This window comes from Sander vitreus, chromosome 5 (assembly GCF_031162955.1).
Source record: "Sander vitreus isolate 19-12246 chromosome 5, sanVit1, whole genome shotgun sequence".
Lineage (NCBI taxonomy): Eukaryota > Metazoa > Chordata > Actinopteri > Perciformes > Percidae > Sander > Sander vitreus.
The window spans coordinates 3,637,041-3,699,178 of record NC_135859.1 but is presented as its reverse complement, the minus strand read 5'-3'; the positions used below and the strand labels follow the sequence as shown (position 1 = coordinate 3,699,178).

The 62,138-nt window shown below is 40.9% G+C and overlaps 2 protein-coding genes across 2 annotated transcripts; one reads left to right on the top strand and one right to left on the bottom strand.

Annotated features, from left to right (window-relative positions):
- The first annotated feature begins 2,846 nt into the window (after nucleotides 1–2,846).
- hk2 (hexokinase 2) lies at nucleotides 2,847–33,395 on the top strand. Its single transcript, XM_078250078.1, has 18 exons — nucleotides 2,847–3,159; nucleotides 8,297–8,459; nucleotides 11,508–11,656; nucleotides 12,279–12,398; nucleotides 14,057–14,152; nucleotides 15,882–15,981; nucleotides 16,116–16,299; nucleotides 18,634–18,795; nucleotides 19,090–19,323; nucleotides 19,636–19,940; nucleotides 20,058–20,206; nucleotides 21,462–21,581; nucleotides 22,683–22,778; nucleotides 23,707–23,806; nucleotides 23,992–24,175; nucleotides 27,105–27,260; nucleotides 30,264–30,500; nucleotides 32,132–33,395. Exons 1-18 carry the CDS (start codon nucleotides 3,097–3,099, stop codon nucleotides 32,274–32,276), a joined length of 2,763 nt encoding a protein of 920 aa, XP_078106204.1. The 5' UTR covers nucleotides 2,847–3,096; the 3' UTR covers nucleotides 32,277–33,395.
- Nucleotides 33,396–49,495: 16,100 nt separating this feature from the next.
- Nucleotides 49,496–55,379, bottom strand: npffr1l2 (neuropeptide FF receptor 1 like 2). The gene is made up of 3 exons (XM_078249648.1): nucleotides 55,037–55,379; nucleotides 54,137–54,236; nucleotides 49,496–50,501 (listed from the first exon to the last, which is right to left on the bottom strand). The coding sequence occupies exons 1-3, from the start codon at nucleotides 55,377–55,379 to the stop codon at nucleotides 49,496–49,498; spliced, it is 1,449 nt and encodes a 482-aa protein (XP_078105774.1).
- Between the last annotated feature and the right edge of the window lie 6,759 nt (nucleotides 55,380–62,138).

Sequence of the window (62,138 nt, the reverse complement as noted above, 5' to 3'; positions counted from 1 at the left end):
ATTCACTACGCAGGCATTAGTCTTTAGTGCATCTAAGTGGCACTACATTGGGGTGGGAAGGGGTGGGTGGGCACTGTCATGTTGCTCCTGATTTATTTTTTAATGTAGACACGGTTTGTCTTTTGGTTCAGTATTTAATAAGGAGCGGGATTTCCGTTCCACAACTGTATTACTGTTTTTCTTATGCTTCATAATACAAATATTTGAAACGAAAATTACATTTGTTTCAGGTGTATGTATCCGTTGAAAATGTTAATCAACAATTCAACATGAATGTAAAAAATGTGTTATACTAAACAAATACAACCCAGCTACTGAAGTCCTTATATTAAAATAGGTGGTTTGTCTGTGCATACCTACATGACTCTTGGGAGCTTTCTGATCAGCCAGCAATATAGGTACAGTGGTGTGAAAAAGTGTTTGCCCCCTTCCTCATTTCCTGTTCCTTTGCATGTTTGTCACACTTAAGTGTTTCGGAACATCAAACCAATTTAAACAATAGTCAAGGACAACACAAGTAAACACAAAATGCAATTTGTAAATGAAGGTGTTAATTATTAAAGGTGAAAAAAAATCCAAACCATCATGGCCCTGTGTGAAAAAGTGATTGCCCCCTAAACCTAATAACTGGTTGGGCCACCCTTAGCAGCAACAACTGCAACCAAGCGTTTGCGATAACGTGCAATGAGGCTTTTACAGCGTCCTGGAGGAATTTTGGCCCACTCATCTTTGCAGAATTGTCCTAATTCAGTTACATTAGAGGGTTTTTCGAGCATGAACGGCCTTTTTAAGGTCATACCACAACATCTCAATAGGATTCAGGTCAGGACTTTGGCTAGGCCACTCCAAAGTCTTCATTTAGTTTTTTCTTCAGCCATTCGGTGGTGGACTTGCTGGTGTGTTTAGGATCATTGTCCTGCTGCAGAACCCAAGTTCGTTTCAGCTTGAGTACACGAACAGATGGTCGGACATTCTCCTTCAGGATCTCTTGGTAGACAGCAGAATTCATAGTTCCTTTTATCACGGCAAGTCTTCCAGGTCCTGAAGCAGCAAAACAGCCCCAGACCATCACACTACCACCACCATATTTTTACAGTTGGTATAATGTTCTTTTTATGAAATGCAGTGTTCCTTCTACGCCAGATATACTTGGACACACACCTTCCAAAGAGTTCCACTTTTGTCTCATCGGTCCACAGAATGTTGTCCCAAAAGTCTTGGGGATCATCAAGATGTGTTCTGGAGAAATTGAGACAAGCTTTGATGTTCTTTTGCTCAGCAGTGGTTTTCTCCTTGGAACTCTGCCATGCAGGCCATTTTTGCCCAGTCTTTTCCTGATGGTGGAGGCATGAACGCTGACCTTAACTGAGGCAAGTGAGGCCTGCAGTTCTTTGGACGTTGTTGTGGGGTCTTTTGTGACCTCTTGGATGAGTCGTCGCTGCGCTCTTGGGGGTAATTTTGGGCGGCCGGCCACTCCTGGGAAGGCTCACCACTGTTCCATGTCTTCGCCATTTGTGGATAATGGCTCTCACTGTGGTTCGCTGGATTCCCAAAGCTTTGGAAATGGCTTTATAACCCTTTCCAGACTGATAGATCTCAATTACTTTCTTTCTCAATTGTTCCTGAATTTCTTTGGGTCTCGGCATGATGTGTAGCTTTTAAGGATCTTCTGGTGGACCTTACTGTGTCAAGCAGCTCCTATTTAAGTGATGCCTTGATTGTGAACAGGTGTGGCAATAATCAGGCCTGGGTGTGGCTAGAGAAATTGAACTCAGGTGTGGACAACCACAGTTATAGTATGTTTTAACAAGGGGGGCAATCACTTTTTCACACAGGGCCATGATGGTTTGGATTTTTTTTCTCCTTTAATAATTAACACCTTCATTTACAAATTGCATTTTGTGTTTACTTGTGTTGTCCTTGACTTTTGTTTAAATTGGTTTGATGTTCCGAAACACTTAAGTGTGACAAACATGCAAAGGAACAGGAAATGAGGAAGGGGGCAAACACTTTTTCACACCACTGTATATTATGCTGCTTATGCTTATTCTGCTTAATAATAATAATAATAATATTTTTTTATTTATGGTGTCCATTATACTCAAGGACACCATACATGAAAAAAGAAAAAAAAAAAAAAAGATGCACAACAAAGACCACACAGAATTAGAAAGCAATGCTTGACCTCTTCCTTTAGTAAGGAATGAAGTTCTCCGAAGCTTTAGTGGCAAGCCCCCCCAGGTGCCATGACCATGTTTGTGAAATATAATAACACATATCAAGGGGACTGAGACTGTACAGTAGCTCAAAGGCTTTTATGTGTAGGCTGTATATCATCCCTTCCTCCTGTCATGTCTCATTCTCTAGCATCAGGTAGCACTATGTTATTAAAACATACAGTATCTGTGTGAAATACTTTAATAGAAACACACAAAATATAATGTTGCAAAGAGTAAAACTAACACAGTATACTACGTATATCACAACTAGAAGTCCTGCATTAAAAAAAATAGTAAATACAAAAGTACACAATTTTAGTAGTATAGTATACTAAGTACAATATATATAGAAAAGTCATAATCGGCAAAGTAACTTGAAGCTGCAGCTGACTGTAGTAGAGAGTTCAAGTTAAATCAACATTGAAATGACAAATTAGCAACACAAACCGAACACTAAAGGATATACAGGGTTGGCATTTGTTGCAAAGCTATTAATGTAAGGTAGACCTTTTTTATCCACCCCCCTGTACTTCCATGGACAATATTACAGTCTAAAAATACATCTATGATTTTGGTAGGAAGATCTTGCCGCGCCTTCTCCGCAGCCAATCAGCGCCGTCGATTTGGAATGACGTCGAGGAACTACTCAAACTTCAGGAAGCTGGAAGTTTCTTATTAACGTTGTGTTGACTGCGTTTTTAACTACTACTAACTACATTATTAACTACAGTTTCCCGAGTTTTTGCGACAAGAAACCGAGCGGCTAGTGAAAATTTGTTTTTGTGTTGATTATTTAAAAAGAAAAAGCTATCTTTGTAGATCAACTGTGTGCAAGTGTAAAGCAGGAAATAAAGTCGCCACACATCACTAACTAAAGATGTTAGCCTCGAGTCTGCTGGCTAACTACTGTACCGAACTTCATGATGACCAAGCGCATAAAGTGAGTACTGGTGTAAAACACTCGACTGTGTTTGTTTTGTGGACGTTTTGGTCTATCAGGACGGGACATTTGAATGTCTTTCCCTACTGTATGAACGTGAAAACGGGTCCAGCTGGTAGCCCAACTCCTAGCATGTAACCTTATCAACGCAGTTATGTTTCCTCATAGACAGTGAAAGAAAGGGGTTGCCTTCTCGCTCAGTCTAAATATCCGCCCTAACCGACCGTAATTAACATCACCTGTGAGCTCAGACGTGATGTGCCATGCCGAAAATTACATAAGGAATGGGACAGCACTGTGTGAACTGACACAATAATGAGGCAGTACTGTACATTGCTACTTATTAGTACGTAGTGCGTATCTACTGCATTTATATTTTTCTAGCTATACATCTTTGAAAACTTTCAATCAAATTAATGAATAATAAGAGATAAGGTGTGTGTGTGTGTGTGTGTGTGTGTGTGTGTGTGTATTGGCCGCAGTGATGTATGTGTGACTAATACTTCTAAATAATATTTGTGGTACTGACCATTATGGTTATAGGATGTGCAATGCCTGATAGGGTACTAGTGCAATATATGTCTGTGTGTATGTATATATATGTGTGTGTGTGTATATGTGTATATATATATATATATATATTATATATATATATATATTAGGGCTGTCAATCGATTAAAAAATGTAATCTAATTAATTACATACTCTGATTAATTAATTGAAATTAATCGCATACATAATTAATGGTGCCTGAACCTTAATTAATAACGCGTTATTTTGACAGCCCTAATATATATATATATATATATATATATATATATATATATATATATATATATATATATGTATGTATGTATGTATATATATATATATATATATATATATATATATATGTGTATGTATATATATATGTATGTATGTATGTATGTATGTATGTATATGCTTATATTTGATATGGTATATGCAATTGGGCATTGTGCAATACAGAAGTTCCCTTTCCCGAGCCACATTAGCCAGCTCTGACTGGGGAACCCAAGGCGTTCCTAGGCCAGGGTGGAGATATAATCTCTGCACCCAGTCCTGGATCTTCGCCGAGGCCTCCTCCTAGCTGGATGTGCTTTAAACACCTCCCTAGCGAGGCGCCTAGGGGTGAATCCTTACCAGATGCCCAAACCATCGCAGCTGGCTCCTTACAACGCAAAGGAGCAGCGGCTCTACTCTGAGCTCCTCACGGATGACTGAGCTTCTCATCCTATCACTAAGGGAGACAGATTAAAAGATAGATTATAAAGACAGTCGCATTCTTGTATACAGGCGGCCGCCGTCTTGGGAGCTACTGTCTTTCTAAACTATCTTTTTAATAAACTGTCTGTACACTTACAAAGTTCTCAATGCTTTGGTTAACATTTAGGGACTCTCATTATGCTATCGTGGAAGTGTGGTAATATTTTGAGCCTTTTTAGTGGTGTAATAAGCGATTTGTTTTTACTTAACCTGTGCCCCGAATACTAGCGTTGTAAGCTAATCAGCGGTCCGCGCTAGCTTGTTTCAAGCTACAAACACATTTGATTAGCATGAAAACATGTCCCAGAGAGCGATCGAGTGGGTACACATCTGTTTTTAACCCCTAGGTTCGTTTTGCACTGGAATTGTCCTTTAACTCCTACCATTGCACTGCATATATCTTGTTATAATTCTCATTCAATTATCTATTGTTTGATTTCTTATTCAGTACAATATCCTTGTGCAATCACTGATAGAAATCATAGCATTTTAAAATAGTACAGTTACTGGACTGTTACATTTTTGAATAATGGTTTAATGGAAGGAATTTTGAAAGTCTAAAACAAGGTAGTACAGTCTAGATAGAATGCTGACCTTTAAAGCACAAAAGTAAAAGAGTGTCACCTGAAACAAAACATTGCATTTCTTTCTGTTTCTTTGGTTACTGCCAGGCCAAACTTTAGTTTTCGTTCCCCTCACTCCTTACCCCTAGCTTACTTGCTGTTTTTTTTTAACGTCTTAACATCATATGGGAAAATCTGGTTTCCATGGTCCCATCCAGAAAAGCCTTTGCACCTAATTTTGTCAAAATCTGCTATCCCCACTGTCTTTAGTTTCAGATTGTAGTATAGTACGGACAGTTTGTGCATGTGAGCCAGCACCTTCTGTTCTTTAGTATACAGGTGCTGGTCATATAATTAGAATATCATGAAAATGTTGATTTATTTCAGTAATTCCATTCAAAAAGTGAAACTTGTATGTTATATTCATTCATCACACACAGAGATATATTTCAAATGTTCATTTCTTTTAATGGTGATGATTATAACTGACAACTAATGAAAATCCCAAATTCAGTATCTCCGAAAATTAGAATATTAAGACCAATACAAAAAAGGATTTTTAGAAATGTTGGCCAACTGAAAAGTATGAACATGAAAAGTATGAGCATGTACAGCACTCAATACTTAGTTGGGGCTCCTTTTGCCTGAATTACTGCAGCAATGCGGCGTGGCATGGAGTCCATCAGTCTGTGGCCCTGCTCAGGTGTTATGAGAGCCTTCAGCTCTTCTGCATTGTTGGGTCTGGCATATCGCATCTTCCTCTTCACAATACCCCATAGATTTTTCTTGATTTGCTGGCCAATTAAGAACAGGGATACCATGGTCCTTAAACCAGGTACTGGTAGATTTGGCACTGTGTGCAGGTGCCAAGTCCTGTTGGAAAATGAAATCTGCATCTCCATAAAGTTGGTCAGCAGCAGGAAGCATGAAGTGCTTTAAAACTTCCTGGTAGACGGCTGCGTTGACCCTGGACCTCAGAAAACACAGTGGACCAACACCAGCAGATGACATGGCACCCCAAACCATCACTGACTGTGGAAACTTTACACTGGACTTCAGGCAACGTGGATTCTGTGCCTCTCCTCTCTTCCTCCAGACTCTGGGACCTTGATTTCCAAAGGAAATGCAAAATGTACTTTCATCAGAGAACATAACTTTGGACCACTCAGCAGCAGTCCAGTCATTTTTGTCTTTAGCCCAGGCGAGACGCTTCTGACACTGTGTCTTGTTCAGGAGTGGCTTGACACAAGGAATGCGACAGCTGAAACCCATGTCTTGCATACGTCTGTGCGTGGTGGTTCTTGAAGCACTGACTCCAGCTGCAGTCCACTCTTTGTGAATCTCCCCCACATTTTTGAATGGGTTTTGTTTCACAATCCTCTCCAGGGTGTGGTTATCCCTATTGCTTGTACACTTTTTTCTACCACATCTTTTCCTTCCCTTCGCCTCTCTATTAATGTGCTTGGACACAGAGCTCTGTGAACAGCCAGTGTGTAGAGATGCACCGATAGACCGGCCGGTGACTGGAATTGGCCGGTTTTCACATGCTCGGCCATGACCGGCGACCGGCAGGTCAGTCTGACATATGCCGATTTCATGCCGGTCAATGCTACAATTAACTGACAACATAAGTTATACGAGTTACAGTTCTCAAGGACGCACGCACACACGGACGCGACAGCACAGTCTCTTTTTCCTTTCTCTCAACTTTTCCGCTGTGTGTCGCACGTACCCGCTCGTGGTGTGAAGCGCTATTCTCACACATGTAGGGAACCTCGTGAATTAACCTGCAACATGTCAGCTGTTTGGACATTCTTCAGCGTGTGTGCAGAAGATAATAAGTTTGCAATATGCAACACCTGCAAGGAAAGAGTAGGGCGTGGAGGGACGACACCAAAAACCAAAATCACATTTCTTTTAGTGTGATATTGGATGTGAAAAGAAGGAAATGGTTCTAACATTGCACTTTAGATGTGTGTGAATTTTATATAGTTCTATTTCATAGTGATCCATTATCTGTTCAAAATTGTTTCTATGTTCTGTGCAAAATGTTCTATTAAAGAAAAGATAGAAAATAAATATTTGTGTGTGCTGTAAAGTGGAATGAAATCGGAATCGGCTAAAATCGGTATCAGCTGGCCTAACTCAAAGAAAATCGGAATCGGCCTAGAAAGTTGTAATCGGTGCATCTCTACTTTTGTGTCTTGTCCTAGGTGTCAATGGTCGTCTTTTGGACAGCTGTCAAGTCCGCAGTCTTCCCCATGATTGTGTAGCCTACAGAACTAGACTGAGAGACCATTTAAAGGCCTTTGCAGGTGTTTTGAGTTAATCAGCTGATTAGAGTGTGGCACCAGGTGTCTTCAATATTGAACCTTGTCACAATATTCAAATTTTCTGAGATACTGAATTTGGGGTTTTCATCAGTTGTCAGTTCTAATCATCAAAATTAAAAGAAATAAACACTTGAAATAGATCAGTCTGTGTGGAATGAATGTATACATTATACAAGTTTCACTTTTTGAATGGAATTACTGAAATAAATCAACTTTTTCATGATATTCTAATTATATGACCAGCACCTGTACAAGGTATTTGTTTAATGTTTTGCCTAGATACATGGTCAGACCATGGGGCCAAGGTGACATAGAAAGAAAACTGATACATTTAAAAAAGAAATTCTGTAACTTGTTTTAAATCCATTCTTTGGCGTACACAATTTATTTATTTAAAAAATCCTGAATTTCTGTAAATGTCCATATCTTTAAGGACACCATTTTGTAAAGCACCTTTTGTAACTTGTAGTGGTTTGCTTAAAAGTGTAAGTGCACTAACAGGAGTCCAGTTCTGATAGTACTGCAAAAAAGAGGGAATCAGAAAACTGTGCGGCTGTGATTCAGCGTTTTTAACAAATTAACTACAGAGCAGCACTAAATACAGAGGCCAGCAGTTTAAATGAACTATCCACACTTATGTTTCATCCAGCAATTCAGCCAACATAAAAGGTTGTTCTATTTTAGGTGCAGCGTGGGTTTTAACACGCTGCTTTTGCTACTGGACTGGGATTGGCTACAGACAGCAGCCTATACGAAACTTGGTTGCAAAATAAAGGAACCCTTCTAAAGAAAGCTGTGATGCAGGTTATATTTTGTCAATGCAGAGCTGTTTACTTATAATGTAGTTCATTTAATGACATTACAATCACTATATTATTTTATTTACTCACTGTTGTAATGCTTTATGACTTCTTAGCTTGCGTTATTTAACGGTTTCTCCTCTCTACAATGGCTTAGGTGGACAAATACCTGCACCATTTTCAGCTGTCAGATAAGACTTTGATGGATTTGTCAATAAAATTTCGACGAGAGATGGACAAAGGCCTGTGTAGAGACACCAACCCCACAGCTGCTGTCAAGATGTTGCCCACGTTTGTGCGCTCCACTCCTGACGGAACAGGTAATACGCCTTTTCACGTAGGAAATGCATATATAAAAGGGGTCCACTGAACACATGGTCAACCCACATTCACAGAGACTCAGGTCTTCTCCAGTAGTTCAAAACGCACCACTGCAAAACTACAACATTATATTATCAGCCAAATAAAGTTAAAGGGTCAATCTCGCAGATGTCAGTCTCAAGGAAAGCATTCTCTCCTCTCTTAGAGACAACTTTCAAACTGTAGACCGGGGAGTTTTGTAAACCAGGTTGTGAACTAGGAGTTTTCCTCGTTTATTCTGGTCCATGTTTTCATCAGACCTCAGGCCTGTGTTGGTGAGGCGCTGCAACACCTGGGTGCAGGGCTTAAAGTTCTCAGGCACCATGCCTGAATTCAGGCATAGAGAAGTTTTACAATTTTGTAATACTAAGTATTATAAAATACATTTCACACATTTCCTCCAGGGCAGCATTACAGGCTCACAAATGGTTTCTGGCTTTAACCCCGGTGGGTGACCAGATAACCTCCAGGGAGCACAGACATGCAGACTCCCTGGCCATTGTTCTAGGGGACTTTAACAGGGCAAACGTCAGCATTGAATTGCCAAAATACAGACGGCACATTAAGTGTCGCAACTGGACCACTGCTAAACCATATTGAGGTACGCCTATTGCTCCCCCCGTGCATCTTTGGGACTCTCTGATCCCTGTCTGGTTAATCTTCTCCCAGCTGACAAGCCAAAAATAAAGTCTGATAAGCATCTGGTCGAGACTGTGATGAGATGGACCAAAGATGCAAAGCTAGAATTACAGTCCTGTTTTGACTTTACTGATTGGAGTTTTTTTTGGGCTGCAGCGACACACCTTAATGAACTCACTGAAAGCTAAGTTTTTGGTCGCCGCAGTTCCGGCGCAAGGTGCACGAGCCATAAAATGTCGTTTCCAACGCAAAGTATCCACAAGTTGTCACAGCGCAGGGCCGTGCACCTCTGAATTTTTGTAACTCGGTGAGTGCTGCGCTTTCAGTCGGCTAGGAAGACTGGCCGAGCAGGTTCGCCTGTAGAAACATCTGTATGATTTTTCATGTACAGACCACAGAGAGTCAAACAGTTTTAAATATGTAGTCAGAGAGAGACACCACACTGGGAAAATAAAAAAAACATTTTGCTGGATAGTGGAAAAACATGAGAGATTGTTTTGTCAAAGCTAACAACACTGCTTCATGAAAAAAGTGTTCTTAAAGTGCTCATATTATGCTTTTTGGCTTTTTTCCTTTCCTTTATTGTGTTATATATCTTTTTTGCGCACGTTATAGGTTTAACAAGTGAAAAAGCCCAAAGTCCACCCCAAAGGGACTTACCATCTCCAACAGAAAACACTGTTCACAAACTGCTCCAAACAGCTCTGTTGTAGTCCAGCCTTTACTTCAGAGACAAACGTGGTCACTTTGGAACACACGTTATAATGCTCACCTAGCTGCTAGCATGGCACGCCCTCATACTCTGCTTCTGACTGGCTAGTAGTCCTTACCTAGCTACTGTCAGGGCACGCCCTCATACTCTGCTTCTGACTGGCTAGTAGCCCTTACCTAGGTACTGTCAGGGCACGCCCTCATACTCTGCTTCTGACTGGCTAGTAGTCCTTACCTAGGTACTGTCAGGGCACGCCCTCATACTCTGCTTCTGACTGGCTAGTAGTCCTTACCTAGCTACTGAGCATGTGCGACTCCCAACAAAGATGTTCCAGCAGTGAGAGGTCTCACTCTGTAGCTAAAACAGAGAGCTCAACACACAGGGTGAAAAGAGGAGCTGCAGCAATGTGCAGTACAACAAAAATATGGTGTTTTTTGAAAATTAAACCATGTAAGCCTATTCTGATATAACCTCTAAATACAATTATGAACCTAAAAAAGGGCATAATATGAGCACTTTACCAGTTTTAAAGGAAGACAGTAGTTTTGATTAGGAGATAAACGACAGTCACGTTAATGATTAGAGTACATAAACATAATGTTTGGCGGTACGTCAGTGTTTATCATGGATGTGTTTCTCTTCTTCTCTACGACATCTTGCTTATTCACAGATTATTTTGTCTGTACGCCCTCTGGTGTTTCGGAGAATACTGCAACGAACAATGCGTTGAGCATAAACGTCTCCGGGCATGCTCGTAGCTCGCACGCCATCTATGGAGGCCCGCGAGGGTATAACCAAAGGTTGACTCTGTGACATCTTACATCGGCTTTTGTGTGGACATGTGTGTGCAAAGTCAAACTTTCCGCACATACAACAACAACAACAACAACAACAACAAACCCCTAGTTTACAGCTTTACTCAGGCAGCTTTGTCAGGTTAAGGGTGAGAATCGCACTGACAGAGGATCAGTGTAGCAGTGATAAGCTACTCAGAAAAGCTGAAAAACTGGTAAAACAGGTTTTCGACAGACCTGCGTCAGTGTGGAGAGGCCTACAGGACATCATCAGCTTCAGGAAACCTTCCCCCCACAACTGGCTGACAAATTGAATGTGTTTTACCGTAGGTTGGTTTGATAAGCCAACATCTGCACCACTCACCTTCTCCGACTCAGACATCGCCCCTCCCCACTGGCCCCCAACTGGCCCTCAGGATCTGTCAAGAGGATGTGTCAGCGCTTAAGCTTGATTTATAGTACTCCGGTGAATCTACGCCGTAGATACACCTAAGCTTATGAACGTAAAAACAATGTGGAGGGCACCTGATCGAGCCGACTGTAGACTAAAGGAGCCGACGCACAGGACGGGCGCATGTTAGCGAGTGTGGTACCCTGTAGATTTTTTGACAACTCAAAAATGGATGAACGGTTTTTATTGTGCTCTACTATCATGCGCATAATAGTACACACTTTCTTACTCACTTATTAGAGCTGACACAATTAGCCTATTAATCGATTAGTCAATCAATAGAAAGTTAATCATTAACTATTTTGGTAATCAATTTGTTGTTTGAGTTTTCATTTTTCAAAATGTGTGTGTGTGTGTGTGTGTGTGTGTGTGCGTGCGTGCGTGCGTATGCGTTTTTTTTTTTTTTTCAAAGAACAAGGAGAATTCCTGGCACTCGATCTGGGCGGATCCAACTTCCGAGTGCTCCTGGTCAAAGTTATGGCTGATGGCAAGCAAGCGGTGGAGATGGAAGATCAGATATATGCCATTCCTGAACACCTCATGAGAGGCTGCGGATCTGAGGTAAGAAGCATTACACATTACACACAGTTGATATGTAATGTGCACAGCCTGTCACCTGTGGCGTCAGTGCTCTTGTCAGAGATTAAATTAAAGCTGCAAGCAGAAATGAACGGGCCTTTGGGCATGTCGGGGGTACTGGTGGGATGCCTGTTGATGGAGCTGTGGATTTCCTAACCATCTGACCTGCGCGCACAAGTTAGAAATGATTTCCTGGGTGAAGCGTGCAGCACAGGAAATTGCGTATTGCAAATCTTTTTACACTAGACCTCTGTCTACTTATGTGGCGCTAGAAAACACACATTGGGTATATTTCATGTTGCCTTAACACTTCCTCTGTCTGCTATGTGGCGCTAATAAACGCACACTAGTTATATTTCCACACCATGTAAATTGCATGTAAATCAGACCATCTTTGTCACATAAGGCTTCCTGTTGTCAGTAGTTAAGTGGCGCTATGAATAGGACTCAATATGGGATTGTAGATGTCTTTAGGCCTGGACTACTATCCAGCATGTAACATTTGGGACAGATTGGACTATGTCAAGTTACAACAGCTTCCTGTGTTATTGTGAAACATGCAAATGGTCTGCCTTGACATGGCAACATTTTCTTTCTCCTGTAGTTATTTGACCACATAGCTGATTGTCTGGCTAACTTCCTGGAGAAGTGGGGTATAAAGGATAAAAAGCTTCCTCTGGGTTTCACCTTCTCTTTTCCCTGTCAGCAGACCAAGTTGGATGAGGTGAGTGATTTTATCTACTTTAAGTAATATTCTAACCATAAGTAAAAACTTGGTCGTCCTTTTTTTGTAAACAAACACTGAAGGGAAGTGGAGTTGGAGTTGTCTCGTGTCGTATGATCGTTAACGAATTTCAGCAGAGGTGTTCATTTCCATACAGCTTTAGTGGCTTGACGGTTAACGGTGAAGTAGGGGATTTGATTCACATGGGTATTTTGGCGACGGTAATGTTATTAGTTAGCAGTAGACTTAATCAACCCAGGGTGAGTCTGATGAAAACTGCTGTCTCTGCCCGGTTCAGCTCTGAGATTTTCTCGCATTGCACAGCGCTGTGAAGGAATCCTCTCCGAGATTACGTTATGTTCTGCCTGTTGGCAAATGGCTTTTTGTTGAGTTTCCTCTTAGCGAAAAAAATAGACACGGAAAAGCGTAGTAGCGCCTTATTTTGCCAACGATATTCCACACGACAGTCACGATTTTCCTTTCAGCTATCCGCTTGTGCTCCAGGAAAGTGAAGAAAAGTTAGTTTGGTATATCCAGCAATCATGTAGCTTACGTTGGAAGCAGGAAAAGAGTCAAAGGCGGTAAAGGCCCCCCCTCCCCGGGCTGTTGTAAAGCGTTCTGCATGTGGCGTCTGTGTGTTGCGTGCAGGTTACCTTCCCACCAAAAACGCCTCCAAACACGGACAACGATGTGACTCAAAAACAGTGTCTGGTAGCCTGCCTATAGGTGGCATCACGCTTGTTTAGATTACACGAGTCAGAGACAATCTACGCAGCCACTACTGTAATCAAATTCTACAAATATTAAAATACTATTTATTATTATTTGTGTAACCTAATGTCAAAGTTATGAAGGAAGCTATTGGGTATAGGCCTACATAACAGTATGTCACAGTTACATTATGACTGAAGGGATGAGCTGGGAGAAAGTGTTTTTATGAAGGTAGAGTTGGAGCTTCAAAGTCATGCTTTACCATTGACGTTCGAAACAACACATTATCACAGCAAAATGCACATATGGCTCGGTCTCCTCTTGCAATGAACCTCCATACAAATCCATTGTACTGAAAAGTCTTAATAGATTTGCTTGCTGTGTCACCTGCAAATTGTTGTGGTCTTCTCTGTTCTAGATGGTTACTGGTTACCACCTCGGCGTGTGTCTTTTAGTGCAGATTCAACATATCATATGTCAACATTAATTCATCACACTGGTTTAATCTAAATGGATCGCTTACCTAATTTAGCAACTTGTAATTATGGGACCACACTAATGTTATATTTGAACAAAGTAGTTACATATGACAATATTGTAGTTTAGTATTTGCTGTGGCAAGTGCCCCTGAAAATGGCTTAGCGTGCTCTCGCTGATATCTGTGTCATAGGTTGCTTTTTATTATGTCTTTTGGATTTCCATAGCAATTAGCCATTTTGCATCAATTTGTTGTTTTAAATGTGGTGATTTCTTTTATCAGAGAAGGGTCAACTTTTAACTTTAGTCCATTAATGGCAGTTCACTCAATTAGTTTGGTACTTGGTGAGGTCTGTGTAACTACTCTGGACAGTTTATTGATTGATTATAATTATACCATATGACAAGGCTAAAATAAAATGGGCAGATAATGTTGGTTCTGCTCTGTGTCTTTATTTTCCTATTTGCAGGCTGTTTTGGTGTATTGGACCAAAGCCTTCAAGTCAAATGGAGTAGAGGGAAAGGATGTGGTCAGCCTTCTTAGAAAATCTATCAAAAAACGAGGGGTAAGTGTACAACTTCTAGTTTCATGGTATATTATGTAAACCATTTAGCCTGGGAAAACCCTGACGAACTTCTGGCAAATTTGAGATTTGCTCTGCAAGTCAGTCTGGCCAAGAGCCCATTCAAGCCCATTTTTATTTTTTCTAAATCGAGGCACCAATCACAACCGTTGAGGCGGGCTTTACACGATGACGACAGCGCAGCGACGGAAAGCAGATTTTTGTTTACAATCAATATGACAGCCACCGAAGCGCAGCAACCCGTTGATGCCGCTGTCGCTGCTACGTCACCCGGATCGTTGGTCTGATTGGTTGAAGGACTATCCAATTGCGCCCAGAGTGATTTGAGCAGCGTCCGTTGGTGACGCCCCTTTGGAAATGAGCTGTGAATGAACCTTCCCCAGACCCACTCTCAGGCCACGTTCACATGTATCAAAACAATCTTTTTTTTACCCGTCTTCCCTGGATTCTTTTCATCCAAGGATTTTTGCATCCATATGGATCCAGGTGTAAATGACTCAACGCGCTACTTCATATTCCAGGCCTATAGGCGGCGCTGTTTCTGCTACAGAAATTCACCAAAACACAGAGAAGAAGAGTTAACTTCCCATCATAACATGACTAGCTAGACTAACGTTCTCTTAATACATCCATGGACTATAATAACTTTCACCACTCCTCATTTTATAAAGGCCTCCGCAAGGAAACGTGTCTTTGTTTACATTGTATAATGTGCTGTTGGATTGCTTTGCAATTCTGTCTGCCATTGGACATGATTGCAGCGCGCTAGCTGGCAGAGCTAACGTTAGCTCTGCTAACTAGCTAACATTGGCAGTCAAACAAACATCAATGATCCAATGTATTTTTGATAATCTACACGTTTGTCTTGCAGTAGCTTTTCTACAATAAGCCGTGGTAAAAGTTACTATAATCCGTTCAAGGAGTTGATAAGCAGACGGATTAGCTAGCTAACTTCCACTTTATAAACAGCTAGCTAACCATAGCAACTAACGTTAACGTTACGTCGCTGCTGTAGCGGTCAGCTACTTTAGCGATGTTTAACGTTAGCAATATATCTTGTGTAGAATCCAGGACCAGCAGAGCAGAGGGAAGTGTCAGGGAGCAGAGACAAACTATTTAGCTAGATGACGTGAGCTGGTTTGACCATGGACATGGGATATGCTCGCTTAGCTTCACCACAGTCGTGTGTGGCCGTGCACTAGTGTGGGACTGCGGGTAAGAGGTCAAGGGGTGTGGCGATGACATCATCGATACGATAAATATCCGGTTTCACCATCCAGACGAAGCCAAAAGAGAGCTGTTTTCGAATTTTTTCACCCTGGGACCCGGTTTCAACAAAGTGCGTTTTCAGGCAGTGCGTTTACTGGATTCGTGTGGACGAGGGGCCCAAACGATGCTAAAAATGTGCGTTTGCACCAAAAAGCATCTCCGTGTGGATGGCCCCTAAGTTACAACTGAGAAGGCTCTGGCTATAAACCATTGCCATTCATTTCCAAACGTGCAAACTTACAAAGACCTAGAAATCCTTTTTTGTTAAGTCTATGAAGTAAATGCAAAGAAATGTAAAAACATAAGCTAAAAAAACTATATTCTAGCCACCTATAACTATGAACACCGCAAACTGAAATATGAAATAAGAGCAAATGGACCCCAAATTATAGTTTAATACTTTAATAACCCCAGTCCACACCTATACAACTTGTCATTGCAGGACTTTGACGTTGACATTCTGGCTGTGATCAATGACACAGTAGGAACCATGATGACCTGTGGCTACGATGATCATCACTGTGAAATTGGCCTCATTGTGGGTGAGTCCAGTCCAACTGTGAATGTATAGCAAATAACAAGGATCGGGGAATCTTAATACATACCACATAGTATGTTATTCCCCTTTTGAGATTAATATGGTGTGCATAGAAATTAACTAAATTAATCCCTCAAGGAACGGGGACCAATGCCTGCTACATGGAGCAAATGAGGAACCTTGAGCTGCTGGACGGTGACGAGGGGCGGATGTGTGTTAATACAGAGTGGGGCGCTTTTGGAGACGATGGGGCCCTGGAGGACCTGCGCACCGACATTGACCGGGAAATAGACGCAGGCTCTCTGAACCCTGGCAAGCAGCTGTGAGTGTCTTCTAGTTTATCTGACTTGATACTATGTAAATCGTCCCTTAGCAGTGGCTTACTTAACTCAACTGCAGACAGGCTTGTATTAGAGATGGCTTTATTTCTAATTTCCATTGTTCATATCATCATATTCATGATATTTTAGTAGAACCCTCCCTGCTGATTGACCTGCTCAACAGGACAACATTGTCATTGGGCTTGTGCCTTGTGTGGCCGGATCGTATATCGACGATTGTAGGGATGATCGGCGATTGATTTTTCGTACACCAATATTAAAGCGATTTAACCCCTAACCCTAACCCTAACCCTGTTTATTTAGCACGAGTGATTTTTTAATCCTTAACGTTAATTACAAACCAGTTGGCCATCTGTTTTCCATGGATCTTACACCTGATGGGCTATGCTTCTTTCGGACAGTTACCCAGCCTCCCTGGCATTCTGGCTGCTGCCATGGGATGGGAGCTACATTAGGTCAGCCCGCACCGACTACTGGGGGCTAAGTTACAGCAGTAAAAGAGTGACTCATTCACACAAGGAATCCAGTCATCCAGAAAAAACAAAGAATAAGAATGGATCTAAATGTTTTATATATATATATATATATATATATATATATATATATATATGACCTTAAATAAGTATCACTGTTGTCACCTGCTATCAAAGGCAGATAAAGTAGAACATAACTGAAAAATCAGGAATCAAGTATAAAACAACGTATCATACAATAAAAAGAATGAAACATATAACAGTAAAATCAGAAAAGGTTACAAAGAAACAGGAGAGTGAAATTGTCACACCACTATTACGTATTAAAAGCCAGTCTAAACAAATAGGTTTTGAGTTTGGACCTAAAAAGAGGTACATCCGTAATAGTGTGAATATCAGGGGGTAACGGGGTCTCGGGGCAGCAACTGCAAAAGCCTGATCACCCCACTGTTTATACCTTGACCTTGGGACTTCTAAAACCAGCTGATTTGAAGACCGCAATGACCGGTTGTGCTCACGCAAAGTTAAAATTTTGGACAAATACTCCGGTGCTAGGCCATTTAAGGCCTTGAAAACAAACAATAAGATCTTAAAATCTATTCTAAAACACACAGGGAGCCAATGTAGGGTGTAGAGAACATGAGTGATGTGTGCACGTCTAGATGTATTTGTTAAAAAGCGAGCAGCAGCATTTTGAAGAAGTTGAAGGTGTGAGATGGAAGTCTGATTCAGACCAATATAAAGAGCATTACAGTAAGCCAACCTTGATCTAATAAAGGCATGATTAGCCTTTTCTAGGTCGTGTCTGCTCAGGAAAGACTTAACTTTAGCCAGGAGACGAAGCTGGAAAAAACTCATTCTAACAACATCAGTTGATCTGTACTGATCTGCTTGTCAAATTTCATGCTGTAATCAAAAGTAACCCCCACATTTTTGACAGCTGACCTAGTGTATGATGGCAGAGCTCCCAAACTCAAAGCTGGACCATTTTGCGTGCCTGAATTACTGAAAATAATACACTCAGTTTTATCTTCGTTCAAATTAAAAAAAAATTGTGAAAGCCACAACTTAATATCATTAATATAACTAAGCAGGGAGTTTAGTGCGACACTGTAATTTGCTTTCATAGGCAAATACATTTGCAAATCAACTGCATAACAATGAAATGACTATAATAGCCCCTAAAAGCAACATATATAAAGACAACAGAAAACAGAATGGGGCCAAGAATGGAACCCTGGGGTACCCCACAAGAGAGAGGAGCAGCTGACGAGGAGAGGTCACCAATCATGACAGAAAAGCTCATGGCAACTGCAACTATGACAGAAGAGAGATGGTGCATCTTCGCCACCTTCACAGCCTTCTGGTATTCAGCTAGACTGTCCCTTAATAAACCCAGTGATACTTGTAAATTGTCCTTCTTCCACCTTCGTTCAGCTTGTCAGGGCTGACGCCGTAGATAGGCCGTTATGGACGCCACGAAAAGCAACGGCGTATTTGACTGATCAGATCAGATCGGTGATTTGATTAGATCGGCACTTTCTCCGCAGAATTACAGATACTTAACAGGGTCTGGCGGTCATAAATCGGCAGCGGTGACACACTTCGAGTGACAAGTAGTAGAAACAGGAAAGTCAACAACAATCTCAGCAGAGGTAAGCGGCGAAACACACATATCAAGTTTCACCAAAGACATATGTCAGGAGGTGTCCTTACTGAAACATCACTTATGTCAGAGTTCAGCATCTGCTAGGCTGTTAGCTGAATTTTTGTTTGAATGTGCATGTGTAGATACAGAAATATAACAATATTTTGATCCTCTTTTTTTGTTTTGGCGTGTAGGTTTGAGAAGATGATCAGTGGCCTGTACATGGGGGAACTGGTGCGTCTAATCCTGGTGAAAATGACCAAAGAGCAACTGCTGTTCCAGGGCAAGACTACAGCAGAGCTCCTCACCACAGGAAGCTTCAACACCAGCTACATCTATGCCATTGAGAATGACAAGTTAGTTTGTGTGTGTGTGTGTGTGTGTGTGTGTGAGAGAGAGTGTGTGTGTGTGAGAAAGTCAGATGCAGTGATGGTACAACCTGACATTTTATCACCTGGATGATTGAGACGACTCTACCCACAGATATATATATATATATATATATATATATATATATATATATATATATATATATAATATACACACACACATATCCATCCATGTATTTTCTTAACTGCCTACCCTGTTCAGAACCACACTGAGCAGTCAAATTCATAGTGAATGTGATTTTTATTCTGCTTTACCTGCAGAGATGAGGAAGGCCTGGCGAGTGCAGAGAAGGTGCTCCGGGGCCTGGGTCTGGACCCGTTGGTTGAGGACTGCATATCCACTCAGAGGGTGTGTCAGATAGTATCTACACGGGCCGCACACTTGTGTGCTGCCACTCTAGTGGCAGTGCTGCGGCAGATTCGGGATAACAAAGCAGCTGAGAAGCTGCGTACGACTATCGGCGTGGACGGCTCTGTTTACAAGAGTCATCCAGAGTAAGTGTTCCTGAACACCATCACGTCTGCCTTGGTGTATCTCACACAAATACACTTGAGCTACAAACAACCAAAACAGGAAAGCACACACTGTAGGTAGTTTGTTAGTTTTTTTTAAATTCCCAACTCAGTGTTCTACACTTGTAATGACCTATGTCATTGCATCTTAAGTAGTAAATCATACATAACATGGCAGAAATCAGCATTTCTATACCTTTAAACTTTAATGAGCTTGTCTGTGCAAGAGAAATTGCAGAACTGAAGTGATTACAAAACAACACAGATTTGACAAAATGTATCTCCTTTTCCTAGGTTTTCCAGGAGGCTCCACAAGATGGTAAGGCGACTTGTGCCGGACTGTGATGTGCGTTTTTTGCAGTCGCAGTGTGGCAGTGGGAAGGGTGCAGCCATGGTAACAGCAGTAGCCTACCGCCTTGCCGCTCAACATGCTGAGCGTCAGCGCATTCTCGACACCTTACGTTTAAGCCGTGAACAGCTGCTGGAAGTAAAGAGGCGAATGAGTGAGGAGATGGTGCGAGGCCTGTCGAAGCAAGCCCATGAGCAGGCAAGCGTGAAGATGCTTCCCACCTATGTTAGAGCCACACCGGATGGAACAGGTAGCTTTTAGTTGAAAAACAGAGATTCCACTTGACTTGTTATTGAGTTCAGTTGTCTCTTCTCTATAATGCTTTCATGTATGTGTTCGGGATTCTTGTCTTTATTGTCCTCATCAGAGCATGGCGACTTCTTGGCTTTGGACCTTGGGGGCTCCAGCTTTCGGGTACTGCTGGTGCGCGTGCGAAGTGGAAAGAGACACAATGTGGACATGCACCACAAGATCTACACTATTCCACAGGAGACTATGCAGGGCACAGGGGAAGAGGTAAAACATCACTGGGGTTGAAGTACTTTAGTATTTTACATAAGTGATTACAGCAACTGAAAGGATGGAATTAAGGGACCTCTGTCATGGTTGTGAAGTTAAATCCTCTCTTTCAATGTTTGAAACTGGCCCTCTGACATACATCATACATCATAAATTGTGAATTGTGAAGTGTGAATTGTGAAGTATCTGTTTAAATGCATGATTACTAGGGCTGTCCCCAATACCATTTTTTGAGCTTCAGTGCTTTTCAAAAGCAATTATTTGTAGCTTCTGTGGTAGCGGAAAACCAACATTTCCGACCGCACTTGAAGGCAGCTTTATTTCATGGAAAAAGAGAGAAAATAAAAGACGAAGTGAGAGATGAAGTGACTGCTTTGTTATTTAAAGCTTTAGTTCAGAACTTTTTTATATTAAAGGTCCCATGGCATGAAACTGTCACTTTATGAGGTTTTTTTTAACATTAATGAGTTCCCCCAGCCTGCCTATGGTCCCCCAGTGTCTAGAAATGGTGATAGGTCTAAACCGAGCCCTGGGTATCCTGCTCCTTATGACGTCATAAGGAGCAAGGTTACCCCCCCTTTCTCTGCTTTGCCCACCCAGAGAATTTGGCCCACCCATGAGAGAGAGCGATCATGGCTTTCAAACGAGCAAAATGGCAGTTGGTCAAGGCCACACCCCCACTTTCCACCTTGCCCCCCCCTCTCCTCTTCAATCGCTACAGACACAGAAATGACACATCCTAAGGAAAGCTCATTGTGGGACTGGCTCTAGTGGCTGTAATTCTGCACCAAGGCTGAATTTTGGGAAAGAGACTTCAGATACAGTATTAGGGGACCACTAAGGCCTATATAAAAGAGACTTCAAATACAGTATTAGGGGACCACTAAGGCCTATATAAAAGAGACTTCAGATACAGTATTAGGGGACCACTAAGGTCTATATAAAAGAGACTTCAGATACAGTATTAGGGGACCACTAAGGTCTATATAAAAGAGACTTCAGATACAGTATTAGGGGACCACTAAGGCCTATATAAATGCATCTAAAGAGCATCATATCATGGGACCTTTAAAAGATGGGCGCAGGTGCATTTGCAATTTAAACGACACGGGTGCTGGGCGGGAAATTGACAACTGTGTCAGTCTTAAACTAGCAAAGACGCTTGCGTCGGGCTTTGTGCTGCGCTGCGCCTGGTGCACGATAGGGCCCTAAAGCTTTAAGTATTTTACACTTCCTGTCTCTCATGTGCCAGCTTTTCAGCCACATTGTGTACTGCATCAACGACTTTCTGGAATACATGGGCATGAGTGGAGCATCCTTACCTCTGGGATTTACATTCTCCTTCCCCTGTCATCAAAGCAAACTGGATGAGGTAATGCTTGATTCATTATGCATTTTAAGTGTACAATTAGCATTAAAATTAAAACATAATGAATCTACCTGTATTTTTGCACATTTTCCTGAACTTCAGGTGTGAATACAATAAGTTGTAGGCAATTTGTTCTTGGCATTTTTTGGCGAAAATTCCATGATAATCTTTCAGCATATTGTAATTTAAGTGGGCTGTGCTACAGAGAGGCGAGAGGGAGAGCAGCAGGAAAAGGTCTCACTTTTCCGTTCCACCCACTGCAGCTTCAAGTTGGCAGAAACAATAACCGTTTGTTCCCAGGGCTTGTATGAAGTGAAGTAAGCCTGTGGTTTTCATCAGCATGAGTTTAGAAAGAAGGATATAGATATAGATCACTGAACAATGGAGAGTATAGTTTAGCCGATGAGAACAATGAGAAGCTCTACACTATGCATTTAAACTAAACCCTAAATCACTACCTTTTAGGTTTCTAATGTCTGGAATTAGAAAAGATTCAGCCATGGCTTCATATAAGAAACATGTTTTGGTGGATTATATAAGTGTGCAAGCTGCCTTGTTTTTCCAGTTTAAAAATAGTAGGCAAAGGCAGAGGACAGCCCACCAAATGGAACGTTCATCAAGTATGCTAAGATTCAGCGGACTGCAGTTATTTGTCATGTTTGGTTAAAAGCTGATTCCCTGCAAAGTAATCTTTGTCTACACAGAGTGACAAAGTCTCTAACTCAAGCAAATGCTTACTAAGCTCTGGGGAACCACAAGGCCAAACCCTGCTACCACTTTTTACCTGTGCATTTAAAATAAGTCCCATTATATTGTGTAAGGCAAAAGTATGTAGCGAAACAAAAAATCTTTTATGTTTCAAACTGGAGAAAGTACTGTAATCAACTAATCAATCCTCTTTTTGCAGGTTGATCCAAAACAAAGACATCAGAAAAGCACAGTGCATTCTTTATCACACTGTGGCAACATTTTAATGACTATTTTTCATTGCGACACACAACAACTTTTGATTTAGATTTTAAATTGTGCAATTTATCTCTATTCATATGTATAATTAATAATTAACAAAGTCACACAGACAAATCACTATTGTCATTTGTCCAGGGCATTCTTCTAAGGTGGACAAAGGGTTTCAAAGCCAGCGGCTGCGAGGGACAAGACGTGATCACGTTACTTAAAGATGCTGTCCGCCGCAGAAAGGCAAGTAAACGCATCACAAGTACATTGCCTGTGAATGTTGACACACAGAATATAATAAAAAAGTATACCCAAGTGGCTTACAAGCCACAGGGGCCTACAAACAGCTTTTTATTGCTTGTGAAGTGGAGACCAAGAACTTATCACGAAACAGCAAGTTCAAGGGTACATCACCGCACACACACACTTTGTGTTTTTTTTTTTTTTTTTACTTCAGGCCTTGACTACCACCTGAAAACGTGTCTCATTCTATGGTTTCTTGCAGTATCTTGTAACACAAAACACTACTTATGTAGCCACCTACTGGCGAGGTGAAGAAATGCATAACTTATAATAAAACTACATGTCTCAATACATTACTGAACAGAATACAGATTCAATTATGCATTATATGTAAACACACAAAAATACTTTCAAAAGGGGGTATTTCCAGGGGCTACAGTTATACGTGCAGTATATATATTTGTTCTTATTCTGAACGCTCACTCAGGGTTTCAGTTTAAGCCCAGGATCCCCTTTGAACCTCTGCATAATGCAGCATCTTGTAATATATTCCATTGTTATGGGGTCTGGCTCAGGTACTAAGGATTATCATAGTTAAAAAAACAAACAACAGAAATAGGTAATGTAAATATGCATTTTGTATACTTGCCTTAGGACAATAATGAAATCAGCTCATTCTCTAAAGCTAAAGTGACCTCAGAGTAAAATGTATGTATAAAGTCACCTCCTGTTCTCTGGTGATATGACTGCAAGAGGCTGAACTACATGAAGAATCTCAGCACATTTAATATGTAACTACTTGAAACTACAGATCTGCTATTTTTAGGACTCTGGATTTAAAGCATAGGTGGTTATTGGTGCAAACAATTAGGCTACTACTGTATGTTTCTAGTATAATAGATTCCCATCACTTTATCGCTGATTCCAGGAATTTGACTTGAGCTTTGTGGCGGTCGTTAATGACACGGTGGGAACCATGATGACCTGCAGCTATGAGGACCCCAAATGTGAAGTGGGACTCATTGTAGGTGAGTCTGTCAACCCCTCACCTTCCTCTCTGGAAGGTGGAAGTCTCATTGTGCCATTTTAAACATTATAATCAATTCAATGTGAGCAAACAAGTGATTTTTTTTTGTCTTAGTCTCTCTGGTTGTCAACTTGACATGACATGACAGTACTTCCAGTAATACCTTTCCACCGGTCTTTAACTCAGGCACGGGGACCAATGCCTGTTACATGGAGGAAATGAAGAACATTGAACTGGTAGAGGGTGATGACGGCTGTATGTGTGTCAACATGGAGTGGGGAGCATTTGGTGACAATGGCGAACTTGATGACTTTTGCACCCAGTTTGATCGCATTGTGGATGATTGCTCTAACAATCCTGGGAAACAGAGGTATTGGTTGGGTCATTTATGACATATTAAATTATGTCAGCATCACATGTAGTCAGAAATACAGTATACACTAGTGATAAGCGAGAGGGTGCCAAGGACAGACAGCCTGAGACAGCCACTAGCGACAGAGAACAGGTGGAGCCCTTCACATCATTTCTGTAAAAAAAAGAATTGTGCATCAAATTAAAAGATCTGTGTGAATTGCTCTTTATGGGAACTGTCTATTTAGCACTGTAACGTGTTATCTAAAATGTGAAAAAGGGTATGTACATTTTATTTTATGTGATTAAGGCAGTAATGGTAGTAATACAAAGTCTGTGCTGAGTGAGATCTTTATCTTCATGTAAGATATGTATCCTCATTCAGTCACTCTGAGATTCCTGGAGCTATCTGGAAGCAGCAGGGACACTGTGCAGGCTCTCTTAGAGACACAGGATGCTAATTTCAAAGCACTGCATAAGTTCTCAGGATGGGGGCACCCGGGGCAAAACAAGAAACAATATTTTAGCAAAAACATTCCTGTTAAAATGACTGAAGTATTTCAACAGGATTTTTTTGGGTAGTTCGTTTATTCCATTATGTACCCAGAGTTTGGGCAGTATTTGCATTAATGTTACAATTAATGCTAGTTGAATGCAACATGTTAGTCACTTTAGTTAAAGAAATTATTTTCAAAGAATTGAGGATAAGAAAAGAAGCACTGTAGTAGAGAGCAGCGTCTAAACCCAGAAGACACAAAGAAACTCCCCCAGCGTATGTCACCTTCCTATGTCACTATGGCAACACAGACACCACCAGGCACTACCAACATATCTCAACCTATCAACAATGCTGTCAATCCAAACACAGTTGGCTATATGATTTGATTAGTTGTTGCAGTTGAGGTTCACCCATGGTACAGATTGTTGCCTGAGCTGCATCAGTTTTATTTCAGCAGTAAATAATAAGCTGCAATTTATGTTTATAATGATTCAGTGCACAGCAGATTTGAGGTTTGTTACCCCCCTCTGATTGTCCTAATAGGTCACATTTGATTCAAACTTTGCTTTTTACTCTGCCCACCTGTGTCTCCTAACTCTGTTACACACTTGCAAGGCATTTATCTTTGGTGGCTTTAACTAGTGTGTCACTGTCGTTTGGTCGTACAATAAAGGGAGATGACATACACATTGCCAAGGCATGTGACTCTATTAGCCAGAAAATAATGGAATCAATCACATTTCTCAGGAGAAGCCAGTCCTACTGACCTGAATGACTGCGCACAGAGAGAGAGAGTGACAAATTGAAATGCTGAGGAGACCTATTGTCATTCTCTCATTAGACAAAATGTGATAATGTAATCATTTGCACCGTGATTATATTTACCATTTAGTTTACTTGCCAAAATAAAAATGCTGAAATTTATTACGATGTTTCAGCATTTGTGTTTCATGCTTTTTAGGTTGTACACTGCAGGTTATACGCTATTACAACTCAGATCAGATAGAACCAAATAGAATATTATTTAGCTCACAGAAAGTGAGTAGCTCACAGAAACCTCTTAGGTTTTGTGTTAACTGTTCACTGAACTGAACGACACACCAAGCAAATGACTGGACTATTGCTGCGTCGGGTGGCAGCGTGAAAATATTTTTTTCTAAAATAGCCCTTTTTACTGTACACTCCTAAGAGTACACCATATTTGTTCAAGCTGTTAGATAAGCTATCTGGCTGTGAATAGTGTGTGTGGGGGGGGTTGTGTGTCCTTGCTGCTATGGACATTACTCAGCACTGTAGAGGTGGAGAGGGGTGATGCTTTAATGGCCCATCAGCCAAACAAAAGGATACAGACTCTCATTGAGGATCAAAAAAACATTCCACCCTAAAAGTTGCCGGTAGCTGCCGTGTTAGTGTTTGAGCAGCACAGTGAATGACATTTTTTCTCTGTCTATAGCTAGCTGTTAACTCGTAATGATGAAAGAGCAGCAAACCACCCTCTCATTTTAAATTTATAGTTGACCACAATTCATGTAAACTTGCCACTGTAGGAACAGTGGTTACATAGCCTAACCTTCGAACCAAGCCACAATTTAACCGTGCACATGCATGCTTGGCTCACATCATACAGTAGGTTCACTCCGTTACGTAAAGAAATGGCACTACACACATGATGCAGACAGTGTGTCTTTTGTATGCTTCCTGTGCCTTGATTGATGGAATTACAGTAAAAACCACATTATTATTAGTTGGAGCAGTTGGTTTTTCCTCTTGAAAGAAGCTTGTCTGGACTGTCTGTTATGACATATCAGGGAGAACATTGATGATAGCAGCTGTTATCAATGGGCATAATTGATTGCAGCCCCTGACACAGGAGACGTGTTGACTTGGCATAGTAGAAAAAGCACAGGTGTCGTTAATAACATCAGCGATGGCTCAGTTCCATCTGTCCCAGTAAGGTATTCCAGTGAGCCAGGGCCTCACCTAAGTGGAATGCAGCCATCATTAAAGTTATTGAATACACCTGTGCTTTCCTACTATGACACTAAACCCACCTGTGTTAGAACTCGGCTATCTTTGTTTGCTGTCGGAACTTTCATTCATTAAAATAAAGTTAGAGCTATTTCGTTTGATTAAATAAATGGTATCAGAACAGCATGAAAACCAAGGCACTCTTGTTGAAGAAAATAAAATAGCATTAGCCGCACCAATCAAGGCTTTTTAAGATTTTCTTCAACAAGAGTGCCTTGGTTTTCATGCTGTTCGGATGCTTTTGTATTACCCCTGCCCCAAAGAGCCACCAAAAAGAAGCACATTTTCTCTGTCTTCCCACAATAAAATAAATGTTTATAGTATGATAGAACTAGTAAATACTATTATAAATGTGAATATTGCGAATGTAACCAATGTGTTGCTGTGGAAAGTCTTTAGTTTGTGTGTCTCTTTCTCTGAGGTATGAGAAGATGATCAGCGGCATGTACCTGGGGGAGATAGTGAGGAATGTGCTCATGGATTTTACTGCCAAGGGCTTACTGTTCCGAGGCAAACTGTCCGAGCGACTCAAGACCCGGTGCATCTTCGAGACAAAATTCCTGTCACAGATTGAAAGGTGAGTATTACAGACTAGTCTCAGTGGCTCTCTTTAGCTCATCCTTGTTTACCGTGGTAACTGTGGTCACTTAACACAGCTAAAATAAAAACCATAAGAATTTGCAGTTAAATCTCAAAGCCACAAACAAAATTGAGCATTAATGATGTGCCAACGCTATCAATGAGATCACATTAGTCAGATCTACAAAGTAATTGGTTATTACAAGTGTGGCATCCACTAGCCACAGACAGCAGGTTCAAGGGCCATGAAGGCATATACATCTAGGAAGCAGCATTATTTTAAAAATGTCAATCTTTATTCTAAAACTAGGATTTGTTGAATACAAACAGCGCCAATCACAAGGAAACAAGTTGGTTGGTGCTCAGCCAAGACAACACACCATCTGACGGCTTCCGTATTAGATTGACACCAGTGCAGTGCACATTCAAAACGTGACTGTTTGGAACAAGCCGATTGCTGGCCCCCCAAGCAATTAATATATGCATACACATACTTTAGAGAAAAAAACATTGTATTACTACATGATGTTGTCTTCTGCTTTCTGTTTAGCAGTGGTGAATCTTCTGCAACTTAATATGTTATAGTGTTTGTCAAGCTTCAGCCTTTCTTAGCGCACACACACACACACACACACACACACACACACACACACACACACACACACAAACAGATGGTCCTTGATTTATAGTTAGATAATTGCATTACAGTGATTTCGCTCAGCTTTTATCTGAAGGGACTTACTTGCATTTAACCATGTGGGTACAAAATACCAAAAATGGTTCAAATGGACACACCAACCTAGTGCAGGAGTAGACTAAATAATAAAATACACCTTTATTGATCCCCAGCGAAATAAACAAGGGAACATTGGGTTTTTGCAGCTGTACAACAGAAGCAACAGAAATAAAGTATATACAGTAACATAAATAAATAATAGGAGGTGCATAAACGGAAACAGAATGAGTAAGAAACTGTAGAGTAAAGATTTTGGAGACCACTGACATGGTAAAGATAGTGACAGTGGTGTGATTAATAGCAGCAGAGTCAACAGTGTATACCGGACTAAAGGCCTTTTTATGGTCCTTCGGAGGCTCCACGCAGAGCTTTCGCCGTAGCCTACGTAAGTGGCCTGATGTTTATACTTGTGTGCTGGTGTGTGTGTTGAGCCGGCATGTGTTTGTGTGGGGGGAGTGTGTGATAGAGCGAGGGAGAAGTGAGAGAGTGACGGCGATTAGTTTTGGAGCGAGTACTGACTCTAGAGTCATAGTGAGAGGGGTCTGCGAGTGTACGCCGTCGATTCGACGCACAACCGTAAAAAGTGATATGGTAAGGTAATGGTAATACACTGAAGTGGCCAGGTTGGGAACCCATGCATATTTTTTGTTGCATTTAGTGTTGCTTGAAATGTGACCAATGCATTTTGACTATAGCTGAAGTTTAACCTTAAAGTCTAGCCTGGCTCCGCCCTCCTACATACTTCTGCTCAATTTTCATTTCCCTTCAGTACTCCGTCTGGGTTCGCGGTGTATTCTTGGGTTTTCTCCTGCCAAATAGTTGGTGGTCCAATCAGTGAACAGAGGGAGTGGCTGAGAACGATGACGTTGAGGACGTGCGCTAGAAAGATGCGAGCGAAGCCATTCGGTCCGTTGTGGCAGCAACGCTGCAGAATATCCAGAAGTTAAAGCCCGAGCAAGAACAATCTTTGCTGAGTTTTGTTGGTGGCCATGATGTTGTGGCCCTCCTCCACACGGGGTTCAGGAAAAGTTAGATTTTCCAGCTCGCTCTGTTAGTGGTGAAGGAGTTGGCTAAGGCTAACGCTAGCGATGCTAGTGCTAAATATAAGCCGATTGTTGTCGGTCTCCCCTTTTGTTGCACATGCGCATGACATACGTCACGACGAAACATTAGCGATTGGTTATGGCAGATCCAGAGTGGCTCTGGGCAGATCCAGTAGTTTTAAACTTCAACAGAGTACCCACCTTCAAGGAAGTTAACACTTGTCAATGGAGAGAGGCCAGACTCTCTGTACAAATGAAATGTACCAGAGTCTGGTAGGACCAGGCTACTTAAAATCCACTCAAAAATAAGTTTTTCTCATGTTAATGTCCCCTTAAATGTCTGACCTTGACTATACTGACTTGTAGAGAGATGTTTTCACAGTTTCTATCCATCTTAATGCACGCTGCTCTTTTACCGGTCATTCCCAAGAGAGTTGATCAGTAGCGCATAAAGCCATGAAAGTATACAGTATCCACTGATTTACACACATCTCTTTTGCATGTAAATCTATGGAAAACATGCCTCATGGCATCACGTGACAGACACACAAGTTGTAATTCCATTGTTTGGCCACTATGTGAAATTGGCTTTAAACCCCAGCACACTTCCTGGGGGCGTGGCGGGACGAGGCCAGATCTAGAAATTCTAAATGAGGAAGAAACCGTAGATGTGCTTCCAGTTTTTGAATTGTTACCATGTTAAACACAATATTAATCATAAAAGAGTATTTTTAACATACTTTTAAATGTGTCTGAAGGTGGGATTTAAACAAGTCAATTTCTTGGGATTTCCGAGATATTGTGCTTCTGCTTTTGGGACAGACAATGTCTCATCTTAGAAATCTCATGATTGATAAATTGTGCCAAATATTACTGAAATACTGTGAGCCTGATGAAGCATGTATTATCACGCTTGCGATATATGACATAAATCTGACGCCGGTGGCCTAAATCAGTGACACATGGTCACACATCTTTAAGCAGCTTTACATTATCTACATGATAGTGCTTACTATCACATAAAACCATTTTTTTTATATGGATGAAGTGCAGTTTAACAGTGTTTTGTCTCCATAACAGCACAATGGCATTCAACCTACAGTAATATCATCCCTTTAAAGCAAGTTTAAATAAATGAAAATCAATGCAACAACGGAAGTCCTTAACATGCATAGTACGAGCTGTCTCATGTGTATAACCCTGATTCTCTCTGACCCCAAAGTGACCGCCTGGCCATGCGACAGATCCGCTCAATTCTGCAGCACCTGGGCCTCACCAGCTCCACATGTGACGACTCCGTACTGGTGAAGGAAGTGTGCAGTTTGGTGTCACGCCGTGCAGCTCAGCTCTGTGGTGCTGGTTTAGCTGCTGTGGTCGACAAGATACGACAGAACCGCAACCTGAATCAGCTTTCCATCACCGTGGGAGTGGACGGCACCCTTTATAAGACACACCCTCAGTAAGGAGCAATCATGTCCAAACACAAAGTAATAAACCAGTCTTGTTGGCTCTAGTTGACCAGAGCCTTGGGTTTTCAGGACACGGAAGTATAGATTTTAAAGTCCTAACTTAGTGTTATTAATTGTTGTGGTGCGGCTAAAATGTTTTCCTCTGCTCTGGCAGCTGGCCTTGACTCATCTCAGACTTACAGAAGGTCATCAACATAATTGATGGACCACTTGCAGGACCATAAGGAAGGTCAAATCCATATCAGGAGCGTGCTGATATTTTCACATTTCATATTTACCACAGCTACTTTATGTTTATTCATACTCTACTACTACAGGGTTTCCACCAGGTCTTAAAAAGTCTAAAATGTGCTGAGGTATTGTGTTCTACAAACAAACAGGTCTTAATTTTCCTATGTCACTGTAATGCTACCTCTAATGCTCATTGAAATGTTCCCGCGGCACTTTAGAATTATTTTTTTTTATTCTGTGGAGTTCTTTCTGTCGCTAGTCCAAATATAATTCGCTGTATTACGACTACATAGGAGACCAACATGCAACTTATATTGCAGCCAATCTAGACACCAGTCCTATAATGTAATGACAGGGTTTCCGCGGGGTCTTAAAGTCTTAAATAAGTATTGTGTTCTAGGTCTTAAATAATTTAAAATGGGTCCATTTTAATTCTGTGGTGTTGTAGTTCTTTCTGTCGCTACTCCAAATACAGTGGCACTCATAAGTTTATGAACCCATGCTAAAGTTGACTAAAAAGAGGAATAAAAAAATCATCTTTTGGATTAATGCCTTAATAAAAAAAAAAAAACGAGGAAAAATCCAACCTTTAAGGACACCAATTTTCAGTTGGCATGGGGTACTTTCCATAAGATAATCAGACCAGCTATTAGTCTAACTGAAATAAAACCATGCTAATCTCTAGGTATGGTGAAGGGGATGTGATGATGTGGGGGGGCTATTTTAATTCCAAAGGCCAAGGGAACTTTATCAGGATCATAGTATCCTGGATCCATGAAATAACTGGCCTTTAAAAATAGAAATCTGCCTGCCTCTATGGGAATTTAACATAGGGGTGTACTGACTTATGCCCCCTGTATTTTAAGGAAAACATTTATTTATTTACGATACATTATTCATTCACAAAGAAAATTGGTGTCCTTAAAGGTTTGATTTTTCCTCATTTTTTTAATTAAGGCATTAAGATAAATTTCCAAAAGATGATTTTTTTTCATTCCTCTTTTTAGTCAACTTTAGCATGGGTTCATAAACTTATGTGTGCCACTGTATAATTAGCTGTATTACGACTACAAATGAGACCAACATGCAACTTAACATTTGCAGCCAATGTAGACATTAGTCCTATAATGCCAATGAGGAACTTGGGGAATTGTTTCAGACAATGTTTCTGGACTCTGACATCTGACTTTGCTTTTTGTTTTTTTGATGTCTTGATATAGATCTTAAATTTCATTCATAATGGTCTTAAAAAGTCTTAAATTTGACTTAGGGAAACCTGTAGAAACCCTGTACTAAGTGTGCACCATATATTAGAGGGGGAGATTTTCATGTAACTCCTGTTCAACACTAAACCTTTTTAATGTTCTCTCCTTCCTCACTCTTACTGAAGTTTCTCCAGCATCATGCAAGAGACGTTGCAGGATTTGGCGCCACAGTGCCAGGTGACTTTCCACAAGTCCGAGGATGGAAGTGGGAAAGGAGCAGCACTGATCACAGCTGTGGCCTGTAGGATCAAAAGCGACGGGCAGCACTGAATCGTCAAGACTTTGGTGGACAGGTAGAACCCAAAGCTACTATGACCGATTTTCTGTACCAGGTCACCAAAATAAAGTTGTATACACCTTGACCTGAGTTTAGACTTTTAGTACTGAAATGTTTAATCTGATTTATTTTGTGTGTGGGTTCATACACATATGTACATGTAAGTTTTTGGTTTGTGTTTGGAATATTTGTGGTGTGAGTTGACATTGCATAGGATGGAGTCAGAACTTACAGTTTAGTTAGTGTGTTAGAGAAGAGTTACATCTTCTGTGAAATATAACTGTTACGAGCTGTGGAGCTCTTTGTCTATACACTCCCTCCTTTTATTTGCACCTTCACACCTGCAGGTTTCCTACCTGCTGACAACATGTGTATCATAGCAAATCATATATCAGTTTTAGTAATAATGATAATCTTTATTTATAGAGCATTTTTTTAAATCCATGTTACAAAGTGTTTCACAAAGGCAGCAAATTCCAACAGGTCATAAAATCATCAGGTTTTAAAAGAAAACCAATTTAAAAAAAACAAAAACAATTTGGAGTATAAAAACCAATACAGTGTAGGAAAAGAAACATTGTTTGACAGTTCAAGGAAATTAAAACATACAGTATATAGTATATGAGTTTGCTCCAGGGCCTCAGGGCAATTTGATGGGTAATTTATGAAAGTAATTGTTTGTGCTTTTATTCATTTTATGGCTGCTAAAACACTTCATTTCATTTCATTTCAACTAATACGTATCATTGCGATCATCACAATCTTAGATTGCCTGTAATGTCCACCCACTACATCGGTCCATTGCTTAATACATCCTTCCTAAAGTGATCTAAAATATATAAATGCTATATCTTAGAATTATCTCTGAAATTCTTATAAACAGTGTATAAGAATAATTGTTTGGTGAATATAAAAAAAAACGTGTTATGGAACGATGTTTAAGGTAATACATGGTTTTGACATGGTTGTAGGCATAGATGAGTTAAGAGTTAAGATGAGTTGAGTTAAGGATATAGGATACTTAGGGAGACACAATTTGGAGAAAAGGGAGATTGTCAAAACACCTGATATTCCTCAAATGGTTGTACAAATAAACAAGTGTGTCCATTCAACCTACTGTCATCAGGCTGTTTTATTTCTTTGTACAAGTGCCAAATATTACAGCAGTCAAATAAATATGTAAAATCAAGAAAAAGGACTTTTGTCTGTGCAGAAAGATAGGCAGTCCATGCTGAAAAGATAAGAGAGGCTGAGTATAAACAATTAAAGAAACAGCAGGATGCCACAGAGAGACTATAAATGGCTCAGCCCTCTGACTGAGAGAGAATCAAAGGCAGGATCCCTGAGATGATCGCTACAGCTGCAGCAGATATCCGATCACAACAGGTCACGCTCTGCTTGAGTGAGCACAAACATCTCCATGTCTTTCTCATGGGCATCGATGCATGCCTTGGTGTGCCCCGACTGAGAAAAGACAATTGTGCAGTAGACATACAACAGAGAATCTGTTTAGATAGTATTTTACAATGCATGATACGGCTTTGCATGTTTTGCTGGCTGAGAGTATAGATGTTTAGAGGAAAATACAGGTCTTGGCTGAGGATTTATGATGAGGCCCAGCAGTGGCAAATGACCGAAGCACCTCAAGTGTGTTGAATCCATGTTGCAAACATACAGAACCCCATGCAATTTAATATGTAAAGTGTTACACCTACAATAAGAGGGTGGCTACACGCCAACCTGTCCCTTAAGAGTGCACTATGAGTTCCTGCATGGTTTCAGCGCGATTTCATTTTTGTCTGAAATCGTAGTCATCTCTCCTTGATCCCCTAGCTGCCTGCCTCCTGAATACACTGTGAAAAAGCCCGGTCTCGGGAGACAACACAGGGGTCGTTAACGTCAAACAAACACTAGAGACACAGGATAGGCACCAAAATACAACAAACCACTCCAGCCAATCACCGACAAGATGGTTGGGGGAGGGGGTGGGGGTTAGTGACAGTTGGTCATGACAGTTACAGAAATACGGGGGGAGGGGCGAGCTTGCTCTGTTTTGTTTGGAATTTACTTGGAACGTCAACAGAAGTGTCGTCATGCAGGAACTCATAGTGCACCTTGCATGATGAATGGCGCCAGTACCCAGAGGTCGGCGTTTCCCTGCCGGTAGTCTATATATCCACAACGTTCCACTTCCGGGATTGCTCCGGTGCCGCAGGAAATTCCGTCGGATGCATGTCTTTTCGGCCGGATATCCGTTACTTTCTGCTTTCTTTGTGTTGGAATTCTAACCTCCGGTGGATTTGTGAGGACTGTGGTTAACTGCTCCTCAGATCTCTGCAGGGTAAATCCAGACAGCTAGCTAGACTATCTGTCCAATCTGAGGTTTCTGTTGCACGACTAAAACTACTTTTACACACAAAGAATTTCTAATAAGGGAAGAAGTTCCACTCTCTGAACTGGTTGCAGTTCCACTCTGGTTCCATATAGGGGGCGCTCAATGAATTCAGTGCAGAATGAATGGTGGTCTATGGAGCTATACCCCTCAAAATCCACTTTTCTCAGGATATCATTTTTTGTCTAGTAATTTGAATGTTGCATTCGAAAGGGGAGGCTAAGAAAATACACACTGCTGGGTGTTAGATTTATTTAAAGTGGCTTTTTTGTTCTAAAAAGCCTTTTAAAATGTCAATGACGTCATACACATATACGGCCAGAGATACTGCTTTACGGCAAGCTCTGAGTCGCTTCCTTTGTTCTCTCGAAGCATCGACAACACAGCTGACAGGTTAGACTCTCCCTGTTAATACAACACAGCTGACAGGTTAGACTCTCCCTGTTAATACAACACAGCTGACAGGTTAGGCTCTCCCTGTTAATACAACACAGCTGACAGGTTAGACTCTCCCTGTTAATACAACACAGCTGACAGGTTAGACTCTCCCTGTTAATACAACACAGCTGACAGGTTAGACTCTCCCTGTTAATACAACACAGCTGACAGGTTAGACTCTCCCTGTTAATACAACACGGCTGACAGGTTAGACTCTCCCTGTTAATACAACACAGCTGACAGGTTAGACTCTCCCTGTTAATACAACACAGCTGACAGGTTAGTCTCTCCCTGTTAATACAACACAGCTGACAGGTTAGACTCTCCCTGTTAATACAACACAGCTGACAGGTTAGACTCTCCCTGTTAATACAACACAGCTGACAGGTTAGACTCTCCCTGTTAATACAACACAGCTGACAGGTTAGACTCTCCCTGTCAATACACGTGCTAGAAAGAGGTTTGCTAATGTTTTAAAGACCACGCTGAAATATTCACTCTGACATTCTGGTTTTGGTTTGGATGCCGTCAAGCAGGATCTCCGATCGTAATCAGTCCTTCACTGACCAATCAGCATTCGTTAGCAGAATGCTAGCATGTAGCAACGACTCAACCTGTAAGAAATCAAAAGGACATAAGTACTCGTTCATTCAACTTTCGACCTATAATCCATGTTGAACTTGCAAAAACTACAATCAAATCTGAGATTTCTCAACGACAATCAGGCGAAAGAGACACATTTAGCCGTCTAGCTCCATAGAGTCCCATTCATTTAGCACTGGACCACAATCACCCCCAGTGGAACTCTGGTGGAACTGCAACCAAATTCGGTACAATGGGGCTAAATAGGGAGTGAAATGGCTCTCTGTAGACTGGCTCTGGTACACATATTCCACCAAAACAAGTTCCTTCCCGAGGCTATTTTGCAGCGGCTCCGTGCGGAGCTTAGCGCCGCCCATGACGATTGTGATTGGTTTAAAGAAATGCCAATAAACCAGATCACGTTTTTCTCCCATCCCGGAATGCTGTGTGGACTAGCCAGACCCAACTCTGAGGTGCTGTGGAGGAAGGTCTGGCAAAGCGAGACTACCCTGGCGGTTAAACTTCTCCGGATGACTTCATCCGGCATCAGCTGGTTAAAAATTGGCAACTATCACTCTTTAGCAATTAGCAAGTTTTTGTAATTGGTCACATGTCCAAAGTTATCACCTTGAATAAAGGCTCTCCTTTCTGTGAGGGCTGTGTACTTTCCCCTTTGCTTTTCATTATGTACACAGACAGCTGCAGGACTTCTCAAGAGGGCAACCGAGGACAACAAAGAATCCACTTGATGCATGTAAAACCAACAGATATTTGAATTCCGTCATTCCTTCTGCCATTAGGCTCTTAAATGCTGCTTATGGCAGCAACCTGTTAGACTGGGTAAACCCAGCCCGATCTGATTTCGCCCTGCAGCTCAGGCTGGAAACCTGTACGTTTATCTATCCTGCTTCCATTACAATTTGGCGGGGACCAATGACAAACTGGCTTATCCACCTGGCGCGCTGTTGGCGGGTTTAACACGATGACGATGGAGAAGCGACCAAGCAGCTTTTTGTTTACATTCGGCCACCGAAGCGCAGCAACCCGTTGATGCCGCTGTCGCTGCTACGTCACCCAGATCGTTGGTCTGATTGGTTGAAAGACTATCCAATTGCCAATTGCGTACATATTCATTTGAACTATGCCCGTTGATCACGCCTCTTATGCAGTAGAAAATACAGAGCAGACTCCCCAGACTAATGTTCAATCTTAAAAGATTGAGCTTGTTATCCTGGGGAGGCATAATGCTTTGATTTATGTATTTCTTTTATTGGTTTTATTGTTGGATATTTATTTTTATTTATCTTCTTTTTTTTTTTTTTTGACAACGTGTGTGTGTGCTTTGCTGCTCTTGCCTGGGTTAACTCCACTGACACTTTGGTTGATTGAATGACATGACTGAAACAGTATTTACACACAAAACTGTCCATACCAAAAGTGCATATACAAACGTACAAAGTAAAATATATTGTATGTACTTTGTATGTACGTATGTGTATATATAGTGCAAACTGTTCTGTCTCTCTTGCTCGCTCATGGAATAGACTGTAGCTGTACACGTGGGAGCCGACCTACAAGCGTCAGCTGCTTCTTAGGTGTATTATAAAATAAAATCTAGACACTAGAGCAGGTTAAATTGAAATGTCAAATGAAGTTTTACTTTTGAAATAGTTAGAAATTGCATTTTAATTTGAATTGTGACCTACATACATGCTTGCATACATGGAAAATTAGGCGACATTGTTCATATTGCATTTTGATTTTCAAATTTGATTTGAACATTAAAATATTGTTTACTGGACAGCTGGACACAACTTTGAAAATTGAATCTGTAACGGCTTTTCTATTTTCATTTTAGTATGGTCACTCAACACCCATACGAGTATGTGAAAATGCAAATTGGATTATTGCATTTTTATTTTTAATCCAAAACACATACACTTCATATGTTACATTTTTACAATGTAAACACAATGATCATGCTGTTGTGCAATTACATTTTCATTTTCAGATTTACATCATTTTTTTAATTAAGTCCCCTATGGGCTTCCACACAAAAAAAACATTAAGCAATACTACTAAATATGATTTTAGTTCATTTTGGTATAATGGAAGGGTTGATATGTTATAATCCATGAGTATCTAATATTATTTCCAATATTATGTTGCGATATGTTTTCATTAAGGTTTTCACTCCTGATTTCACTCACAGGGTTTTGAAATGTGTTTCTGAGTGTTTCTTTTTGAGCATCAATATGCTCAGGATGGAATTGTGTTACAAGTATTACTGTCTGTAATGTAAAAGTACTATTGGAATACATAACTATCCTTCTATGAACTTTGTGTGCTATTGTTGGCAAGCAGAAATCATTATCTCCAAGAACGCTGCTTGTATCCAATGTTATTTAATCAAACACAGCAGCTGCAGTTTGCCTGATTAAGGAACAACAAGGTACAGTCTGCCGTTCACGGAAGCGTTTTGATGCACTGAATTCAAACTACCTGCTTCAAAACGTTCTTTGCCCTCTTGGCCTGAACCTTGAGCCAAGGTTAACTGCTCGCTTGCAAATGTGACAACAAAACAAAATAAACTCTCTTGTTTGTTGAGTCCAGCCTATTGTCCAGACTGTGACAATAACAACAAGTTGGCCTTGAACCGCTGTTGGTCTCTGTTCAGTGGAATTCACTCTTTTTTTGACTCAGAAGGAACTTAATTGCTTAAATAGATTTACTGGAACTGCTTTCAATCAAATATGTGCACCTTTTGACTTCATGGCTGTGCTTTCTCCATCCTGTGCACTCATTTGTTTCACATTTCTTCTTGCCACACCATCTCCATGTTCCACTATGTTGCTTTGCCGTGCTGCTGCCTCCAAGAGAAGAACGGAACATCTGAACAACTTCATACTAACTAGGTGTGATTACAAAAAACACGTTTTATTTGTATGACGGTGTGAATTTCATTTCATCGTCTTCAGATACCACAACAGACGGTAAAAGTTCGGTCTCGTGGGTAAAATGTGATACATTTTTAAAATATCATCATGGAGTGAGAAATGTAAATTCTGCTTCAGACATAAATGATGGACGTAAGCTAGCTTTCTTTATTTACAAAAATACGGTACATCTTAAAAGTGGCATTTCCGTCCTAATTATGCTTTTAAACTAAAGTTTGACTCGGGTACATTCACAAAAAGACTCTAGGTTGCATTTTGGCGAGAGTTACGCTTTAAGATGCTGTAGTGGGTTGGGTTTTATAGTAAGACTGGGCATATCATATGAAACTAGCAGGCAGAAGGAATCCATTGGTAACAACCTCGTTATGCCAGCTAGTTGAGAAGGGGGCTAAATAACTGAAAAAATCTGTGTTGCCCGTTCACAAACTTCATGAATATTTACCACCACCATCAACTCCAAGTATTCCTTTTGGCTTGACATTTTACATTTTGCATTCACATGAACTGGGGTAGACGCTCCATATTCATGCTCCATCTTGAAATACGTTAGCCAGTAAGGGACATACAGGACATACTGCTCCACCTTTTGCGTTTTCGCTGTCACATGATAAACTCACAGGTGCTGCTAATGCTGCTAACAGGTATCGTAGCTTCCCGGCCCCGGGGAGTTTGAAGAAGGAAACATGGAGGACCACACGTATTCAAAATCCAAATTAAGGAACAGGAGTCTTCTTCTTCGCCCAGAAAAAGAAAAAGGAGATTGAAAAGAGCAAGAGACCGGCCTTTTGAAGCATGAAGGCTCCCGTAGCTGTAATACATACTTTGAACTGTGTAGCGCGAGAGAGTTGGTTGCGATATATGATCTCAACGCTAGATGGGAGAAATTCCCACACATTGGACCTTTAAGGGGAGGTCCACTTTCCACAATCAAAAGCTGTGGGCTTACAATGTGCTTTATGTAAGGGAAGGTATATTGCTGAGAAGAGTGTACTGGGGCTGGTCAGAGCTTTGTGAAATGAATGTATGGGGAGAGGGGTGGTCCAAGGCACACGTGTGCATCGCTGTACGGAGCTGGAGAAAAAAAAAGAATGATGTGCCAGGTAGATTAAAGTGTTTCTGGATGTCTTGGAATGTTTGTAGGCCCTGAGGACCATACATGTCACCAAGAGTGTGTGCCCATATGCTGCTCCATTGAGAGAATGAAATTGGTTGTCTTACCAATACCAATACCAGTTAATCAATATTTTGTAGTGTATTTCGGCAATACGCCAAGTAGAAATGACTTCAGTCATAATTGAACCAAATGTTTCAAAAGCAAAATACGTTTATTACACATTTAACACTTTAACATTTCAGAAAACAACAATTCAAGAAACAAAACATAACATTTCAGAAATCACAACATTTCACAAAACACAACAGCAGAGCAAAAAACCAAATGACATTTGGTGAGACCCAAACCGAAAAAGGTAGATACGTATTGGACATTGATTCCTCGTTACTGATTGGATGCACTGGCTGTCAGTATGTGACCAACTGAACATTTTCTTCTTCTTTTGGATTTAAGGCAGACTTACAGACTTTGGTGTTGAGGTCAGGACTTTTGGGGTGAAAATTCAATTTGTTTGAACTTGGCAGAAAATCCGAGCTGTGTGCACTGCAGTGGTTCACACTGGCTCAGGAGAAAATAATAGCCTCGCTTCCATTTCTTTTAATGTGAAAGCAGAGTTAGGTAGAACATGTGATGGTGCAACACATCAAAGCACAACCTAGATGCATTTATTGTTTTATTTTGTAAATCTATCAGGGTCAATATTCCTTTGTTAGGATACTTTAAGTAGAGCTCCAAGTGTAAGGCTCTGGCTATGCTAGTTAGATGCAGCAGTTACATTTCACACTGCTCATTGTCTTTCATCACTAAATCTAAAGGCTACTGGTTGGTTTGAGGAAGCTGAACAGAGAAGTGTTTTATTTTCTTCAATGCATTTCTAATACGTTTTTCGACAAAAGTGGCCTAGAGGAATATTTGAACAAAAAACGGCTTCAATAAGAAAAATATCAATAATAGAAACAAAAAAAACATAGTACATACATACATAGAAACAGCACTACAGTATTACAGCTTGTTACACAGCATGAGAAAAGCATAAAGAACAACCATATACACTAAGTCAAGGTTTTGCATTGCAAGCCACAAACATACAGTAGTGTGCAACATCAGTTTTGGTGTCATCACGCATCAGACACATTTCACAAAAATATAATAATGGTGAGCACTGTTCTCATAATACATTCAAATGAATTCAACAGTAATAACAAAATCACAATCTCCTGTAACACAAATGTCCTTTATCCATGACACCTATGCTGGCATACTTCAAATTTCCAACTGTAAATACCTCATTAAAAGCACCCTCCCTCCCGGCATACATTATATGGTTAAGAGGGCATACATATAAACTAGTAATTGGTACTGAGTGCAACAGACTTTCTCAAAGCTCGGCTAAAATACAATTACAATGCTTGGCAACGCCAACGCAGGAACCCATCTGAGTTACACCACACCAGTGCCGTAAACAAAACACACCTCTAATATATACAGTAAGCAACACAATATCTGCCAACAAAAGATTTAGATAATAAAGACATTATAAGTAATTTCCTTTTGGATGACACAACCCAGTCTCACGGCAGTTCGTGAAATGGTCACGTTATTTAATCTATTGATTTGTGTACACGGACACGTTTATGTCGTTTTTTTTGTGGTGGTGAGCATGAATTTTAATCTAATGTAGTTCCATGGGAAGCATCTTTCGTGATCGCAGCACGACTACGGTAGCCTGGCACCGCCCTCCTACTTACTTCCGCTCAATTTTCATTTCCCTTCAGTACTCCGTCTGGGTTTGCGGTATATTCGCGGGTTTTCTCCAGCCAAATCTTTACCGGTCCAATCAGCGATCAGAGGGAGTGGCTGAGAACGATGACGTTGAGGCCGTGCGCTAGAGTTGCGGCGGAGAAAGATGCGAGCGAAGCCATTCGGTCCGTTGTGGCAGCAACGCTGCAGAATATCCAGAAGTTAAAGCCCGAGGAAGAACAATCTTTGCTGAGTTGTGTTGGTGGCCATGATGTTGTGGCCCTCCTCCACACGGGGTTCAGGGAAAAGTTAGATTTTACAGCTCGCTCCGTTAGTGGTGAAGGAGTTGGCTTAGGCTAATGCTCAGTCTCCCCTCTTGTTGCACATGCGCATGACATACGTCACGACCAAACATTAGCGATTGGTTATGGCAGATCCAGAGTGGCTCTGGGCAGATCCAATAGTTTTAAACTTCAACAGAGTACCCTCCTTCAAGGAAGTTAACACTTGTCAATGGAGAGAGGCCAGACTCTCTGTACAAATGAAATGTACCAGAGTCTGGTAGGACCAGGCTACGACTACGGTAGCGAGTAGTATGAAAAGCCGAAAATCCGCACAAGGAGGTTGGTCGGGGTGGTGAATGGGTCAAACAACACAGGACTTTCTTCCCAGAGACCGGGGATCGTGGCCCGCGTGTGCCGTTTTATTTCCCCGTTGTTCTGTTCCTAAACCCAACCGTCCCGTTATTGTCGCGCGTCCCCCAGAGACCGCGGATCGTGTCCCGGCGTGTGACGTGTCCTTTCCCCCATTCTTCTTTTCTTAGGTTGAAACCCAACCTTCGTATAGATGCTTCCCTTTATGTGCTGAGCACCACGAAAAAAACGAGATGAACGTGTCCGTGTACACGAATCAATAGATTAAAAATAACGTGACCATTTCACGAACTGCCGTGAGACCGTGTTGGATAACGTGATGTCTTCAGAGTTAGGAGATTAACCGGCCCATACAGAAAGCAAGAAAACATTCAGAATGTTTTGTTGTGTGAATGAAACATAATTGTTTTGTATAAGTTTGTAAAAGTGCTATAAGTAAGTGATGGCTCTTTAGAAGTTTTTACGTCTGCTGTGTGATCTATTCATTTAGATAGGACTGACACATGTTAAGCTTACCACCTGTAAGCCAACAGCAGAGATAAGAGCTGAGGCTGCACACCGTAGCTACTGGGGAATTGACATCCCAATATTTCTGGGGGAATTCTGGTCAAGAACTACTGCCTATTGATCTATTTCAGATGTTGTTTCATATGTGGTTGCCATTGTATTCACCACAGTTTGTTGTTCAATTCAAAAGGCCTTCTTGTAATGTATGCAATCAGAAACGTCAAAAAACTTACAATACACACTTCCCATAATGCACATGGAAAGCCATTAGACCTCCCCTGCCTCCTAAATGGCCTCTTCTTTCAAACCCCCATACCTCCAGTTTGTAACACAGTATTTCTGTTAGAGGTTTGCAGTCTTATGCTCGAGCCAATTTTACCCTGATGACATATGTTTTATGTCATCATGTCATTAAATGACGTTTTTGTGAAGCTCTTTGCAGAGCTACTTTTATTAATCGCGCAAGGGGAAAATTCACATTTACACTTTGTTGTTACAGTTACACACAACACACACAGGCCGAAATACACACACATGCTCAGGAGGACCTATACATGCACTATTTGGAGAGATGACAGTGAGAGTGAGGGGGCTGCCCATTAAACGTGCACCAAGGAGTTGAGGGTTCGGTGCCTGCCTGGATTGATGGATTCAATGTTCCTTTGAAAATGCAATTACCTTAATGGCAAATAAATACTTTTTCTTGAAAAAAGGTTGATGTTATTTCCCTGGAAAGTAATCATTTTAAAAATCAAAGGAAAATGCATTCACAGGCCTGCCAATGCACTTTATTCCTATATAAGACCAGGCACAAAGAGAGTACCTGTATGTTGGTAATAAAGTGACTGGCTGCAGTGCTGTAATAAGCTGCCGTTTGCTATGCTGCTGCAACAAAGATGGCTAGCATTAAAGGTGCAGTAGGTAAGACTTATAAAACTAACTTTTTTGTCATATTTGCTGAAGCTGACCCTATGTTCCAGTAGAACTACATGAAGCAGGTCATTTAAATAAAAATCCGGTTCCTCTGGCACCACCTACAGCCTGTAGGGCGATCCTGTTCAGATGCACCAATCAGGTCCAGTGTAACTGTGTGTCAATCACTGCTCATGCACATGCATTCATTGTCCCTTGTGGGGGGAGGGGCTTAGGAGACCGTTTGGGCTTTAGCAGAAAGGGGGGGGGGACTGACTGAAATGTTTTGGAGTCCTGGATCTTTGCAATCCTACCTACAGCACCTTTAACTACATTGTAGGTTGTTTACCTGACCAGCAAATATGATTCCAACTGCATGGGGGGGCCTGTATCACAAAGTGAAAATAGAGGGGTAGCCAGGTATCTCTGGCCTTAAATCTGGTAATTTGACTTAGATTTTATCAACCACTAGTGGTTTAAAGCATGTTTGTAAACCATATTTGAAGATTTACAGTAACACATTAATGTTGCAGACCTTACATTCATAATGCTGGCTCATCGAAAAGCCATACGTTTTAACACGTATAAAGTAAACAATTATCCATGTCTTTCTCAGTACATGTTGCTTGTCTTTCTTTTAGTATTTGGATTATTTGTACTGGTCTGGAGTTTGTACCTTCAGGTTGAAAGCACTTAATTGGAAGTCGCTTTGGATAAAACCGTTTGCTAAATGACATGTAATGTAATGTAATGTAATGTAATGTATATGAGATATTGCCAGAGCCAGTTAATAAGCAGCTTCAGCCATGCAGTGATTGTGGAGGCGAGAAAGTGAGCAGGGTTTGACCTTCTCTCTCTCTTTTTTCCCCATGCTAAACTAAATCTGCGGCTTTTTGTGTGTACAAGTTCAACACTATGAGTGTCATCCAGGAGATACTCCATGTGTAAAATAATATCACGTCTCTCTATGACAGCTGGCTCCTCACTCAGCTTCATGTGTGGCCATCTTCTGAACAACTACTGTATAAACACTTGCTTTTCAGCGTGGTTGAACAACGTGTAATGAGAACTAGTTCTTTTTGTTGGCATACCCCAGCCTTCAGCTCATTTTATGATACAGGCTCCATCTTGATATCTCAGCAGCTGCTGAGGTTAAGGAGAAGTTACTGGCATTGGTCAGCAACACATACAAACCCCCAGGTAACAGGAACATATTTCTGATTGCAACATTATTGTTTTTTAAATTTATTTTCATATGAGGGATCGTTAAAAGAAATTATTGCTTATTTATTTTGTCATGGTTGTACATGATTCTGATAAGCCAAACACTTATCCAGGTGGAGGTTATTTATTGTGTACACTGATGGAAACTGAAGTAGTTGACCAATAGCTGTTCATCATAATGTGTAATAACCTAGGAGAGCTTACACTGACATTTGTACAGCTGCCAAGTTGTGGAGGTAGATTTTCTTTATTATTGTTTGAAGACAGTGTTTAGTGCCCTATTTTACAAAATTCATCATATGACTGCTAAAGAGGCATTAACTAGTAGAACTGATTTTGCTTTACATAACCAACCTACATGTACAAGACTTATCTATGTTAGACATTTGTAATGCAATTGTTACCCCAAAATTCCACTTGGTGTGACTGCGCTGCGTTCCAGGGGCAACGTGCCTAGCCTCTCGACACAATGCTTGTGATTCAACCAGCCGTAACACCGCGTATCCCAGAAGCGGCTCTCCGCTCTCTGCTCTGCTAAAAAACAGGCACTAAGTCTATTTTTGACGGAGCTGTGGGGCGTTGCCTGGACAGGAAACTGGAATGGGTAGAGAATACGGTACATTTTCAAAATGAACAATATGTCCAGACTCCTGATTGTATCACATCACTACACTATTTTAATAACTAAAACACAGCCAAATCTTAGATCCGTGTCGTTCGTAACTGGACTAAATGGAAGAGCCTATTCAGCTATGTAGACTACTCACTTTTGTGGTAGAAGCATAATATCGGGAGAAATGGCCTAATCAACAAAATCTGCAAGAAAAACACTCTGCTTCTGTAATGCTCTTGGCGTGGTATGACCAAGTGGCAACCTTCAGTGCTGAAAAATGAAGCCAATGCGTAAAGTGTGATTAATGCTTCTCTGTAAAATCTACGCCGTGGCCACGTACGTACATAGGTACATAGACATACAGACCCTACGCCGTAGCCTGATGTGCACCTCTCGAAAAATGTAACTACATGTCCGGCGACGCACATCGTTCAGCCATGGCCTGGTAGCGTTGCATTTCCCCCCCGACTCATTTCTTGGTTCTCCTTCTCCATAAACAATATGAAATCAAGGAGAGGGTTAACTTTTCCTGCTAAAGATTTCCCACCGTGGTCAGAAAGAACAGGGGAGACTCTTTGCTTCTCTCACTATGACTCTAGAGTCGCTACTCACTCCAAAGCTAATCACCATCACTCTCTCACTCGCTCTACCACACACTCCCCACCAGAAATCACGGTGCCATAAACTGCAGTTCATCGAGTGGCCACTTGAGGCTGGCTCCAAAAGTCAATCCCCATAGAACCCAATGTTAAAATACCCAACTTTACAACAGAATTAAACATGTTTTCACCCTAGTACAAAAACGGTTTTGGTCTCGATAGTTAAGTTCCCCATTCATGACAACCGGAAGGGGGTGAATCTTTTTTACAACTCATCCGTTTTAATTATATTCAGGCTTAAAGCTATGCATAATTAAAGGTTTTCCGCTTTGAGTGACAAGTGGGCTGACGCCACAGGAGGCTAGCATAGACTGTAGGCTTTACTTTGAGTTTTATTTTGGCTCTTCAGAGGCATCATGGAGACTACATCCATGTTTTGTAAAGTCGATGTGTATGACCGCACGGCGGAGGACGGAATAAAACCACGGTGCAGCCTGAACGCTGCGCATCTGCGCCTGGTGGAATCCCCCGGTAAGAGTGGTAAAGGAGGCCCTGCAGTTTAAATTAGAAATTAGATGTGTGGATCTTCAATGTACAGTGCAACAATGGATTCTTTGTAATGAAGAAAAAGGCAGAATGATTTGATAAAATGGATAGGAAAACATTGTCACGGCAGTCTCTAATGCAGCAGGAGTTCAATGTACATGTCCATAGGATTTTAGAAGTAGTTTGTAGAAGAAGTTGGACAGTTTTATGTGATGAATGACAGTTATGAAAGATCATTAGGGAATGGCTCCATTGACCGTATATTTTTAAGGATATACACTTTTTTTCTTTTTAGACTTCTTAGTCACAGTTTGACAAGAATCTCAAACATCTTACTCACTTAACAATTTCTGGCAAGTAAAAAAACAAACATTTATTTTACTTTACCTGATTATATGTAAATAGATGTTGCATGATGAGTAAAATTGGGGTCCAAACACAAACTGATCTAGCCAGATGGATCAGCTTAAAAAGTGTCAACATATATTTGTTTTTTTTAACTAGATAACTGACCTACACAAACTGATCAAGTCACTGTCAAAATTGTAATCGGTTCATTTTCTGTCAGTCAATCAATAAATGTGTCGATTAATAGTTATAAATAATGAATGTAACACTGAGGTCAACTCACATAAATTACAATATGTTGTAAAAGCACATGGCAATACTGTCTGACTTGGTGGTATGTATTGTATACATGTTCGACATATTTCTTCAACTTTTGATTGTTGGGTTAATTTTGGATTTGCTTAGCTGTCCAATCACCTGTAAAATAAGAAGACGTAGTGACATCTGAGTGAAATCAAAAGTAGATTACGCCCCCTACTCCCTAGGCCCTTTACAAATTGCATCACTATCCATTTTTTTTTTTTATCTCAACCTCTTGTAATCTTTACACATTTCGATTTTAACCGATTCCCGATGCATCGTTACATCCCTAGCAGTGTTGGGGTAGTTACTTAAAAAAAGGAATGGATTACATATTACTAGTTACTTTTTTAAAGTAATGCTTTACTTTACTTAATTACTCACTGCAGAAAGGAATTAGTTACACTACTAGTTACATAACTTCAGGATTACTCCGTAACATCACCTGAGATACACCATAACTTACTTGCCAAATAACAATATAAGATTTAACCACATATGCCCAGATCAACACAAACCCTTATTATGATATGGACATCCACAAGATCGCTCTTTTATGCTCTTAAATACCACAAAGCTGACAACAAAGTTGGGAACATCAGCCCAACATTTTTTCAAAAACAAGGCTACAGTACTGGCGGCCGTCCGCTCTTCATAACCTGTATTGTGCCCAGAATGTTTCAGAAAGACAGCGATTCCACTGTCAAAACAGGCAACATTTCCTCCACTATGTATGCTGCCGTACCCCCATGTATCTCTGCTTTGTTTACCTGCTGTTGAAAATCAAGTCTTGGCTGCTTGGCTGGCGTCGGCAACATGCTCTTTTCATTAGCGTCACTCAGGGTCCGGGGGACTTTAGCAACTAGCTTAGATTGGATGTTGTGTTTGTGACCTAGGCACTATTTACACTTTACAATCAAGTTTTTGTCCTAACTAATTTGAAGTAATGGGCATACCTCCACCCCTCAAAAGACGTGTTAAGTGGTGGCTCTGCCATTTTTGTTTCATCTCCTCAGACGAGTGTTAAAGCGTAACTCTCGCCAAAATGCAACCTAGGGTCTTTTTGTAAATATACCCGAGTCAAACTTTCGTTTAAAAGCATAATTAGGACGGAAACGCCACTTTTAAGATATACCGTATTCTCGTTTTCGGTCAAATGGCCTTTTGAATGGGAGTGCTAGGGGCACTACTATGATAGCATCAAAATCACTATTTTTAAAACACTAAGAAGGCTCGACACAACATGAAACTTTGCTCGAAGTATCGCCAGGGGCTCTACACATGAACTCCAGCATTGAGAACATTGTTTATGTACACAGAGTTTACTAAAAAGAAAGGTTTTGAACAACTCACTTTAGCAGTTGTTGTTTACGTTATCCGCCATCTTGTCAGTCAAAAAGAGTCAATCTCCGAATGCAACGAAACAGGGAGGAGAGTAATGATGGAAAGCTCCTAAAGCTTAGTTCCATATAAATGCACAGATAATTTGTTGTTTTGTCGTTAGTGAAAAACAATATTGACCTTGTAGTTGAAAAAGGAGCCTCATATAGGAATGACATTTCCTCCTATGGAGTCCGTTCATTCGCATTTGGAGATCGACACTGCTTGACTGATAAGATGGCGGATAGTGTAAACAACAACGTTAAAGTGAGTTGTTCAAAACCTTTCTTTTTAGTAAACTCTGTGTACACATACAATGTTCTCAATGCTGGAGTTCATGTGTAGAGACCCTGGTGATACTTCGAGCAAAGTTTCATGTTGTTTTGAGCCTTCTTAGTGTTTTAAAAATAGTGATTTTGATGCTATCATAGTAGTGCCCCTAGCTCTCCCATTCAAAAGGCCATTTGACCGAAAACGACAATACGGTAAATCTTAAAAGTGCCGTTTCCGTCCTAATTATGCTTTTAAACAAAAGTTTGACTCGGGTACATTCACAAAAAGACTCTAGGCATTTTGGCGAGAGTCACGCTTTAAGCAAACACACACGAAAAGGGATGTTTGATTTGTTTTTCTCTCTTCCAGTTATGCAGATAGTTTTATGCAGAACCAGTAACGCAAGTCACGTGATCATTTTTTGATTGGTAACTGTAATGTGATTACTGAGTTATCAACAGTAATGCGTTACATTACTGCCTTACCCCCAACACTGATCCCTAGTAACCATAATTTAAAACAGTAACCACATTACACATACAACATCAGATAATGATAATGGTTTCTTTCTTGGGACCATAATGCAACACACTATGCCATTGTTTGGATCATTTCTGGGTAACATTGTGAACACTCAGTTATCCCACGCCTGATGCACTGAAGGTGCCAGTGAACGATCCCTCTCTGACTCCTCAACATTACTGTCTTTCTTATGTACAGCTGTCATTTCTAACGCTTGATCTGAGAGACTTCCCTCTGGGTGGACCACCACACACCCCACCTTTACACTCCTATTCACCTCTGCTGTTTCATGCAAATTGTTGTCGTTATGGACTCGATTTCTCAGCCCCAAGACAAGATGGTTGTGATTGTTAGCGGCATCTCTGAAGTCAGTACATTCACAAGGTGCTTGCATGGACCTGTCTTTCTTGCCCCACTTGGCCCTCCTCCACAGCTGGCACTGAATGAGGCAACAGAAGGGCCTGGACTTGCACACCGCCTGGAAGCCCCTCCTAAAGTTCTCATTGTAGTAGCCGTAGATGATGGGGTTGACGCTGGAGTTGGAGAAAGCTAGCCAGTGGGCAAAGGGAAAGATGTAGCTGGTCAGAAGGTCCAGCTGGTCCCTGTCAAACCCTGCGTAGTCAGCCATCATCATCAGGGTCCACAGTGGTAACCAGGACAGCATAAAAAGCAAAGCCACCAGGATAAGCATCTTTATCACCTTGATCTTTTTCTGGGAAATCATTGGCTGACCAGCCCTTCTACCTCCAACCTGGACTCTGGCGTTGGCCAGCTTTGGCTCAATGTTTGCAACCACAGAAGAACACAGTTTGCCTCCGATACTTCCGTACATCAGTGTGATGACAGTGAGCGGCACCAGGTAGATGAGAACAAACAGAACCGCAGTGTAGACCTTTCTCATCTGAGGGTTGGCAAAGTTTTCGTAGCAGGTGTACAGGGGGGATGTGTGGTTGAAGTCATCATTGTACACCATGTAGTGGAAAGGAACTTCCTCCATAGTCAGTGCCACAGCAGTAGGACACATGATCACCACTGCTAGCACCCAGATTAACACGATGGCTGCCTTGGCAACAAGTACAGTCGGCTTGGGTTGTAGAGGGTACACTATACAGCGAAACCTGCAGTAGATAAGTAAAACACATTACTGCAAATTAGCTATGTGGCTAGACATAATCAAAAGAAGAATATTTACTAGAGCTAAAGCTTTAACTAAGAATGCCTAATACTCATAACTTAATAATCTTCCAATTACTTTTTTACATTAATCATTTAGTCATGTTTTAAAATTTCAAAATTTTGTTTAGCCTTTAGTCAAAAAAATCAAAAGGTTAAATGTAAAGCAAGCAAGTACTTAAAATGTAGGATGTTGTAATCAGCAAATGTATGGTGTATTAGTGGTATGGCGTAGGGGGGGGCAATGGTGGACTGAAATATCTAAACTACCGTATTTGATGCATTTACCTGAAATTATGTACAGACATTCAGGGTCATAAAATATATTGAATTATACCCCAATCAGACAAAACGTAAAAAAAAAAAAATTGGACAGAAATTGGACAGAAGAATCAAAAATGTAAAACAAAAAGTAAGAAAACAAAAATAGCATTGTACATGTAGGAAAACTCTCTAGGATAAAAAAATATGATACATAATCTCAAGAAAGATGAAGTAAAAGTTAAAAAATATTGGTCAGTATTGTGAAATGTATGGAGCTAAATCAGGGCCAAATGTTTAGTTAATTTGAAAAGAATATATATATATATATATATATATATATATATATATATATATATATATATATATATATAGTTGAAAAACTAAAGCTTGAAATTGAAAATTTAAGTTTTGGTCTAAAACTTGAAAAATAAAACCATGTATTCAAACTAAAAATAAGTGTACCAATTTTTCTTTCAGTTTGAATAAAATTTAGATTAAATTCTGGAATTATTTTTGAATAAATTATAAATTTTCATTTTTCACTTTTATATTTGTTTTCAGTTCCACATTTCATGTTTTCAGATACAAAACTTATTTTTTTTTTTACGGCTTCAAATCTTTTTTTTCAGTTTCAAACTTTTGGCCCTGATTTTGCATAGGGGCCATGGCTTCAATTCAGAAGGGCGTGGAATAGAGCTCAACAGTCCCGCCCCTACTCTCAGAGACCTTGGGTTCCGGAAGTAAATTTCCCATTCATTTCTCCCATTGACGTCTGGAAAAATCCGTATATAAAGAGTTTTAGACCATGCCTTAGGCTAACCAGGTGGTACGTGACTCATAAGCATACAACGTATCATTTTGAGTAAAAAAACGAACAGAAAATCCCCAAAAAGTCAAAGGTACAAGACTGTGTACATATCGTCATCTCAGAGCGAAGGAACTACTCCTCCCATAAACCACCGCGCACCACTGAACAAAGGAAGCTAACGTTAGTTTAGCTAACAGCTAATTCGGCTAACCGCTAGCTGAGACAGCATGTAATAACTTTAAAAGACCCTCAAAATAAAACCTGAAAATAACCGTTAACATATATAACGGCTGTTACGTCAGCTGCAGACGGCTTTACCCAGTGTTAAGTTTGAGTTAATGTTATTTTAGACTGAATCAAGCTGTCAGCTAGCGGTTAGCCGAATTAGCTGTTAGCTAAACTAACGTTAGCTTCCCGGCAGAGGCTAACGTCAGAAGCGTGGAACAGATCGTGATTCGTGCAGTGCCGTAAATCCTCTTGACGGATCGTGCAGGCAGCACAGATCGGGTACTGACACCCCCCCTACTCACCAGCATGAGTTCCACCAAAGAATTTCTAATAAGGGAAGAAGTTCCACTCTCTTGTTACTTCCGGCTTCTGAACTGGTTGCAGTTCCACTCTGGTTCCATATAGGGGGCGCTCACAGGCCAGTGCAGAATGAATGGTGGTCTATGGAGCTATACCCCTCAAAATCCACTTTTCTCAGGATATCATTTTTTGTCTAGTAATTTGAATGTTGCATTCGAAAGGGGAGGCTAAGAAAATACACACTGCTGGGTGTTAGATTTATTTAAAGTGGCTTTTTTGTTCTAAAAAGCCTTTTAAAATGTCAATGACGTCATACACATATACGGCCAGAGATACTGCTTTACGGCAAGCTCTGAGTCGCTTCCTTTGTTCTCTCGAAGCATCGACAACACAGCTGACAGGTTAGACTCTCCCTGTTAATCTCCGATCGTAATCAGTCCTTCACTGACCAATCAGACATAAGGAGGACATAAGTACTCGTTCATTCAACTTTTGACCTATAATCCATGTTGAACTTGCAAAAACTACAATCAAATCTGAGATTTCTCAACGACAATCAGGCGAAAGAGACACATTTAGCCGTCTAGCTCCATAGAGTCCCATTCATTTAGCACTGGACCACAATCACCCCCAGTGGAACTCTGGTGGAACTGCAACCAAATTCGGTACAATGGGGCTGAATAGGGAGTGGAACGGATTTCCGTAGATGGGCTTTGGTTCCACCAATCAGAGGCATCACTGTGGGATTGTGGGATTGTTCAGGATTGTGGGTAATGAAGTACTTATCCAAGAATAAAAGACATTTATCTCAAAACAAGGGTAGTGCCCCATGATTTGTGGTGTCTATATGAGCATATACAATCGCTGAGTCATGTCGGCATGCTGGTTTTAAGTCTACCATCGACGGTTACGATTTTATGGCTTATACTCCAATTTGTCAATGGAGAAATTGCATTGTATTTTTACTTCCGGAACCCGCTGTGGGCGGGACTGTTGAGCTCTATTATGAGTGACAGCCTAACAAAGAAGGCAGAAAACTCTCCTCAGTCATGTTGACTTCAGGGAAATTGTGTTACTGCGAGAACTATGACTGAATGCTTTCTATCCACTATATACATGCGATTTTTACTAAACAAACTGATGCCAGTGACAAAGTTCCATTTAAAAAACTGATTTGGACAACACGTGGTACCAATTACACTATAAGAGCAATAAACTGTGCCAGATTGTGCAGTTCAGCAGGAACAATGACTTCTCCCACTTCCACGTACGACTTTGAATGTATGCACCACAGTTCACATGAACATGAAGCATCGCTAGCACTAAAGTTAGCATTAACTAATGTTAGCTTCACACTAGCTGATGTTTTTACACTAATTTCAGTGTCCAGTTAAAGTTTTTTGACTTTAACGTGTAGTGTCTTTGTTAACCTCTGTTTGTCAGAATGACCATAACTCGACAGTGACTACGATGCTTCATTTCCAGCTTTGTCCAGCTGTCCATCTATTTTCCCTTTGTGTTAACGACAAAAAAATGCCACTGCGGGGATAATGTCCCAAACTATCTATTCAAAAATGCTAATATCTTTCACATGTCTTACCAATGCGCTGGCGCCAGGGTTGCCATGCTCACTGCCAAGGGAATACTGTGGTGCATATATTCAAAGTCGTACGTGGAAGTGGGAGAAGTCATTGTTCCTGCCTTTAACATTATTATTTATTCACTTATTTATTTCTCTCTCCTCCTCCTCCTACTCGCACATACCTTCATATGGTCCCAGTTATGCATCTATAAATCCATGACACTTTAACACGACACTCTTTCATACATGCACACAATACAATACACATCCCATACTCGCACTAACAAAAACAATTAAACATCTGTGTTACTGTCTGTCTAATTTGTCACCTTTTTTGTACTACGACCCATTGCACTTATAAAGGTGGGAAAAAATATCAAACCACAGCCCACACTAACCTTTCAACAGCTATGGCCACCAGGGTGAAGACTGAGGCAGAAACAGACATTCCCTGCACCAAGCCGCTCAACTTGCACACAGTGTTGGAAAAGGGCCAACCTGTTACAAAAATGACAAACACTCATTAGAGTAGTACTCAAACTAGTGGCAAGTAAGTGGGTAAGCGAGTGACTAGTAACAATTCAAAAAACTCTGTGTAATGTGAGGGTAGTGACTCCTACTGATGAACCCACAGAGCATTATCAGCCTCTGCAGAGCGTTTTAGCCTCTTTTAGCTCAGTGGTTCCCAAACTTTTTCCATGTCAAGGACCCCTAAAGACCCCTAAGATTTTGTCCCAGGTTCTACCATATGATAGGATTTTTGCTTTGAGATGTTTTGTACCAAAACGTGTATGAAACCCATGACCAAAATAGTCATACATTCTGTCATTGTGTTACTTATGGAAGGAATTTTAGTGAAACAATGATTTCCCTTTTTTTTGGGGACCCCTTGGAACCCTTTAAAGGACCCCACTTTGTGTGCACACGCTCAAGTGCAATGTGTAAACCATTCAAAACTGTGAGACGAGAGGCTCGCAGTTGCCTAGCAGACGCATTACAAATATCTAACAGTCTAAATATCTGGAGCTGTCAGGGACTCTGCTGGGGAGCTCCAGCCAATGAGAGCGCAAGACCTGCAACGTGCCACGAACTTTACCTAATGCATTGCATTTGCAACATAGACCAAAGTTGTTGCGCCTCAAGGAAACACACAATACAAATACGCTACAAATAGTAAGGACGTGTGTGTTGGGACCGGAGCAGTGGGATTAAACTGATCTTAAACAAAGGAAATCACATCCCAACATGTGAAACAGGCTATTTTGCGAACACATGTACCATGTATGACAGGGTATTACCTGTGATGAGGAGGTCCACCAGTGTTGTAGGGATGCAGAAGATGCCCACCAGTAGGTCACTGATAGCCAGGTTAAGGATGAAGAGGTTTGTGACTGTGCGCATACGACGGTTTGCCAGTACGATCAGGCAAACCAGAATGTTCCCCACCATACACAGCAGGAAGATGAAGAAATAGCCCAGGATGTAGCTGGCAGCCACATACAGAGAGTGCTGATAGTAGGGGTAAAAGATCATGTTGGTGATGTTTGAAGCACCATCTAGGCTGGTGTTTGTAACAGCTGATGTGGTGGCTGATCCCTCCATCTCCATCCCTTCCTCGCCCATCTTCGTCAGTATCTCCATCTCTTGGATGAGCCAACACTGAAGAGGAAATCCAAGGAGAAGATCATTTAGAATTCAGTTTGCAATCAAAAATATCACATTTCAAACAAAACATTTAACATATGTATCTATTAGGGCTGTCAAACGATTACATTTTCTTAATTGCGATTAATCGTTGAAGTTCTATAGTTAATCGCGATTAATCGCATGTTTTATCACATGATTAAAATTCTATTATTTTGCATTTCAGAACTGTTTTTAAGTACATATTAACAATGGAAAGCCATTCTTACCAGTGGATCTTAATTGGGAATCAAATGAATGCAAAGAAAGTGACTTTATGAACTTGATTTTAAGATTTGTATTTGTTTATTATATATTTAATCTAGTCACACATTTGAATTTAACAACAACTTTGAATGCACCACGAGGCTGTAAATTACCAGTTTCATTGAACGCACCGTCTGTGTTTTTCCGACAACAGCAGCTGCAGATTGTTACATCCCGGTGTCAGAATCCTCTACAGTGAAATACAGACAAACTGTACACCATTTAGCGTTAGCTGTCAGCATTATAACCGTGTTTAATCCAGCTACTAGCTAGCGGTAGGCTAACGTTAGCTGCTGTCGAATGTAGTGTTAACTAGCGTCACGTGCAGTGATGTTTCTGTTTCCTGTAATGTCTGTTTCAGAGCATCAGAGAGAAGTGCAGACATATCAGTGGCACCAGAATGAGGCACTGAAATCCGCGTTGCTATTCCTGCAGCAGCAGGATGTGTTATGAGGAAGTACGGCAAAATTGTAGCCTGTTAGGCAGGACGCAAAGTCGAGTGAAGTGAAAATAAATTAATAAATGGCGGCATGCGATTAATATGATTAAAATAAATTAACGCATTATGCTCGGCCCTTAATCGCATCGCGATTAACGTGTTAATGCTGACAGCCCTAGTATCTATTTTATCATGTGAACTAGAATAGTGCAGAGCGCAGATCTTCACAAACTGTGTCCCCCTCTCCCCTCCCAAACAAAGAAAAGTATAATCTCACTTAATTGTCCCTCCCAATAGACCTGCGCCAGACTGTTTTCTTAATCCCGCACCCGCAAACATTTTGACCCTGCATACAGGGCTGGCCCCACACAACAGTTTATCAGATCTTTGTTTTGTTTTTTTGCACGTCTTCATATGCTCGAGACTATTGTTTGTAATAAAACAAAGACCCCTTCTTGAAACCACATTCAAGGTGCAGTAGGTAAGACTTATAAAACGAACTTTCTGTCATATTTGCTGAAACTGACCCTATGTTCCAGTAGAACTACATGAAGCAGGTCATTTAAAAAAAAAAAATCAAACTCCTCTGGCACCACCTACAGCCTGTAGTGTGATGGAAAGGGGTATTTTACAATAACTTTGAATGTACCACAAGGCTGGCGAGGCGAGGCTGAGTCTGTGTTTTTCAGACAATGGCCGCTACAGTCTGGTGTTAGAATCCTCTACAGTAAAATACAGTCACACTTTACACCATTTAGCTGTCAGCATTTTAGCCGTGTTTACTCCAGCTGCTAGCTAACAGTAGGCTAACGTTAGCTGCTGCTAAGTGTAGTGTTGACTAGCGTCCCGTGTGGCGATGTTTCACTTCCCTCTAACGTCCGTTTTCGGAGCATCAGAGAGAAGCGCAGGCATTAAAGTGGCACCTAAATAAGGCACCGAAATCCGCGTTGCTATTCAGTCCGGTAGATAACGGTCGTTAAGGCACCGGTGCCGTATTAGCACCGGGTCTCGGACACACCCCCCCCAAATAAAAACTCTTCAGATCTACACGATTCACGTGGATAACATTTTCCCATTCAAAACGGCAATTTTCGCCGAAAAGCGACCTCTTTGGCCGGCTCGCAAGCCCAAACAAGTGTGTCTGTTGTTTTCTTTCCGGTCTAGCTAGATCCGGTGGGGCGTTGTAGTTTTTCTAACGTTACTAGTTGTTGCAACAGCATGTGAAAAAAGTTTGCTAGACCAAAAAGAACGTTAATCTCGCAATAAAAAATTGACGGCGTTAAAATGGGTTTGCGTTAACACCGTTAATAACGCGTTTAACTGACAACACTAGTTATAATGATATTTGTGTTTTGGCAGAGAGTGGTACTGCAGCACGGGAGACACCACAGTATCTGCAGAAAGCACTGCGTTGTGTCAAAGTGGTGTTTGTGGAGAGAATATCACTCTCAACAGACTTTTCCTTTCTGTCCATTTAACGTTAATGAGAAACACATTGGTGTCTGGTGAGAAGAGGGGTGAATACCTGCATAGAATTAAAATAACACTTTAACACATGCTCTTTGGTGGATTATGTGTTTGCCGAATTACAGGAGATTCTGGGACAGATTCAGACAAGATGGGGAATCTAATTTCATCAGTATATTTGGTCCTTAATTAGAGCCCCAACTGCCACTTGGTTTGCACAAGCCTACAGAGAGGCTCCCAACATTCATCTCATTTGAGAACTTTCACAATTCCTTGATACCGTTTTGGCCACCCTTGACTCTTTTGCACCGGTCAAAATTTAAAAAAGAAGTACGCCTGTTTACCGTGGCTTAATAACAGTAATTATTAAAGGAAATAGGAGAGCACAAAGAATGTCAGAGTAGAGGTTGAAGCGGGATGAAGATCTCATTTTAAATTCCAGGACCTCTTGGATGAATACCAATGGGCTATGAAAAATGTCAGGGTTAGGGTTAGGTAAGACGATTGTGATTGGTTTAATTAAATACAAACAACCCAGAGCAGTTTTTCCCCTAAACCAGAATTAACTTGTGTAGTCAGACCATTCTCCAGTGCTAAAACAGCTCTGTGGAGATAGGTCTGGCAATGCGTGACTACATTACAGTCTACTATCGCTAATACATGAATTGTCCTAATAGCCTCTTCTATTTCCCTGAAAGCACTGGTGCAAAATGACTCAACAGCATCACAGTGCAATTAATTTATGTACTGTGCTTTTTAATATTCAAAGTGTTAGCTCCCACATGTGTCTACCTAAAGGCATGAAGCTGAGGTAGACTAATTTCAGCTCTCCCTTGAGATGTTAGAAATGTCAAAGTCCGGAGGAAAAGTCAAGCATGACATTATTGCAGCAGTAGATGTACACCAACTGTTTAAATTTTATTAAATATTTCAAAAAACAAACTTCTAATTATTTGTATAGTTATTGTATAGCAATTCAAAAAGAGTCAAAGAAAAAAAAAAGTAATCAATTCACATACTTCATGGCCATGCTTACACCATCCCCTTAGGTCATTGGTATACAGCGAAAACAGGACTGGGATCCATGGATGCATTGAACCTCCTCAGGCCCTGCCTCACCTCCTCCTCTGTGAGGGCAAATGGCTGACCTCGCTCCCTCCTGACCTTGCGCTGGAGTTCAATCTTCAGCCTCTCTGTTGTTGCACTGAAGTCCTGAGTGTCAAACCGACAATACAAAATTGCCAGTTTAAAACGTGGCCTCTAACCGTTCCTTGTGGTGTCCTTTGGCTTTGGCTATCTCCCTCTTAAATGCTATTTGCGAGGCTCTTCCCTGCACTCTTTGCCCAGTGGCAAAGGCTCTGCGCTTAGCTTTCAGGTGAACCAAGGCTTGTTGTTATTTTGATAGCACTCAACAGTCTTTATGGGTATTAGCATATTCACTGCACCACACATGAACTGCTTTTTTGTTCGTTTCGTTTGTTTTGTCTGTAGTCAGTGCATGCTTGCTTTGGCCACACATTGGCCAAGCCAGGCTAAGGAGGTGCGACTATGTCAAGTCAAGTGTAAGTAATTAAGATAAATGCACGTTCAGGGCCTTGTCAACAGACCACGAGATCGATTACAGATTTATTGATGCTAAAATTGAGAAGACGCGTTTTATGTACTTCACACCCTGTGAGCAACAGCTACTAGGCTAACCAGGTAGTAGCATGTGGTGTGCAAAAAAAAACAGCAAGAGAAAGCGTTGCAGACAATAGTGGACCGTCTGAATGAAAGCCTAAAAATTTAGATTTACTAACCACTGTTCTTTCTGAAAACGTCATAATTATAACATTCAAGGAGTTACGCTACATGTCATTTGCACAAATGCACAAACACCTGAACACTTTGCCTTAAAAGTGAACAGAAGATAATATTACTCAGGAAATTTACCATGAAGATCAATTACACCCACTAATTCATAATGCTAGAATACGACCATGTATATTATGTGCAAATTTCTCATAGGCTATATAATATATAGTAACATATTAACTTTTACAGCTAATAGCCTAACCCGAACACTATTGAATACAAAGACTGGGGGTGCTGACCTTCCTTCTCTACATCAGATTGTTTTTTTTTAATTCATTATTTTCATTGCATGATTAATAAAGTGTGATCATTGCAATGTAATGCTTACAATGCATCTAAAAAACTAAACAAATTAAAAACTAGAACTGCAATACAAATTGACATCATCCCCTGTGGATGTTCCTGGTAAAAGAACTGCCCAGCCAGCAAGGTAAGAAATGCCAGGCCTCGCAGCTTTACAGGAATTTATGGTTATTCATATTATTAATAGGTTGCACAAGCAGCTTGCTTGCACACACAGCTTGCTCAGTCTATCATTTTTTATTCATCACATGAAATCGGATAAGTTACATTCCAATTAAATATGATCCCATCCCATCAACTTCTTTAAATTGATTCATTATAAAGCAGAACGAGGTCGTCAGATCGACAAACAAAAAAGAGCCACCCAGTCAATCACCCAGGATCCAGCCAAGTCTAAACAAAAGAACACCACAGCTCCCGACATCCCGCTGGAAACCGATGCAAGCAGGGAGTCATGGAGATGGACGCAGAGATAGTCTTGCTTGTCCACGTAGTCGGGATAGTAGCCATAGGTCGTAGCTATCTTCACCTCCACTTCATTTTACTCTGATGTTTACATTTGAAAACCTTGAGCAGCCAGGCTAGCAGAGACAGCAGGAGACTGCTGGGTTGATTTCCTATCCTGATGAGCAACTCGTAGTCATGAGATGTCCCCAGAGACGGTCTTACTAGCTCAAGCTCATCTTCTCCACCTTTTCCTTGGCATTTACTCTGATGTACATTTGACACATACTAGGGGTGGTACGGTTCATGAAAAAACAGCCGAACCGCTGAGGCTGTGTGTGTGCCGCACGGTTCGACGCATGCGCAATGTAGCCTCGTGCCCGTCAGGTGCCCGTATGTGACCTCAGACAGTGTGTTTCCCTTTCGCGCGAAAGAAGAGCTGTGGACAAGTTACCAACAAAACGTAGAGCTAAAGACTGTGCAAAACATTTCAGACCATCCTGCCAACCTGTATACATTTTAACATCAATGTACTGTAACGTTTTTTCACTCTAAAGTCGCTGAAGCGGCTGCAGTTTAGATCCTGTCGGGTCTCTGCAGTGGGCGGGGCTGCTCAGTTCTCCCCGCGACTGACGTGCGCACAAACGCACACACAAACACCCACGGTGGATGCAGGAAAAAAACGGAGATGAGACGTATACAGGAGGACCTGACAGCTACGCTCGTTATTGTAAGTGCAATGATAAGTCCAATAAGTATCAAACCGTATGACTGTGTGTCCCAGCCCAGGCCAGGATGGGAAATTAACTAACAATGTTAACTGTTTTTATGTTTAACGTATTCTGACTTATTCAAAAGACGGAGCTTTAAGAGTTCCTCTCTTTTTCTTTTAAAGGATACATTTTTGTAAGAGCTACACTGAGGTTGGCAGTTTGATAAATGCAAGTTATTTCAATTGATATCCTGTAATATTTCAATCTTCATGTGCTAAAAAGGCACATAAGTTCCTGTAGATGGCAATACACATTCTCCTTTTTTTGCCAAATAAATGAAAAGCATGTTGAAATCATCAATGTCTTCCCTCTCGCTGTATCAACATCTCAGCTAGCTTTCCTCAGAGATGGTCCCAATAATGGGCTTAAAGTCAAGTCAAATTCAGTTTGTGCATGATTACATGATATAACTATATAATTATTTAATACTGTATCCTACATTGTGGATAATTAAGCTATATATCATATGCTGAAGTATATTTCTGGAGTGTTAAAGATTAAAAGAAAAAATAACAAGAACCGTACAGAACCGAAAACCCGTGACCCTAAAATACGAACCGAACCGAACCGTGGGTTTTGTGACCCGTAACACCCCTAACACATACGTACATTCATTTGAAAACTTGACCCGCCAGCTAGTCTAGTCTGGGCTAGCAGAGTCGGAAGGAGACTGGCAAGTTTATGTCCCGCTTCTGATGAGCTGACGGAGAGTTGACTAGAGAGGTCCGTGCATTCTAGAACAATAAGTCACTCCTTAGACTTTATAGCTGCATTGTGATTTTGTGGCCTATTATTTTTACACTTACATTTGATGCTTCATAGCTGTTCATGGTCATACTTGGGTTAAATCCTATGAATTGAGATATTTATATTCATCACAAACTCTAACCAAATAATTGGTGTGTGTCTTCACACCAATGTCTTCATATGCTCGAGACTATTGTTTGTAATAAAACAAAGACCCCTTCTTGAAACCACATTCAAGGTGCAGTAGGTAAGACTTATAAAACTAACTTTCTGTCATATCTGCTGAAACTGACCCTATGTTCCAGTAGAACTACATGAAGCAGGTCATTTAAAAAAAAAAAATCAAACTTTCTTTGGCTAAAGCCTGGATCTTCACAATCCTACCTACAGCACCTTTAACACGAACACAAAGCTGTCACAACT

What these genes read in the sequence shown, in the direction of transcription:
- hk2 (XM_078250078.1), top strand. Translation starts at nt 3,097, where the DNA reads ATGTTAGCCTCGAGTCTGCTGGCTAACTACTGTACCGAACTTCATGAT. An exon ending in TGAAATTGGCCTCATTGTGG is followed by an intron (nt 15,982 to 16,115) that starts GTGAGTCCAGTC and finishes TAATCCCTCAAG; the next exon opens with GAACGGGGACCAATGCCTGC. An exon ending in TATGCCATTGAGAATGACAA is followed by an intron (nt 18,796 to 19,089) that starts GTTAGTTTGTGT and finishes CTTTACCTGCAG; the next exon opens with AGATGAGGAAGGCCTGGCGA.
- npffr1l2 (XM_078249648.1), bottom strand. Translation starts at nt 55,379, where the DNA reads ATGGAGATACTGACGAAGATGGGCGAGGAAGGGATGGAGATGGAGGGA. An exon ending in GGTGGACCTCCTCATCACAG is followed by an intron (nt 54,237 to 55,036) that starts GTAATACCCTGT and finishes TTTTTGTAACAG; the next exon opens with GTTGGCCCTTTTCCAACACT. An exon ending in GTGGCCATAGCTGTTGAAAG is followed by an intron (nt 50,502 to 54,136) that starts GTTAGTGTGGGC and finishes TATCTACTGCAG; the next exon opens with GTTTCGCTGTATAGTGTACC.